Genomic DNA, 72089 nt, shown 5'->3' with positions numbered 1-72089 from the left:
TTGCTAATTATGAAGACTATGTCTCGCAGAGCAATGTTAAGCAATGAAACAGCAAGTCATTTAGTAATGCAACTACTGCTTTGTTTTCTAAAACCTGTGCTATCAAGTCAATCCCATCTTGGACAATCACACATATAGTTCAAGATGTTGTATCATCTAAGTGAAGAACTAGAGAAAGCATATCCCTAGTTTCGATCAGCATCATTGTGCCCCTAGGTGCCACTAACACATGTGTCCAGACTCTATTGGATGAAGTGCCGAAGGATATATAGGAATGGTTCCTTATCTCTGTAGGACAATCCCTCCATGTAGAGTATGCTTTGTGTTCCGAAAACATAGCCACAAGTCCAATGCTTGTGCGTCGTCAAGTTGGTGTCTAAATCAAACGATTTAAGTTGTTTCCTGAGAACCACATATGGAAAACCTTAGTCTACATCCTCAGAGAAAAGAGCTGCTGCTGCTATACAAAGAGATCAAGAGTATAGAACACACACCACAACGTGTGAAGCAAAGAAAGAGAAGAACGACAAATCTGTCCAGATTTTTGGGTACAAAACCGAACATCTTCAAGCCAACAATTAGTGACTCAAACATGGTTGGAATGGCCTCAAACTTTGGTGACCTCATTCCTCACTTAGGACACGTCGATGCCTTAAGTTGCGTGAGGATTGGTTGAGTGAAACATCGGATTTGAGAGATGTTTTGTCAATTCGGTACGCTATAATTACATAATAGAGCAGTTTTGGTAGCCGCATTGTTTGGATAGTCAAACAGTGTCCGTTTGAGCTGAATTTTGGTGAGAAGTTAGGGGACTCATGGATATATATTACTACCAAAATTCATGCACAATGGAACACTAGTTTGTGAAATATGAACAGAAAACCGAAGAGTACAGAATCTGTAATTTCTTTGTGACTGCGATCATCCTTCGCATTCGAAAGTTGGGTTTGCAATTTATGCCAAGGTATGCAACGCGGTCAATAATTATTGTTAGATAATCTTTTAGATGCCCTAAAGAAGACTCCTTGGACCCCTTTGTACCTTGTTCTTGGCCTCTTCTATCAACCATGTTTGAGCAATCGAGGTGTTCTACGAGTCAATTTGTACCCTTGCAAATCGGAAGCAATTTGAAAGGTGTCGAACAACAGATTTCAAATTGTAATTTGGAGATATTGACTGACATTAGAAATGAAGCCCCAATGTCAAAAGAAGTTCCACAAAGATAGTTTTGATATAGTGCTAGTCAACTCAACGTATTGAGCAACTGCACCATGAAGGAGAATCATACTCAAATGCTTGGTAGTGAACTAGTCCCTAGTTTTGTGATTACTTGCAACTTGTATTGTCCTCCAAGCCTCGCTAACATCCTTCTACATCAATGGTTCTCCAATGCTGACATGCCTTTGGTACCTTATGTGTGTTTTTACCCAAGAGGTTGCATCAGATTCAACCTAGATCACTGTTGCAACTTGGATACGAAGGCTCCCTAAGGAATGATCATCGAGAACGTTGAGCCGACAGAGTCAGCTACTATGTGCCGGGGACCTAATACCAGGGTACCCTAGAAGGTGGAACCGATAACCACCGAACGTGAAAAACTTCTGGACGCATAAGGGCTCCATGTCATCCCTTGTTCGAGTGATAGGAGTTCAGTTTCGCCTCGCCCGACACCTTTGGGACGGGCTCGGTCTCGCCCGAGGGCTGAGGGATGAATTCCGTCTCGCCCGACCCCGGAGGGGCGGGGTCAGCCTCACCCGACGCCTTTGTGGGATAACCCTGCCTCGCCCCAAAAGCTCAAGGCTAATCTCCGTCTCGCCCGACGCCTATAGGGCGGGCTCGGTCTCGCTCGAAGGCAAAGGGATGGATTCCGCCTCGCCCGATCCCGGAGGGATAGGGTTAGTCTCGCCCAAGAGATAGGGATTGGTCTCCGCCTCACCCGATGGCCCAGAACGAGCCTCGCCCTGATCGATATCTATCCCTCATAATGATGGGTACAGGACGAGACAAGACGTTTGGGTCAACCATGGCTCCAACGACCATACCCTGTGCCCTGGCAGGAAAAGGACTACCAGGGAACGACAGGACTGATGCTTTAGACCCTTCCGGGCGCCGTAGAGCCCAAAAGGTATTACAGGTGCGTGCATCTCACCCTGTAGAGTTGTAGGCGTCGTCTTCAGCTCTGGGACACGGAACCCAACGAAGATATACGACAACCGCTATGCTCCAAGAACGGATTTGCTATCTCCACGAACGACGGATATTCCGTCACCACGCTGTGGACCTGAGGGAGTGGCGCCCTATTCCCGATCCCTCAGGTCCTCCCAGTCAGAAGGCCTTGGCCACGGCGCTACACCGGACCCCGACCCCGAATTCTCCCAACAAGGAATCATGGGAACCAGAAGGCGTGCGGAGCAAGGCTGGAGGGAGGCTCATAAGTCAAAACCACTGTACTACAGCCCATACCCTGCGGGCAGCATTCTATGATTAATCTGACATCCTACAGAGACATCGACAACATGGTAAGCACTTATCTTCCTTCGCACTCATTAGAATGGAGGACCTGACCAGGTAAACGTGAGCCACATGACTAAGTAGAGTACACATCCTGGAGCCCTCACCCTTGTAAAGCCAGCCCCTTCATCTATAAAAGGGGATGCGCTTCCTCCATCAGGGACGATGGAAAAAATAGGACCGAACAATAGAACGCACTCACACACACATTCAAGCAGCTACGAAGCTCTTGACCACCTTTCAATCCTTCGATCAGAGACTTGGGACCAGTCCCTCTCTCGCCAGTTTGTATCCCTTACTACAGACCATTCATGGTGCTAATAACACAAGCAGCAACAAACTAGACGTAGGGACGTTCCGCCCGAACCAGTATAAATCCTGTGTCCTTTAGCGCACCATCCGAGCCTAACACGCATTACTATAAATTTACTTGCCGGTGCTTGTACGAAACACCGACAGTTGGCGCGCCAAGTAGGGGCGTGCCTTGCGGCGCGCGGAGACTGGCCGTGCCGACGACGGCTGCCGGAGGCGCCTAGGGCCCCCGGGTGCACACGTGCGTTTCGGCGACCTGGATTTCGTCATCACATTAGGAGGAGAGCTGGCGCTGACTCGCTTAGTCGCCCCATCTCCCCCTTCCATCAACCTCAGCCGTCTTAGGCTTGAGGGCCCACCGGGCAACTCCTGGGGAGTCCCGTCACCCAAGGATGCCTCTCACAATGCCACCATGTGTCCGGAAGGGTCCGTATGGAGCGCCCCGACAGCGTTTCCGTTCGGTCTCCGCAATGTTGCGGCAACCGCTGGCTGCCTTCTGGCGCTACGTGTGGTTCAACCACCCATGGACATCGAGTTCGTGGGGGCGATTGAGCGGGATACGGAGACCCTCTACGAGCTCCTCAACGAGGAGCTCCTCATATCCCTAGGCGCCTCAACGAAGTGACCGACACACTTGCAAAAGCAGCATCCAGCCGAGAGCCAGTTCCAATAGGCGTCTTCGCCAGTGACCAACACAAACCCTCGGTATGCTACGCGGGGTCGGAACAAGCCGACGATGGCCCTTCTAGTCCGACCCCCAAGGCCGATCCGCCAACTGTTCCTCCCGACCCCGAGGTCATGGAGCTTGAAGAAGACCAATCCCTAGAGTCCGATCCTCCCAATGACTGGAGAACGCTTTACCTCGACTATCTCCTCCATGACGTACTACCGACCGACAAGACAGAAGCCCGACGGCTCGCGCGACACGCCAAATCCTTCGTTCTTGTAGAGGGCGAACTCTACAAACGAAGTCACATCGGAATCCTGCAACTTTGTATCCCTGGCGAACAGGGAAAACTCCTACTGAGCGACATCCACGGTGGGGCATGCAGTCACCATGCCGCACCAAGAACCTTGGTTGGGAAGGCATTCCGACAGGGTTTCTATTGGCCCACCGCAGTAGCCGATGCTGAGCAAATTATATGCACCTGCGAAGGGTGCCAATACTACGCTCGGCAAACGCACCTCCCGGCCCAGGCTCTCTAGATGATCCCCATCACGTGGCCCTTCGCGGTCTGGGGGCTTGACCTGGTTGGGCCACTTAAAAAGGCACCTGGGGGCTTTACCCACCTGCTTGTCACCATAGACAAGTTCACAAAATGGATTGAAGCTCGGCCAATATCCACAATCAAATCCGAGCAAGCTGTGCTGTTCTTTCTCAACATCATCCATCGCTTTGGAGTACCGAACTCCATCATCACAGACAACAGCACTCAGTTCACCGGTAGGAAATTCGTTCATTTCTGTGATGAACAACACATCCGAATCGATTGGGCAGCCGTCGCGCACCCCCGGACGAAACGGACAGGTCGAGCGTGCAAACGGCATGCTTCTTCAAGGCCTCAAACCCAGAATTTTCAACTGGTTGAACAAGTTTGGCGCGCGTTGGCTCGCTGAGCTCCCGGCTATGCTCTGGAGCCTAAGGATGACTCCTAGCCGGGCCACCGGCTACACACCCTTCTTCATGATCTACGGTTCCGAGGCCGTTCTCCCGACGGACCTCGACTATGGAGCACCTAGAATCAGAGCATATGACGAACAGGGAGCCGAGGCATCTCACCAAGACGCCATGGACCAGCTGGATGAAGCCCGCGACATCGCCCTCCTCCGTTCAGCTAAGTACCAACAAGCGTTACGGCGGTACCACAGCCAACGGGTGCGGGGTCGAGCCTTCAACGTCGGAGACCTCGTCCTCCGTCTTGTGCAGAGCAACAAGGATCACCACAAACTCTCCCCGCCCTAGGAAGGGCCCTACATTGTCGCGGAAATACTTCGCCCAGGCGCCTACCGGTTGAAAACCATCAAAGGCGAGGTCTTCACCAACGCCTGGAACATTGAGCAGCTACGTCGTTTCTATCCTTAAAATAAGCTTACACTTTTCCTTATCAGTTTTTGTCTTAACAGAACCCCGATCCTTAGTGACTTCTGACCCCTGCAAATCGCGAGGGGTCAGACCTCACTCGGGGGCTGGCATGTGATCGTAACATATGTCATGTGTAATACAAGTATTACGCTTGTAAAAAATCCCTGTGTTATACTTACAAACATTCTCTAAGTTTTCCATTCGCCTCGTAAATGAGTCTCGAGGGCTAAGATCTTGGGAACCAATTCTGAATACAACTGGTAGGACTGCGAGACACCCACGCCCTAGCGGCTGCAACCTCTTTGCTCACCAGTTCAATCAGAATTAGTTCGCCCATGTTCCTAGCTTCCTATGACTTAGACCATGAGAAGAGTTGGAAAGCGTTAAAATGACTTGCCATAAGCAAAGGATGTAATTTTGTTCATTTTTTGCACAAATTCACCACTTACAAAGCGATGTCATTACAAAAAGGAACAATATACTCTGAGGACTGTTTACTCGGGGGCTTCCCCACAACGTTATTTCATTACAGTCTCGGCTCAGCTCTACCACAAGTACTACTGCGATCGCCGTGCCACGCTCTCCATCGGTGACGTCCAGGGCGTGTACATGGGCCAGCTCGTCTACTGCGGTCGCCGTACCATGCTCTCCATCGGCGACATCTTCGCTGGATCCTCAAAGGCGCCACCATCTATGACGCCTCCACTGGAGCGTCCGGGGACTACGCCATCGTCGTCAGCCGCGACCCCGGTAGCGACGCCACCACCATGACATCTGGAGACTACGCCATCATCCCCAGCCATAACCCTGACAACGGCGTATGGGCAGGAAACGCCTCCCGCCAAGGGAGGAGCACAGCGAACGATGGCACAGTCAACGACGTACGACGCCCACCGACGCCTCCTTTCCTTCGGCAGCAGCGACTCCTCAGCAAGGGCCACGCGCACCATCTCATCTACGTTGGATAACCTCTGGCTCGACATCACGCACTAGACTCACGAGCAAGTTTGTAAGTTCTCTATCTCTCTCTGGCATTACTCTTCCTCACTCAGGAACCACCGCGACGCACGGACGCGTTTGGCGGAAAGGAAGAAGAAGGAGAGATAGCGGCTCGGAGGCAGAAGGAGAGGTGGGATGAGAGCTCCTCTCCCCCTCCCTATTTAAAGAGGAAGTGCTGTAACTAAGGAAAGGCAAAAGGTCGGGCGAAAAACCCTCTCCCTTCCCTTTTTTTTTAATATGCAATCAATGCTGATTGATATCTGAGGGGACGCGCCAGAAGCGATGGAACGAACCCCGGTCTACGAGGCGTCCCTCTTTGGTCAAACTGAACACTGCTTGGGTATGGCCCGCCACTGACCCGCTCTGGACACGGCGATTAAGGCACCCACATAGGCAGACAACTTTTCGCCTCCCCATGCAGGACCACGGATGACACGATGACGGGACCTTTCAAATCTCCTAGGTCAGCCATTCGGCCCAGAAGACACGGCGAACAAACGACCAAAGAAAGATAAGCCTCTCAGCTTTCTCACTTTATGCGTTAAAATTCGTTCACAAGATTCCAACCCCGTCAAATAGCAGGGATCCAAACATCACTCGGGGGCTGCCGAGGATGACTACCAGTCTAGGCATCCTCTCCACCCGACCCCTCCGTACGCTTGAAACTAAGGGCGCGACATACAGGCACAAAGCTTTGAGTAAAACTGGATGAACTAGCAAACCCTATGCCCCGATAGCTATGGTGTTTCTATTCACCAGAAAAATCATGCTCAACGCCCCTCGCGTCTCTAGTTTCGACGTCTGCCTTCCCAAAGAAGGGATCGGAGGGGTCCGCCTACAGAATCTCCCCCAAAGGAGAAGCTATCAGGTTGCCCAAGTTAATCGAACAGCTCGGATTGTCACCGAGACACAAAAACAAAGAATAGCAATTCTTACGCAGGTTTTTCCAACCTCGTCACAAACGTCAGGGCCCGAACCCCTCTGGTAGGAGCTTTTCCGCCACTTATACCACCAAGGTAATGTCACCGCCTTTACTTTCAATTAAATCTTGCATTCAAAATATTTCATATGCAAAAAATTGCATCCCAACGATTCGTGTCGCACCACGAAACGGCTGTCGCCTCATTTCGATATAGGCAACCACAGGCTGAGGTTCGAAGGTCGGCCCGCAAAGGGCTCGAGGCCACCTCATGCCAAACAGAGCCAGGGAGAGATAACCGAGATGAGCCCCAGCGGCCCTGCCCGACCCCGCTCAGAAGCGAACCAGGACGTCTCGACCTTCTCTCGTTCGATTCTAACCTCGAGCCAAACCCACAGAATCTCCATCGAGGAGAGGCCATCGGGCCCCCTGAGCTTATCGAACGACTCAGGCATCTGCCGGGAGGCGGGTTAAGAAGTTGTGGAGTGCCACCAGAGGGCTCTGCCGACCCCATCAGCAAATGATGGACCTGGATTCCGCACGAACGTACCCGTTAGAGAGCTCGTTGAGCGTGGTACTCAAGCCGTCGAGGCAAGTGTCATTCACTCAGCCCCTCCGATTGCGAAAACCGAGGACGGGGTAACACGCAAATAACGGCCGACCCCTATCAGACCCTAACAAGGCTCGGGGGCTCGGGCCAAACAATGCAGGGACAAAGGCCCCACCTTGCCGAGCCCATAGAGTCCCCAGTTGGGATTTCTATTGGAAGACAGGGCGGGGATTATTGCGATGACATCCATTGTCACCAAAACCACGATTCCAGTCTCCAGTAACACCCGACCCCAGCAGGTGCGGGGGTCGGACCTTACTCGAGGGCTATTAAGGTATGGCTACCTCCTCAATCTCCTCGCATTACAATCAGCGGCATAATCAATCTCCTCACATTATAATCAGCGCCATAATTCAGGGGAACATATTGGTAAGACCGTAAAAAATCAAATCGCAAAAAATCAAACAAAACGAAATTAAGACGCAAAAGCACGAAAGGCGTCCAGACTCGAAAAGTACCGACACTTGTCCACATATTACATATAAGCTGTTCTCAAAATTATTCGATTAATTACTCCCGTGGAGGGAGAACCATTTCTTTCAGACTGTCTGCCAGGTTCTTCGCAAGGGGAGCGACCATCTTCTCCATTTCCTCCAGCTCTTCATCCTCGTAGGTGGACGGAAAGCCTTCGCTCATCACCTTCAGGTTTATTTCCTTCTCATAATGGGCGTGGGCGACAGTGAAGGCCTGGGTAATCCCGGTGTGAAAGGCACTCTCCTCAAGTTGGCCCACCTGAGCCGTGATACCTCCGACACGAGCCGTGAGCGGGCTGGTCTCCACCGGCTCCGTCACATTCAGGGCGTTAAGGACCACCCCGACCGCAGCTTGTAGAAGATCGTGCTCATCGCTCTCAGCCTGAAGGGCCCTTCGCGTATAGGCAGCCTCTTTCTCTAGCTTGGTGGCGACGTTCTCAGCACTCAACCTTCCTTCCACCGCGTCACCAAGCTCCGCCCGGAGAGAGCGAACCACCTCGACGTCCTTGTCCACCTTCTGCTGGAGGGCTGTGGCCCTACTCTCGGCCTTCCGCCGGAGGTCCCGCTCCATCTCTAGCTCCTTCAGGACTTCGCCGGCCTTCTCATTGGCCGCGGCATTCCTCTGCAGCAGCTCGTCTCGCTCTTTTTGGAGTCTGGCAATCTCCTCTCCATCCAGCTTAGACCTCACCGACAGGTCCTCGAAGATCCTGTGCGCCTCCTCCGCATCCTGACGCGCCTGGGCCTCCCGCTCCTAGATGATAGCAAGCTGGGCGGCCATGTTTGCTCGCAGCCGGGCCTCCTCGGAGAGGCGATCCCACTCCGCCTTCTGCTCACGGAGGAATTGGGATTTTTTCTGGCTACGAGCAACAAGAATCTGAAGAAGAAGAAGACTGATATCAGAAATGCGAGAACACACAAACACACGAAGAAAGAAGAAAGAAAGTCCAGAAAATACCTGAGAGGTAGGGATAATGATCTCACGGAGGGCTCCTCTAGCCTGGTCCAGGGCGTTCAGCATGGTCGAGATCCCGATGTCAAGACCTTCTCGCTCCATACTCTTGGAATGATCATCGAGCGAGAAAAGAGCCGACGTCGGGTCCTGAGCAGCCATCCACTGGAGCGGCGGCTCCCCCCGCATAGGGGAGCGGCTTCCTCCCGACAAAGGGGCCGGTAGCAGCTCTCTCCTGACCCTGTGCGGCACCACCGCCGCACTCAAGGACCCTCCGGCTGGACCCTCCTCCGTCTGGACCGCTTCGGGCGCCACGGGCGGATCGGGCGCCACGGGCGGATCCACATGGGCGCCTGGCGGCGTGGAGTGCACCACGCCCTCGGGTGCCACCACGACCACACCCGGCTGATCCTGGCTTGGCGCAGTCACGGTCACCTTCACCGGCGGTATGCGGTCCTCGGCCGGCTGTTCCACGCCCGCCACGGAAGAAACCGCTCGCTCAGTAACCTCCGCGGGCGTGGGAGCCACCATGGACACCGTCGGTTTGGCCAACGCAGCCCCAACGTCGGCACCACTCCTGCCCGAAATAGGGGTGACTCCAGGCGACGCCATCTATCCCGCTTGAAGGGCGAGACTCTTCTTGGGCGCCAGCCCCAGGGGGTGACCCATCCGCAAGAACCTACACAAAGGTAATAACCGTTAAGTCAAAATAAAAATGAAAAAAGGATGAAAACAGAGGAATCAAGAGCTTACATTGACGTCCTCGGCCGGCGGAAGCGTTTTGGGGACGGATCCCCAGATCCCTGCCCTGACTTGTCCGGACGGGACCGTTTCATGCCTGCCCCCTGCTCCGGGGCAGGGGGTTCATCTCGTCGGGCGCAGCGCCGGGGTCGCTCCCCTCCATCATCTCATCGGGCACGGCACCAAAGCCATCCCCCTCCATTATCTCGTGGGGCGCAGCACCGGAGCTGCTCCCCTCCATCACCTCACAGGGCGCGGCATCAGAGCCGGGCGCGGCTCCGGTGCCACCCTCCTCCACGATCGCCTCAGGGCCAGTGGCAGCAAGCCCGGCGTCCCCCGTCCACCGATCCTCGGGCGGCACGCCGTGCGAAGCGGCGGACTCGCCGGCCTCCACTGACCTCATTGATTCACTTCCCTCTGCGTGAAAAGCGAAGGGCCCCTGCACGGGTGGGTGGCCACTTGTCAGCGTTTCCTCATCCTCCAAGATGCCCCAATCCACATCGATGGCTACCTCATCATCATCATTGTCATCATCATCATCCTCACTGCTCATGTCCTCTCCCCGATCCCGTGCCTCCTGCTTTAGTCATTTCGCCTTCTTCATCTCCTCCTTTGCTTTCTTGTCCTGCTCGGCCGTGAGTTGATTCGCCACCACCACAACCTTGTCCTTCGGCAGCGGAGCCGGACTATCCTTGAAGACTAGCCCCCCCCGGCTAGCCCCAACATCACAAAAGCAAGTATTAAAAAAGAGATTCAGGAGAAAGAAAAGAGTGCGGGAGAAGAGGGCTTACGAATTCGAAGAACCTAGGCTCCGGCCGCATTGGAGGATGCCCGGGCACCGGATACATGATGTCGAGGACCCTACCAGTGGAATCCTTCGTCGGCTCCGTCGCCTCCTTGATACGCTGCGCCACTTCCGAATAAGGGAGCGCCTCGTCAACGAGCACCGTCCCCTCGAATGATATCCCGGGCATCATTCGATGCAGGGGAAGCACACGCGCCATCAGTGGTGCCACCCTCCTCGCGTGGTAGGCGCCGATAATCCCCGACCCCTTTACACCCCGACCCTTCAAGGCATGGAGGGCGGAGAGAAGGTCGGAGATATGTTTCTTGTCTTTAGACTGGACGCCCCAGCCCCACGACTCCGGAGCATCCACAATAAGATGTCCGGTGTACTTCGGTAGGGTGGCACTCACATCATCCCTAACATAAAACCACTGCGAATGCCATCCCTTGTTGGATGTAGCCAGACGCATGTACGGGTAACCCTTCGACCGGGTATGGCGCAGATGAATGCTGGCACACCCCATCGGCGCGTTCACTTCTTTCCCCCCAATCTTCCTCTTCGATAGACTAATGCTAAAGAAATACCGCCACAGATCAAAATGGGGATTGATCCCCAGGAAACCCTCGCACAGGGCAACGAACGCCGCCATATGCTGAATCCCATTGGGAGTGAGATGCTGCAGCTCTACCTCATAGTAATCTAATAGCCCCCAAAGGAATCTATGCGCGGGTACCCCGAATCCCCGCTCATGGAAGATGGCAAAGGAGATGACATACCCTTCAGGCGGCACCGGCTCACCCTCGTCGCTGGGGAGTAACCACTCCTAGACGGCAGATAGTGGGCGGAGAAGGCCACGGCGGATGAGGCCCACCAGACACCGGGAAGTGATGCTTGATCTACCCCACAACTCCATTGAAGCAGTAGGGGGGAAGGGCAGGCGCGAGCTTAACGGTGGCTGGAACACGAACGCAGGCCGGTCGACGGTGGCGATGCGGGCGCGAGAGGCTAGGAAGATTGGCGGCGGATGTTTCAGAATGCAAAGGAAGGGGAGCAAAATACGGGACCCTGGGGGCGAACCCCGCGGTTTTATAGGGGGCGACGGACACGAGAAGGGCAACCGTCTGCCTCGATCTCCGGGCCTGCCACGCGCGCCACCGTGTCATGTCGTGGGACACGCGCCCGCAGTCCCTATCCTCTCATCCCAAAAATCTCAGCGGACGGTTCGCCTTCCCCAAGCGAATTCGGACTCTCTACCCACCGGGGAAGCGCAAGCCACAAAGGCCTGTTCTTTTCTCTTTGGCCCACCTAGGGCCCAGCAACTCGCCAGCCGGCCCAACTAAGAAGGAATCCATGAACAATCTGCCACCAAGGGCAGAAGCACCAGTTAGGACGGCCCCGAATCAGTCCCCAGCGAACGGGACGCCACGACCCACTCAGAAAAACACCCAGTTGATGAAAAACTAAGTCCTTCAACCTTACCCGCGAAGGGGCCAATACAACCCCCCGGGCGACTCTACTCGAGTCACCCGGGGGCTCGAGGGCTACACCCATCGGGTGCGCTCGCGCGCACCCTCCGGCAAATTAGCTTCGACGAAATCAAAAACACCCTCCAGGCGGTTCTACCCGAATCACCTAGAGTCTCAGGGGCTACTGTCGGGGACCTAATACCAGGGTACCCCAGAAGGTGGAACCGATAACCACCAAACGTGAAAAACTTCTAGACTCATAAGGGCTCCATGTCATCCCTTGTTCGAGTGACAGGAGTTCGGTTCCGCCTCGCCCGACACCTTTGGGACGGGCTCGGTCTCGCCCGAGGGCTGAGGGATGAATTCCGTCTCGCCCGACCCCGGAGGGGCGGGGTCAGCCTCACCCGACGCCTTTGTGGGATAACCCTGCCTCGCCCCAAAAGCTCAAGGCTAATCTCCGTCTCGCCCGACGCCTATAGGGCAGGCTCGGTCTCGCCCGAAGGCAAAGGGATGGATTCCGCCTCGTCCGATCCCGGAGGGATAGGGTTAGTCTCACCCAAGAGATAGGGATTGGTCTCTGCCTCACCCGACGGCCCAGAACGAGCCTTGCCCTAATCGATATCTATCCCTCATAATGATGGGTACAGGACGAGACAAGACGTTCGGGTCAACCATGGCTCCAACGACCATACCCTGCGCCCTGGCAGGAAAAGGACTGCCAGGGAACGATAGGACTGATGCTTTAGACCCTTCCGGGCGCCGCAGAGCCCAAAAGGTATTACAGGTGCGTGCATCTCACCCTGTAGAGTTGTAGGCGCCGTCTTCAGCTCTGGGACATGGAACCCAACGAAGATATACGACAACCGCTACGCTCTAAGAACGGATTTGCTATCTCCACGAACGACGGATATTCCATCACCACGCTGTGGACCCGAGGGAGCGGCGCCCTATTCCTGATCCCTCAAGTCCTCCCAGTCAGAAGGCCTTGGCCACGGCGCTACACCCGACCCCGACCCCGAATTCTCCCAACAATGAATCATGGGAACCAGAAGGCGTGCGGAGCAAGGCTGGAGGGAGGCTCATAAGTCAAAACCACTGTACTACAGCCCATACCCTATGGGCAGCATTCTGTGATTAATCTGACATCCTACAGAGACATCGACAACATGGTAAGCACTTATCTTCCTTCGCACTCATTAGAATGGAGGACCTGACCAGGTAAATGTGACCCACATGACTAAGTAGAGTACACATCCTGGAGCCCTCACCCTTGTAAAGCCAGCCCCTTCATCTATAAAAGGGGATGCGCTTCCTCCATCAGGGACGACGGAAAAAATAGGACCGAACAATAGAACGCACTCACACACACATTCAAGCAGCTACGAAGCTCTTGACCACCTTTCAATCCTTCGATCAGAGACTTGGGACCAGTCCCTCTCTCGCCAGTTTGTATCCCTTACTACAGACCGTTCACGGTGCTAATAACATAAGCAGCAACAAACTGGACGTAGGGACGTTCCGCCCGAACCAGTATAAATCCTATGTCCTTTAGCGCACCATCCGAGCCTAACGCGCATTACTATAAATTTACTTGTCGGTGCTTGTACGAAACACCGACACTATGTTTACCACTCACTCAGCAGACTCAGACCATACAATATTGTTATCAAAGAAAGAGCACTGCGCACATGGAACATTATGTAGCTTTCCATTAGTTGACATCTAAGTGATTGCACCGCTACAACCAGTTTGGATATTGGTTAACTAGCTTCTCATACCCTCAAAGGACGTTTACCCGTTTATGATCACATCCTTTACGAGAAGTTGTACTCAAGCCACTTTTGTAGAGAACTGCTTTTCAAACCTTGGGAACAAATATAGCACCATTGCAAGGAATATCCGTCAACAGGCTGCGGTCTAGTGCAAAGTTCATATGGTCTGTACTATATCCACTTGTGAAGTAGATGTTACATGTATTTGGTACACACTTGTATCACTCTTCGTACATCGAGGACGAAGTACGTAGGATAGTGCTATCTTAGATTTCTTCCAAAGTAACAATACTTCATGAAGGCCAACGAAGGAAATTCTTCAGACAAAACTTACTACAAAGGACAAGTATCAGAAAGTGACTTGACCAAATTAGCCTCTCTTATGCTTGAAGCTATGTAGCCTAAAGCTATCGCTGATATTGAAAACTGGTAGCATGTCTCTCTTCCATAAAAGTCTTTCGTCCTGAATCTCGGGACGCGATTCTTTTAAGGGGGGAGGGCTGTAACACCCTAGGTGTTTGCCACCAGTTAAGCAATGGGTTTGAGCTCAAACATGGCATATTAAGTGATGGTGAAGATGCCAAGGTCCAACCTATAGAAATGAGCCCCAACCTAAACTTGGATATTGCACCCTTGCTTTACATATAGGCCCTTTTCAAGATATATGCTTGGCTGGTGTTATGGGAATATCTTCATGTGTCTCACATCAATACCCATCTATATTGATCCATGGAAAAGTTTCATGAAGTTTGGAATCAAAAAGTCACATGAAATGATAAGTTATATCCTTGTTGGAATGATTTTACTAAGTGCTTGAATTGCACTATTAAGTGAATGAGAGCATGAGATGTCAACCAAACCTTGCTACCTTGCCCAAATGACTCAAATTGAAATCTACAACAAAAGTCATGAAGGGTTCGTGTTGAGTAAAGGTCAAGAAAATGCCTCAATCGGTCATGAGCTCTAATTTAAGCTTTACCGTGATGCTACATTGACCTGGTTTGAAATATGGCTTACCTTGTTTGCATGGTAGTGCACCCTTAAGCAAAGTTGTAGTACTTGATTATATAAACAATTTTTATTTTTGGGTCATGAGCTAATTCAGTGCTTAACTTGGTCGTTTAGAGCTCACAATAATCAACATGGTACTGTTTTGGAACTTAGGAAAATTTTCTAAGTCAAAGTGAGTTTACAGTTTCGATGTGCCTGACTTTGTGACGATGCAACTTGATATCCTTTGCGAATTAGACCAAGATCACTTAAGAAAAGTTGGAGATGGTACATAGATCTATAACTTTTATTAATAGAGCTTCTGCTAACTCGTCGCGGTTTAGGAGTTACGGAGGCACGAAATATGGGTTTCAGTTGTATTTTTGAGGTAGAATTGGAGATTTGAATTTCTGAACAGCATCGTCACCGTGCTGGCTGTTCGCGCCGCGTGGCTCGCCTTTGCTGCCCTCGCTGCCTCCTTGCTGTGCATAAGTGCAGACCCGAGCTTCCCTGCCCTCTCCACACTCTCCCTCTTCGTCCTCTGTTTCTCTTTCTCCTCTGCCATGACCGCGTGAGCTGAAGCTCGGCCGCCGCCGCGTCCTGGTGCTCCACCCCTTCTCTGCCCAAGCCAAGCACCGCCGTCACATCCGCCTCGACCTCCTCCATCGCAGAGCGCTGCTCGCTGTTCCCAGCTCCGCCCTTGCGCTGCTGTGACTACAAGCACCCGCCATGGCCACCAGCATGCCTGGAGCTCACGGCCAGGCCGCTGCTCACTGCTGCCGACCGAGCCCGGGGCAGGGCATGGCCGTGGCTGGCCACGTCCAAGGCCGGCGGATCTCTTCCGCTGTCTCAGGTCATCAGCCAACTGGATTTTCGACGCCCCAAGGCCGGCCCCGGCGGTTCCTCTGCTCTGTTTCGCGTGAGGGGCTGCGTGCAACAATTTGAAGAAAGGGAAGGGCCTAAATGCAATGTCATTGACTCAAGTGAATAGTGCCTCGAGGGACCTATTTGTTTTAAATCGGCTGAAAGTTTGGAAAATCATAATAAATCATAGGAAATTCGTAAAATAGCAAATGGGGACTTTTTGGAATCCTTGTGAAATTTTCTATGCAGTAGATCTATAATATTTCAGGTTTTAGTTTAAAGTTTTAGCTGTGAAAATGGATTTATGCATCTAGGTTTTCAATTCTAGTTGTATTTGTCTTTTTCATAACTACAGTTGTAGGGCTCCAAATGAAGTGAAATTTTTGTGGCATGCTACTCATGTGATGTTTGATGTGTGGTAAAAATTTCATGGTCATTGGTTGCTGTATGAGTGAGTTATTAGTTTATCTTGCTCTCACATGATTTCTTGCTTTAGCAACTTGTCTTTTTCATAGAGGTTGCTATACATATTCAAAGGGAGTGAAATTTATACAGTAGACTATTGAATGGATATGTGAGCCACTGTAATTTTTGTAGAATTTATTGTATACTTTTGATATATGTTCATTAAGTCACCTTGTTATCTAAAATAAATTAAGAAATGTATTAAAATAATTTATTTGGTCATGGACACTAGGTTTTCTGGTGTTCTTTAGTCATGTGTGAAATGTTGGTAAAGTTGGTTTTGCCCAATTATGTGTTTGCAATATAAGTTAATAATTATTTTCTTGCCGATGTGGTTTATGGACAGATCTGGGAACTTAGCAAAGTTCTTTATGATAATGTGCTTTGTTGTGCAACTTGTTTATACAAAAGTTGTAGATAATTCATGTATCTAGATGCTGTTAAAATTTGGTGTCATTTGGCCAAGTAGTTTAAGAGTTACAGTTGTTTAAAGTTGGGTTATACATTTGATTGCTCTCTGTCTTGTTTAGACCAGTTTCAGTAAATGTATAATTTCGACCTACTTAACTTGGGAATCATGCTGTGATGGTTATAGATGAAATGTAGATAATTTCATAAGCTTTCCAAAATGTCTTCTTGCAAGTCATTTGGATTTGTATAACTCTAGTTATAGCTAAATCTTGTAGCTGCTGTTTGCTTGTCCAGAAATTGATTCCAATTATAGTGTTTGCTGGTATATTGTTAAGTGTGACTTATGCCTTGAATGATGACTGAGTTAGAGCACCTGAGATCTTGGGAAACTTGTGTCATGCTTGGTGTTGTCGTCTTCTTTGCCATCTTAGCATGATAGATTATGTGATGTTTAAGTAAGCATCGCAAAGTACTTAAGTGTGTTAGTGTAAACTATGCTTGTCTTGCTTGCTATTTTATGATGCGTCTCATGGTACTATTCTTTATATTTATGCACTTGTATATTGCATCTCATCTAGGTACGCTAGATGCACCACATGAAGGATGCGATGTTCAGCCAAACCCGAAGATTTGGTTTGGTGGATATATCCCGAAGATGGAAGGACTAAGCAAGTGACAGGACCGAAGGTGTCACCAAGACGGTGCAAGCTAATTGAACTGACTTGTGTCGGATCCCAGGCAAGCCCCAGAGCATATTAAGCCTCCCATGTTTTTACAAATACATTGAGTATCTTTTATTGTTGATGATGCATTAAGTATAGGAATTGGTTGGAACCAATTGCTGCATTCTATATCCTTCCGTGTCCAGATATCGCACTGGAATCCTATTTAAGTTCAGGAACAGGTTAAATGCTTAGCCATACTTAGTGCAGTAGAAGTCAGGTGATTTCCTATCACCTGCGAGCTTTAGGATGAGGTGGATCACGGTTGGCTATATTTGCTATCGTGGAAAAGAACCATGTGAATAATGAATTAAGACCGGACGGGATGACGGTAGTGCAGCAACAAGGCATGGAGGTCTTGGGTGTGAATCTATCCCCGTCTATGTCATTTAAGGACCGATTCGCTGTACGTCCTCAGGTCATGTTGAACGCAGCCTAACACTTAGCTGGCCGGATAAGTCGTTCCGACCGCGAAGCCGAGTAGCTCAACTCAGGCCGGGAACGCGAGCAGTGGCGGCATTTTGGAGGTAGTAAGGATGTGCGGAGAGCCATTGGCATAAGCCCAAGGCGGGTTAGAGTCCCGAACAACCTTGGCAGAGTGGTTCTCTGAGAATGCCGATCTGTTCGGACTCGTGACTCCTGAATTGTGCCAAAGGTGACTTGTTTGCGACCCTGACGGGGGAAGCAGGGTTTGTGTTAGGAATACCCCTCCAGCTGGATAGGAATCGATTCGAATCGCCGTCTCTCCCGGATAGTGAGAACTTGACTTGAGCAGCGACAACATAGATTAACTAAATATAAAGATATGGTTAAATGATGATGATAATGACGATGAGAATGATGATGAGCCATGAAATACCTGATATGGTTATTATTGTTTGCAACTAAATCAAATGATTGATTAGTATAGATGCTAATATAGATGGTAGGAAATGGCTAAAAGTCACTGCTAGTACAGGTAAATAATGCAAATGGTTACTCAATCTTTTATGCAAAAAGGTTGTCCAGCAAGATCCACTGATAAAGCCTTGCATACTCCTTGGTGTCATTTATTTCTGGTTTATGACGGATAAGTCTAGCTGAGTACATTCTCGTACTCAGGGTTTATTCCCCCTTGTTGCAGATGACGTGCTCTATAATAGCTACTTCAAGTATTGTCTCCACCCTGTGGGGAATGAAGATTAGATCATGGGCATGATCTTCTATGTTATCTTATCTTATTGCTTTTGCTGGATATGACTATGGAGCTGGCTCGTATTTGAACTAAGTGTATGTGAGGGTCTCAAACTACTTTGTTTCCGCTATTTGTGAACTCATTTTGTAATAACTATGTGAACTCTGATGTATGAGGTACTTATGAACTACTTGTGGAATGGATGTAACATGTGGCTTGTTATGTTGAATTACTATGATCTTGGTTGTATACAAGTTGGTTTGAAATCCCTCATGGTTTCAGTTGACTACCGGGTTTATATGGGTTCAAGTATGACGGTTTGACCACTCCGATGATTGCTTTCGTACTTGTGCTCTTATAAATTGGTCGATTCTGTTACAGCATCTGCTACAACATTAGCCTTTCCCGGGTGATAGTGTATATCCAAATCATAATCCTTGATTAACTCTAGCCATCTGCGTTGCCTTAGATTTAGATCTGACTGTGTGAATATATACCTCAAACTTTTATGATCTGTATAAATCTCACACTTATGACCAATCAAGTAATGCCATCAAATCTTGAGAGCATGCACCACAGCTCCTAATTCTAGATCATGAGTTAGATAATTTAACTCATGTTTTCTCAGCTGTCTAGATGCATAGGCAACAACTCTGCCTTCTTGCATAAGAACACTACCTAGACCTTGCTGTGAGGCATCATAGTAGATAGAGAAGCTTTTGGTGAGATCAGGTAAGATAAGCACTGGGGCAGAAGTCAATCTCTTCTTCAACTCAAAACTATCCTGACATTGCTTAGTCCATACAAATTTGGCATTCTTTTCTAACAAAGTAGTCATGGGCTTGGCTAACTTAGAGAATCCCTCGATGAATCTCCTATAATACCTAGCCATACCAAGAAAACTCCATATCTCACTAACATCTTTAGGTGGCTTCCAACTCAACACATCTCTAACCTTCTTGGGATCTACTGCTACTCCTCCATTAGAGATTATGTGACCAAGGAAAGATACTTCTTTTAGCCAGAACTCACATTTGCTGAACTTGACATAAAGCTAATGTTCTCTAAGCTTCTGCAACACCAATCTCAAATGTTCTTCATGCTCTTCTTCATTCTTAGAGTACACTAGTATGCCATCAATGAACACGACGACAAACTTGTCAAGGTACTCCATGAACACTTTGTTCATCAGATACATGAAGTAAGCAGGTGCATTTGTTAGACCAAAAGACATGACTGTGAACTCATACAGTCCATATTGGGTCACAAAAGCAGTCTTGGGGATGTCAGTACGCCTTATCCTCAACTGATGGTATCCAAATCGAAGGTTGATCTTGGAAAACACACAAGCCCCTTTCAACTGGTCAAATAGGTCATCAATTCTAGGTAGTGGGTACTCGTTCTTAATTGTGACCTCATTAAGTGACCTGTAGTCTATGCACATCCTTTGTGTACCATCCTTCTTTTCTACAAATAGTACTGGTGCACCCCAAGGTGATGAACTAGGCTGAACATAACCCTTATCTAACAATTCTCTTAATTGTTTCTTAAGTTCTACTAATTCATTCACTCCCATTCTATAGGGTCTCTTAGCTATGGGTGCAGTTCTAGGTAAAAGTTCAATTATAAACTCGATGTCTCAGTCAGGTGGCATACCTAGCAATTCCTCAGGGAAGACATCTGGGTACTCATTTACTATCCTTATATCTTCTAAGGTTGTGCCCTCCAACTGATTAACCTAGCAGATTTCTACAGCTGACTAAGTTGCCACATACACAACTTCTTCTCCAGATGAAGTGGTAAGATTCATAGAACTATTACCACAGTTAATAACTACTTTCTGCAACCTTAGCCAATCCATACCCAAGATGACGTCAATATCGGTGGAGTTTATGACTACTAGATTTGCTTGAAATTCTACCCCCCCCCTTATGCTGAGACTAGTAGCTAAGCATATCCACTCTGCTTTTATTACCCCTCTAGGTGAGCTTACTAACATGTGTTTCTTCATAACACTTACTGGAATACCATGCTTCTTTATGTATGTATATGCTATGAAGGAATGCGAAGCACCAGAATCAAAAAGTACTGTAGCTGAGTTTGAGTTGACCGAAAATGTACCGATCACTACATCTGTTGCCTCCTGAGCTATTTCAGCAGTCATGTGGTTCACCTTTCCCCAAACATAATTCTGCTGTGAGTTAGCCGTCTTCTTGGGGCATCTGTTGGAGTAATGTCCTGGCTCTCCACAATTGAAGCATTTGTTATCATTAACTGCATTTGGCGCTTTTGGTGCGCCATTCCTCTGTGGAGCATTGGGGGCATTATTTCTCACTGGTACATTGTTGGGCTACTGCTGGCTCTGAGCTGATGCCTTATACTGCTGCTGCTGCTGTTGTGCATGCTGGGGTTGCTGGTTGTGGTTGGGACCTGTCTGACCTTGATAGCACTGCTGAGGTTGAGCTTGTTGAGGGTTGGTATGGAAGCGAGAGTTGCTCCTGGATTGTTGCCCCTAAAACTTCCTCTTTTTGTCCTCCATCTGGTGGCGCTTGTTCTCAATCACTAAGGCCATGTCCACCAGCTGCTGGAAGTTAGCAAAGGTGTGAGACAATAGCTGGTACTGGAGACCATCATTCAAGCCCTCCATAAATAGCTCCTGCCTCTTTCCATCCTCATCTACCTCAATCGGTGCATACCGTGACAATTGTATGAATTTGTCACGATATTTAGCAACAGTCATGCTCCCCTGCTTGAGAGCCAAGAACTCCTTCTTCTTTAGCTTCATCAGTCCTGCAAGCACGTGGTGAGTGCGAAAGGCACTGTGGAACTCAGCCCAAGTGATGGGATTAGCTTCGGTACGGCTGAAGCGGAATGAGTCCCACCAATCCAGTGCAGCTCCTTGCAACTGTCCAAAAGCATATAAAACCTTCTTATCATCACACTGGGCAATCTCCAGTTGCCTCTCAATGGCACGTAGCCAGTCATCAGCCTAGAGTGGGTCGGCAGAGTGCTTGAATACATGTGGGTGTCCTTTCAGGAACTCTCCCCTCTTATCTCTAGCATGAGGGGGTGCATTCCCATTCCCTTGCCCCATGTTCTGCATAATCTGGGCCATCTGCTGAAGCAACTGGGTCTGCATCATCATCAACTGCTCCATGGTGACTAGGGGTGGTGGTGGCAGTTCCTCGCCTCCCTGGTTGTTCCTCCTAGTGTTCACCATCTGTAGATGCATCATATAAGTCTCACATGTCCAAGCATATAACTCTTAAAAGATACTGGTGTAACAAGAGTAGGTGTAGACAAGAGATATATGTAGGGTATGTAAGAAGATATTTGTTCTGACTTTTCCAGCGAGTTGGACAACAACAGTGCTGTAAAACGAGCATATCTCACTCCCTGTTTATCATATGATTGCATATTTTACCTTTCTGGAAATCTTATGAAATTCTCTACAACTTTCATTTAGAACACTTTTCCAGATTCCGACGTTTACTTAGTCAAATACAGACAACAAGCAGTACTGTTCTGGAATTCTGACAGCACAGAAACCTCAACTTACAACAGCTGTATCTCACAATTTATAATAGGTATTGAGGTGATTCCAGAGCCAAAAGAAAGATGTTGAAGTCTACTTATCTCCATAAAAATTTCGGGATTATTGGACATCTAGATTATGAGATATGAACAGATAAAGACAGACTGCTCCGAAAGATAAAGGATGGACAGCATGATAAAATGAAACACAACTATTTATTCATAATATCATTAAACCTTAACCTTAACCTTAACTAAATGACCATGGACATGCCCACAAGTTATCACAATCATATCAAAGATCCAAATCAAACATTATTCATAATGATAAACATCCAACCATGCAACTAACACTTGTCCAACCATTAAAAGAAAGAAACTAAATACTCTCTCGCGTAACTATGCGTGTTTATTACATATTTTTAAGACTCTCCTATGGGTATGGGTCGATGTTGGTGCTAGTGCTGGGGTCTCCAAACTCTCCTCTAGTCCTTAGGGGCGACTGAGCAGGTACTCCTGAATCTTCCATATCTAGACCTCCTAGCTGCTGCTTCAGTGTAGCGTGCTCACGGGCCAGCTGCACGTAGGCCTTTCCCATGACATCGAGCTCATCCAGGGTCTGATCCAAGTCAGTGTTGATCTCAGCCAAGCACAACAAGGTAGGCCTCAGCCTCAGGTTCACCTCTCCAAGTGGTGTAGCGATGTTGCACGTAGACTGTCCGCTCCGACGGTGGGGAAGATAGCGGTCGTCCTCCCAGGCGATGTCGTCGAAGTGATGGTCATGGTTGACCATCAACGCCTATCGAGCTGCATCCCTGATGATGGCCGCACATGTGAGCCGTGCAGTGGTGGCGCAGTGGATGTAGCGCACCCGAGTCCCCTCTCGGATGTACACTTCTGTCTCCCAGAAGCCGGTGTAGTCGGGGTGGGTCCAATGCTCCGTCCTGTACTGAACAGTGCCTCTGGGGTGGTAGCGATGCACAAGTGCGAGAAGCCTAGGGTGGTAGTAGCCATCACCCTCCAAGTTGTAGTGGATCTCCGCAGTCCATCCCTGAGCCAACAGTGCATTGTGATCATCATCACTGTCATCACCCCCATTTCCACCGTCTCCTCCATCATCACCTCCATCAGCATCAGAATCATCAGAGCCATCTCCATCGTCGAGGTCACTAGCTCCCTCCTAGCCACCTTGTTCCTACTCCTCCTTAGGATCCTCCTCAGACTCCTCTATCTCAATGGGCTCCTCGAACATGGGTCCCTCCTCTATTTCTTCATCCATTGGATCCTCCAGCAAGTCCTCCAAAGGTTCCCCCATGGGCACCTCCACATGTGGTTCCTCCTCCTGGTTCCTCAGAGCTTCCACCAGATGTGTCGGGACATGCTTGCCCAAAGTGAACCTGGTCCTCCTAGTGGGCATCAGGATGGTCCTCTTGCACGGGGTCTGCTTGGTATGGGCCATCTACAAGAATGAAAAGGTTGAGTATTAGAACAAAATAATTTTTGGCAATAGATAAAGAACAGAATATAAGCAAAAAAATTATAGCAAATTAAAGGTAGTAAAATAAAGATAATGAGATCCTAGAAACATCCATTTCTAACTAGGTTGTTCATCCTACAGCTAGTTATAGCTCCGATACCAATTTGTCGCATCCAATTTTGCATAGCAAAACTAAGTACTCATATATATGCGCCCAGGATGTCCAAACACACACATATATCACAAATTGCAATAGTATCAAAGTAAAGTACTTATTACATCGCATATCTCATCATAAAGTAAATACAAAGTTTACTCAAAGGCAATATTATTACAATCACAGCAGAATAACTAGCCCAACTGCCACAGGGACTCCAACTGGTGAATGTCACCCTAGTAGTCCTGGACATCCTCCGAAAACTCATCATATCCATTATCTGTTACCCATTCGGGATTTTCATTGGATGTAAAGCAAGTGTAAGCTCACCATGCTTAGCAAGTATATCAAAGGGATCTATGAGGCTCAAAAAGGCTTGACACTGTTTGACTGCGGTTCGCAATTTTAGTTAATCAAATTTTAGCATCCTGAATCACTACTTTAATGAACAGTCCCAATTCCCAAGTGGTATTAAAGTATCATCAAGTTTTATCTCAATTCCCAACCATCCATCATCCACAGTAACCACTAATCTCGAAGGATCCAGACCGCTCGTATCTGTGAGCACGGCTGTTATAACAGGTTAATTATTTCTGCAGAAATTGTACATCGTAACCCACCGAGCCGTGATTCCCAATGCCAGGGTTCGCGAGACCCACTACACCTCTTCCTAGGAAGTGTGGCAGAGTTTCACTATGAAACCCTTAGCTAGTTGCACTAACAAGTCATAGCTACAAAGGAATGGCACGCGTGGGCATCGCAGCATGGTGCACACCCTAATAGAAAAAGGAAAGATACCCTCTTACCCCTTACTGGAGCTATAGACGAGCTAGTACAATCTAGTTAACAGGTTAAAGTCAGAGCCATGTGACACTCAGGGTTGTACAGTCCCTCCTAGGTTGTCGCTTCAGGATTAAGTCCTTATGGAGAGGTACTAGAGTACTCAACCCCATACTCTAGCCCCCTATCTGTTGCTAAAAAGCTCTATTTTATCACATTGCTATAGCATTTAATCATGTTTAACAATTACTTCATGTTAAGCATTGCAGCATCTATCCAAAATGCCTACCCAATAATCCCAGGTATCAAGGATATGTGGTACAAGAAATCATCTAGGTAAAGTCCTTAAAGGCATTTCAAATTAAACACATGCATGAATGTAAGTGGTAATAGTTCATAGGTAACAAGGGGCCTTTGGTACACTTGCCTTCCTCAAAGTCGTCCTAGGAGTACTGTTGATCCTGCTGGGGGTCCTCAGTCATCTCAAATGGCTCACCCTCTAATCATGATCCAAACATCAATCAAGCATCATACCAATCATTATATGCATACAAGATAGACTTCTATTAGAACAGTACACCAAACAGTGAAAACATAAGTTGAAAAGCTTACAAATCTATTCTACGCATTGCTATGAGCACGTGAGCGAAAGAATCGCTCAAATCGGACTTAAAACGTGAAAGTTATGCATGAAATAAGATGTAATGGCATTTTTGTAAATAAACTGAACCTATTTTTGAATTAAAACAATTAAAAATATAAATTATCACGGTTATAGGACTGTGGGCATTAAATCTAGAAAGTACAGGGGCTTAACTGAATAAAAATAGGACTAAATAGAAACTCTTTTGAACTGATAAGTACCGCGGGTTGATTCTACAAAAATAGGGGGGTTTTCTGCAAAACACGCACGGCTGACCGCGGTTTGACTGTGGCTGCTGACTGGGCGGCCACATGGCGACTTCTGGTAGGCTTGGTGCACCATGCAAGTGTGGGCGCGCTGACGTGGGCGCTGATGTAGCCCTGTGGATCGAGTCCACGGCCCACGGTAGACCAAACCGGTACAGGCTAATCTGGACCGTCCGTCTAGATCTGACGGCGCCAAAGTGTGCGGTGGCAGTGGTCGCTGGGGAAGAAGGACCCGATGGCGGCGCCATGGCCGACGACGATAGGGGTTCACCGATACGGTGTTCTAGGGTGTAAAATCGCGAATAGATGGCACAGGTACGGTCAGGAGCTCACCATGAGTTCTACGAAGGTGATCTCGGCGTTCGAGATGGCTCCAGAGGCTTGGTCGATGGCGGTGGAGCTCTGGAGAGAGAAAGAGCATGCGGGTGAGGTCAAATTCGAGCTTGGCATCACCAAAACGATGAGACAAGAGTGCCTTCAGCTGCGGGAAAGCACGGCAGAGCTCGGAGTCGCATTGACGTCGGCGATTGAGGCGCGGAAGAGGGGAAACTATGGCGGCGGTGGTTCTTGGCTGTGAGGAAAGGATGGCAGATGAGGCGGGGCTCAGCTTGAGGTTTTATAGGGTGAATGGTGAGCGGGATTAGGAAGGGAAGCGGCCGGATTTGGGTGGAAGGGGTCGCTTTCCTTCTGTGGGCGACGGCACGGTGCTTGCCATACGGGAGCGCCATCACCGGAAGCAAGAAAGGAAAGAACAGCGCTGAGGAAGAAGGAAGGGTCAGCGCTGATGGGCAGGTCCCATGGGGCAGTGAGGGAGAGAAGGAAGAGAGCAGCGAGCGGCGATGAAGGCTGAGCCAGCGGCGCTGTGGGCCGGTGCGCCGATGCGGGCCGCGCGCGGTGGAAGCGCGAGGCAGGCCGAGCAGTGGGCCGGGCGGCAGGCTGGGCTACACGTGGTAGCAGGAAAAGGCCGCGAGAAAAACAGGCCGGTGCAGGGGAAAAAAAAGAAAAGGCCGGGCCTGAACCAGGGGTTGGGCCAGAATAGAAGAAGATGATTTTTTTCCAAAACCAAATCTTTTTCCAATTATATTTCCTCTATTTTCAATTTTAAGCCAAATTCAAATGGGATTTGAATTCAACTTCAAATCATCTAACCCTACACTCATCCAAAAACCATATGCTTCGGCATGAATGCAACAAACAAGTATCTAAACCTTATAGTTTATTTTATTTATCCAATATTTAATATTTAGCCTAAGTTAAAAATACCTAGAAAATGTATTAAAGGATAGGAATAAATTGCTAATTTGTAGTAGAATTTTTGGGTGTTACAACCTAGCACCTGTAAAGATTTTAGCTTCATTTGACTTCTAGATTGCTACCAGATTTTAATTCTTCCACCACTGCTACATGCTGAAAACAGCTGCACTATAGCTGACAAGATCCACTCCAAAACCGAAGCATTTCTTATCCAATCCTCATAAAAATTGTACAGCATCTTATACCATAAGTCTAGAGCATGTACACTAATTTTTATGCCAATCCAATAAGTGTTGATTACTCAAATATGGCTAAGATCACAGCCTGCTCAGATTCTCAATTATAGGACAGATTTCAACAATTGAGCTATACTTCATCATGTATGAATCAAACTTGAAACTAATTTGTTTGAATACTTTCATAAGACATAAATCCATTCAATCCACTTACTAAATGTCATCTTATGAACTTATCCAACAGAAATCAATCCAAACTTGATTACTAATCAATTATCCATTCAATCATCTCATAGTAAGCAACATTGCATATTTATCCAATTCAATCAACTCATATGCACCCAAATGAAATGATCAAAAAGATATATACCTTGGTTAGCTCATGATCATCCAACTAGCAAGCTTCAACTCAATTATTTGCAAGTCATCAAATATATCCAATGAATTACCAAAAACTTGAATTATAGCACTTGTATGTTGATAGCATTTGGACTTCACTCAATTTTCACTTGGCATTGGGTTTGGATGAGCACTAAGCTTCATAACTTGATTCAACATATGATGAACAATGTGAGATCAATTGAATCAAGTCTTCAATGCCGATGGTACCTACAAACAATCATCCACTTTTTGATGGTACCCAAACTAGTTTGGGTCCTCTCAAGTTAGGAGCAACATACTTAGGCATAGCCTTAGTATGAATAGCAGGATGTTTTGCAATAGCAACCATAGAGGTACCATTATCATCCTTTCTAAGCACATTATTATCAACAATTGAAATAGGCTTAGAAATGTCACCTAGGGGACATGAATGTGTCATGTGTTCCCTTTCCCGGCATGAGTATCACTTTCTCTTGGATTGAGCCTTCTCTTCCTTGCTCATGTGGGGCTTCTCATTGCCTTGCCTCTCATGGATTGCTTGAGCCTTCTTCTCAAGCTTGGTAGGACACTTAGAGGCAAAGTGTCCCATACTTCCACACTTGAAGCATTTGATGTGAGCATAATCTTTCTTCTCATCTTCATTTTTGCTCATCATCTTGGCATCTTGAGTTTGCATTAGATGCCTTGCCTTTCCACCCCTTCTTGTTTTCTTCTTCTTTATCATCAAATCACCACCATCTTCATGGTTGATCTTGATTTGAACTTGGGGTGTCTTCTCTTGCTCAACTTGTGGCTTTGGTTGAGGCTTCACTTGTTGCTTCACCAATTGCTTGGTTAGGCACATTGAGGTAAGATGACCCCAAGTGCGGCACTTGAAGCACTTAACATGCTTTAGCCTCTCTTCTTCTTTTATCTTCTTGAGCTTCTCAATGTTAGGGCAACCATTTGCAAGGTGTCCTGCTTCATGACACCGGTAGCACATGGTATGAGAGAGCTTTCTTTGTTGTAGCTTCTTCACCTTTCTCTCTCTCTTTCTTTCGCCCTTTGTCATCTTCTTCTTGAAGCCAAGGCCACACTTATCACCATAGTTTCTTTGAGTCTTCAACATGTGCTCAAAGGTGACTTTTGAGTTGTAGCACCTCTCTAACTTGTTGCTCAATTTCTTCACTTCACTTTTGAGCTCAATGTTCTCCTTTAAAATGTTAGTCTCACAAGACATGGAAGTAGAACAAGCATCTATATGTGAAGAGCATGGCATATCTAATAAATCATCACAAGAGGTGGATACATGCTTCTTACCTACATCACAAGGGTTAGCAACAATTTGTGATTTATCATTTGATCCATGTGATGAGCTCTCATTATTTTTAAGTTTCTTTGTAAATACTTTAATGAGAGAAGCATGTTGTTCTAACAATTCATCATGAGATGCAAGTAGTGTCTCATGATTCAATTTTAGCTCATCATGTGAAGATTTATAAGCATCAAGTAATTTCTTATGTTCTTCACAAGAGTTCTTTAGAAATGAGTTTTCATTTTCTAATTTCAATGTTTTAGCTTTCTCATTTTCTAAAGACATGGTCATGCTAGCAAGTCTACAAACAAGCTCATCATATGAATCAACATGATCAACCACATTATCATTTGTTACCTTGGTGTCACCTTGTGACATGAAGCAATGTGGTGATGTAGTTGGAGAGCTTGTAGTAGCATCCTCAACATGGCTTGAGCATGAACCATCATCACTAATAAGTGTGCATGGGGTAGCATCATCACTTGCAACACTTGTGGCATCATCATCAACCTTATCAAGTGAACTTGTGGTAGATCAATCATCATCACTTGACCATGAGGTGGAGCAATCTTCCACAATCACCAAATTGTGGTTATGCTCAACACACTCATGCACCTCCTTCTTGGGCTCATCCTCCTTCTTGAATTTGCCATCATCCCATGTGGAGGAATCACCGAAGGTTTCCTTGATGGACTCCCATATCTCACGAGCAGTTCCCTAGATGTTTACTTGTTTCATCAAATCAAAGCTTAAAGCATCCATTAGAAAATAACAAGCATGTGCATCAAATTCATAGAGAAATCTTTGAGCTTTGGTGAGATTTCTATGGTCTAAGACATGGGTGAGACCACTTATAACAACCCACCAAAATTTAGGTCCCTTTGCACGAAAATGATCAAGCATGTGATTTTTCCAAAGTGCAAAGTTTGTGCCATAAAAAATGTGTGCCTCACAAACATCTAGCCCATTAGACGCCATCCTCTCGGGTCGGTGAAGACCACAAATGAGAGACCTCGCTCTGATACCACTTGTAGGGTCGAGATGGCGGACTAGAGGGGGGGTGAATAGTCTTTTCTAAAATTAATCGTGTCGGCTAACCGAAACAAGTGCGGAATTAAAACGATCAGTATAGCCAAGACTATACCCCTCTATCTATGTTCTCTAGCACCTTCCAAAGATACTAATCAAGCAACAAAGGTGCCAAGCTAGCTAGAGCTCACGTAACCAATTCTAGGAGCAAGGTCACACAAACCTATGCCACTAGTACTTTAAGCAATAAGGGAGCTCCTACACAAGCTAGTAAGCAAAAGCATAAAGCCACCTAAGCTCACTAGCAATGCTCAATAACAAGGCAACCAATGCCAAATTAGAGAGTACAATTACTTAGCTACACAAACTAAGTAATGTGACTAACAAGGTTATACAAACCAAATTAGCCACGCAAGGGAGCTACTTCTATGCTACACAAGTAAGAAGGTAACTAGTAAGCTACACAAGCTAACTAATTACAAGAGCAACTACACAAGCACAATATATGCAAAAGTAATTACAAGCTTGTGTAATGAGGATGCAAACCAATGGGAAGAACAAGGTTGACACGGTGATTTTTCTCTTGAGGTTCACGTGCTTGCCAACACGCTAGTCCCCATTGTGTCGACCGCTCACTTGGTGGTTCGGCGGCTAATTAGCATCACCCGCCAAGCCCGCACGTTGGGCACCGCAAGAACCTACCCCAAAAGTGAGGGTAGCTCAATGACACGCTCAACTAGAGTTGCTCTTCGTAGCTCCCGCGGGGTAAGCACAATGCCCCTCACAAAGCTCTTCTTCGGAGCATGGCACAAGCTTCTTGCGGGCTTCAACGGAGACCACCACCAAGCCGTCTAGGAGGTGTCAACCTCCAAGAGTAACAAGCACCACCGGCTTGCAACTCAATCACCTAGTGCCACTCGATGCAACCTCACAATGCAATCGCACTAGAATCGCTCTCTCACACAATCGGATGATCACTATCAAGCATATGTGAGATGGAGGGCTCCCAAGCACTACTACACAAGCCACCAAGGCTCTAGTGTGCTCAGCTCCCGGCCAAAGGCCGACCACCACTTCTATTTATAGCCTCATGGGCTAAACTAGCCGTTACCCCTTCACTGGGTGTTTTTTAGGTCGACCGAACAGAGCACCGGATGCTGCACCGGACGCACCGATCATGAATACCAGACATGTCCGGTAGCTGCCAGACAGCCACGTGTCCCACTATTGCCTCCAATGGCTCTTTGACAAGACGACCGGACGCTCAGCACCAAAATGACCGGACGCTCAGCCGCTGCGTCCGGTCGAGTCCAGTAAGCCTCCAGGGCCGACCAGACGCGTCAGTTAGAAGCTGACCGGACGCTGAACCTTAGTGTCCGGTTGAGTATAGTAAGCACCCACGGATGACCGGAAGTGTCTGGTCACACCAGATCGGATGCTACCAGCGTCCGATCAACTATACCGCCAAATACTGCATTTGCTGATTCACACCAAACACGTCCGGTGTGTCGACCGGACGCGTCCAGTCGCACTGTGCAATTCAGTCCTGAGCCACATACCGGACGTGTCCGATCTTCATACCAGACGCATCCGGTCACTCTGTGACCAGCGCAACTAACTCGTTTTCAACTCTATCTTCTTCATCCTTGCTCAAATGTGCCAACCACCAAGTGTATCACCTTGTGCACATGTGTTAGCATATTTTCACAAACATTTTCAAGGGTGTTAGCCACTCAACTTGCTACACCACTCGATCCTAGCGACGATGTAAAGTTAGATCACTCGAGTGGCACTAGATGACCGATATGCAAACAAGTTTGCCCCTCTTGATAGTACGGCCATCTATCATAAACCCGGTCATAAACTTCTCTACACACCTATGACTAGTGAAATGAAATGCCCTAGGTTATACCTTTGCCTTGCGCATTCCATTCCATCTCCTCCAATATCGATGCAACACATGCATCAACACGATCAACAACGATATGATCCACTTCATATCATCACATGATCATATTGGTTCATCGATCTTGACTTCACTTGCTTTTCACCATTGCCTTCATCCATCATCACCTAGTCTTGCTCAAGCTTCACCGCCATGCGGTCCATCGCTCCAAAGCCTCCGACTTGCGCTTCACGCTTGCAACCAGTCCATCAAGCCAAGTCTTGTCTTGATCTTCTCCACCTTGATCACATGACTCAATGTCATGTCTCATGTGCAATGAGCTCCTTCATCATCACATGTGTGAGCTTTGCAACATCTCCAAGCCATTTTCACCTTCATGGCATATGTTGCTCACACACATGTACCGGTGGACTAATTACCTATGTATCTCACATAAACACAATTAGTCCACCTAGGTTGTCACTCAATTACCAAAACCATACAAGGACCTTTTAGCATGTCAGCCGCCTCATTGAGACACCTCGGGATGTGATTGAGCTTGAGACCATCAAACTTGTCCTCCAGCTGGTGGACTTCTCAGCAATATGCAGCCATCTTGGTGTTGTAGCATCTTGATTCCTTCATGACTTGGTCGATGACCAGCTAGGAGTCACCCTGGACATCAAGCCAACGGATACCCAACTCGATGGCAATGCATAGGCCATTGATGAGTGCCTCATACTTGGCCACATTGTTGGAGGAGGGGAATGGATGTGAACCATGTACCTCATGCGTACCCTGAGGGGCAAAACATAGACTAGCCCCACGCCGCTGCCTTTCTTCATCAGTGATCCATTGAAGTACATTGTCCAGTACTCTTAGTCGATGACTATTAGCGACATTTGGATCTTGGTCTACTCTACAACAAAATCAGCTAGCATTTGGGACTTGATGGCTGTCCGAGGGGCATATGAAATGCCTTGACTCATCAGCTTGATTGCCCACTTTGTGATTCTTCCTGTGGCATCCCGGTTTTGGACAACCTCGCCGAGAAGGAAGGACATCACGATGGTTACCAGATGCGACTCAAAGTAGTGACGCAACTTCCTCTTGGAGATAAAGATGGCAAAAAAAGTTTTTGGATTTGGGGGTAGCGAGTCTTGAAATCAGACAAGACCTCGCTAATGAAGTACACAGGATGCTACACTTTGAGGGTGTGTCCCTCTTCTTCTCACTCTACCACCAAGGCAACGCTGACCACTTGCGTGGTGGCCGCAATGTAGAGTAGAAGCGGTTCCCCATCGGTCAGGGGGTTAGGATTGGGGCCTTTGTCAAGAGTTGCTTGACCTTGTCAAGTGCCTCCTAGTCCTCGAGCGTCCATTCAAAATGGTTGGCCTTCTTCAGAAGCCGATAGAGGGGGAGACCTCATTCGCTGAGGCATGAGATAAAGCAGCTGAGTGTGGCGAGGCACCTTGTAACTCATTGTACCCTCTTTATGTTCTGAATTAGGCCCATCCTTATGATGGCCGAGATCTTCTCCGGGTTGGCTTCGATGCCACACTCAAAGACGATAAAACCCAGCAGCATGCCCCTTGGGACCCCAAAAACACACTTCTTAGGGTTGAGTTTGATGCTGTTTACTTAGAGTTTCACGAAGGTCTGCTCTAGGTCAGCTATGACTTGGTCAGCCCATTTAGACTTGACCACGATGTCATCTATGTAGGCCTCAATGGTCTACCCAATGAGATCCCTGAAACACTTGAGCATGCAGCGTTGGTACGTAGCCCCCGCGTTATTCAGGCCAAATGACATTGTGACGTAGCAGAACGATCCGAATGGGGTGATGAAAGACATCATGAGTTGGTCAGACTCTTTCATCGTGATTTGATGGTACCCGAAGTATGCATCAAGGAAGCAAAGGGTTTCGCACCCTGAGGTCGAGTCAACTACTTGGTCTATGTGTGTCAAAGGAAACAGGTCCTTTGGACACACTTTGTTGAGACCCATGTAGTTAACACATATTCTCCATTTCCCACTCTTTTTTCATACAAGAATGGGATTGGCTAACCACTCGGGGTGGTCTACTTCCTTGATGAACTTAGCCACCAAAAGCTTCGCAATTTTTCTCACCAATGGCCCTGCGTTTCTCCTCATCGAAGCGACGTAGCCGCTGCTTCACCAGCTTGGAGCCTGGCCTGATCTTCAAGGCATGCTCAGTGACTTCTCTCGGAATGCCTAGTATGTCCGAGGGTCTCCACGCAAAGATGTCTATGTTGGCGCAGAAGAAATCAACGAGCGCTCTTTCCTATTTGGAGGAAAGCGTGGTGCCAATGCGCACCAATTTGCCTTTGGAGCCGCTGCGGTCTATGAGGACCTCCTTGGCACCCTCTATAGGCTTGAAAGATCTAGTTTACTGCTTGGGGCTGGGTGCTTCTTCAATGACCTCCTACAAGATGGTCGCAAGCTCTCTGGAGGCAACAATTGCCACGGCGTGTTCGTAGCACTCGACCTCACACTCGTAGGCACGCTAGAAGGAGGTGTCGACGATGATGACCCTGCATGGACCCGGCATCTTCAACTTTAGATAGGTGTAGTTGGGGATGGCCATGAACTTTGCATAGCATGGATGTCCCAGGATGGCGTGGTAGGTTATGTGGAACCCGACCACCTAGAAGGTAAGGGTCTCCATCCTATAATTGGTCGGAATCCCAAAGGTGATGGGCTAATCAATCTACCTAAGTGGTATGGCCAGCTTCCCAGGCACGATGCCATGGAAAGGCGCCTCGGTCAACCGGATGCGCGATTAGTCAATGCCCATGGAGTCGAGCGTTTCAGCGTACATGATGTTGAGGCCGCTGCCTCCATCCATCAGCACCTTGGTGAGCCACTTCATGTCGATGATTGGGTCAACCATGAGTGGGTATCTTCCCAGCTGCAGGATGCTTTTCGGGTGGTCGGTCTGATCAAAGGTTATGGTAGACTCTGACCATCGAAGGAAGGAAGGCGTGGCTAGCTCGGCCATATAGACCTCACGGCGCGCAAGCTTCTAGCGGCGCTTAGAGTCATGGGCCGCCGATACTCCAAAGATCATGAGGCAGCCATCCAGCACCAAAAATCCATTGCCCTTCCCCTCAGCATCGTGTGCGGCTAGCTTGGGCTCCATCCTATGCTCCCCCTTATTGGAGCCTCCGAACAAGAACCACTTCATAAGGACATAGTCCTTGTATAGGTGCTTGACGGGGAAAGCATGGTTTGGGCATGGCCCTTCGAGTAGCTTCTCAAAGTGGTCTAGGGTACCCTCGATGGGCTTCCAACCCCCCTTGCATTCAGCAATGGCCACAAGCGAGCCCTCGCACCGCTGCTTGTTCTTCTTCTTGTTGGGGCGGTTGGAGGCGCCTTCGCTGGCGTCCTTGTCTTGCTTCGCCTTGCCTTTGGGACGGTCAAAAATCACCCTGACCGCCTCCTCGCCCGAGATGTGGCTGGTGGCAAGGTCGAGGAGTTCCTTGGTGGTTCATAGGCCCTTACATCCTAGCTTATGAACCAGAGACTTGCAGATGCTCCTGGACAGGAAAGCTCCAATGAAGTCGGTGTCGGCGACGTTGGGCACCTCATTGCACTACCGGGAGAAGCATTGGATGTACCCACAAAGAGTTTCCCTAGACTTTTGTTGGTAGTTTTGGAGATCCCATGGGTTCCTAGGATGCATGTATGTGCCCTGGAAGTTTCCCACGAAGATTTCTTTTAGGTCCGCCCAACTTTGGATTTGGCTGGGCAGAAGGTGTTCCAACCACGTTCGCGTCGAATCGGCCAGGAACAATGGAAGGTTGCGGATAATGAATTTGTCACTATCTGCTCCACCGGCTTGGTAAGCAAGCCAATAATCCTCAAGACATAGTCTGGAGTTTGTTTTCCCAGAGTATTTCAGGGTGTTGGTTGACAGTCGGTACCATGGTGGGAAGACGGCATTGAGGATGTGCCAGCTAAAGGCCTGAGGTCCCAACAAGTTAGGGCTCGGGCTTCGGTCCTCGCCATTGCCATAGCATTCGCCACGGTGAGGGTGGTAGCCACGGCTAGCCTCCTCCCTCTCATTGTTGTGGGCACGCTTGTGAGCATCCAGGGTGTCACGCGCATCACGGTGGAGGCCGAGATGCTCATGCACCACGGCCGTGGGGCATGGCCTGTTGCCTTGCTTCACCTAGTGGACTAACACATCCCTGTTGGGTCGCTCTGAGGGCGCACATTGGCTAGCATCGAGCTCATGTTGTCGGGACAGCAAGCTCTCGGCCTGCTACGCCACCGCACGCTCGAGTACCATGCGGATCTCATGATGGGCCCAACGGTCCTCGGGTGTCGCGGGCACTAGAAGCCCCCGGAGCAAGGCCATCGTAGCAGTGGCATTCTGGCTTGCTTGGGTGAAGTGTGGGAGGGCTTCATCGTCCTCGATGATCCTCCGGTTCACATCACAGGCCACGGTGCATGCACGCACACCATCTTCGTGGTGCTCGATCTCTCGCTTGAGCTCCACGCGTTCCTGCTTGAGCTAGAGTCATGCTTCTTTGAGCTCTTGGTGATGCGCCCTCAGCTGCTCTACCCATAAGTGAGGTGGGGCCCCTGTGTCACCCTCGACTTCGTCATTGAGGTCATCTGTTGGGGTAGCCCCTCCCTCATGGATGCTTCCGACATATCCCTTGAGGGTACCTACCATCAAACATTCTCGCGAGGGGTGATGGCTCCCCCTACTAGAGTTCAGAGTAGGAGGGTGACTTCGATTCTCCCACGAGAAGGTCATGGAAAGATTCTATGACATATTCGGTCATCCCCACAAACTCCTCGTTCGTAGGGGATGGGGGCGTGCGCTACGCCACAAGGTGGCCAACGGTCTCTACAGTGTGGCGCAGACCAAATGGGAGTGTTGTTGGGGCACTCTGGATGAGGTATTCTAGGGAGAATAGCTCTCCTCTGGCAAGATGCATTATGATGTTGGTGAACGAGAAGGTGAGGCGGCGTAGGTCCTCCTGAGATGGTCGGGGTCCTAGGAAGGCACCGAGCTGGCGCTCTAGCCTCCTGTAATCAAAGCCGAGGAGCTGGTTGCTCCCGAGGGCACAGGCCTCCGGTGCATGCAGCTACAACTCCTCAAGTGCCTCGGTGATCGAGTCAAGGCCGGCAGAGTGGAGAGGCTGGATGGCGGTGTGAACCTATGCCAACTCTCCCTCCATCGTAACGATGAAGTCGAGGTTCCCAAAGTGCACGTGCATGCCTAGGACCCAGCTGATGCTGTGACTAGCCATCCGAGGCCTAATGTGGACGTCGAGACACGCAAAAAGCCCCTACCTGGCATGCCAACTGTCGGTGTTTTTGGACCAACGATGAGTAAATTTGTATTTACGTGTCTAGCTCTGATGGTGTGCTCAGAGGACACAAGGGTTGATACAACTTTAGGCAGAACATCCCTATGTCCAGTTCGTTGTTGCTCGTGTTATCAACACTTGGTTTGCAATAGGGATTAAAAACAAGCGAGAGAGGGAAAGGATCCCAAGTCTCTAGTGGAAGGAGTGAACGATGCTGAGAGCTCGATTGCTGCTCAGACATGTACTTGTGTCATGCTCTTGTGTTTTGATCTCTCATGTCTAGATCTCTGTGTTTTTTCCTGCCCTGTCCATGAGGCGCCCTGCTTCCCCTTTTATAGATGAAGGGAAAGCGCGGGTTACGGAGGAGGAAAAGTAGAAGAACGAGAGAGAGAAGAAGGCTTCTAGGGTTGCTGGGTCTTTCTTCTACTTCACGCAGGTCCCACTAATCCTATAGATGTCAACATGGATGGCTCCATGTCATAGCCCAGTTCGTCACTGGCGCCATGCATAGGCGTCATTTGCCGGTCATGGCGTTCCACTCCGTCCCGGCGGACATTGTGGTGAACTGATGCTCCTGTCAGCGTCCATATGAGGGTTAGGTAGAACACCACCGGTACATCCAACACTATTCTTGATGTGAATCCCTAGGTGTGGTCTGTCATGGCCATGGGTTACATCGAGGCATGCCAGCCTCTTCCCTAGCGTTAGAGTTTTGACCCAGGCCCATACGCTTGGACCTAGAGTGGTTGGTGGCAGTATGGGTCCCCGTTGGACAAGAAGGAACCTATGCCCTTGAGGTCAGGCAAGACGGAGCCCACGACCTTGGGTGAGACGGTGAGGTCGGGCGAGACAGAGCCCGTAGCCCCGAGGTCGGGCAAGACGGAGCCCGCCTCCTTGAGATCGAGGGAGACAAAACCCGTGTCCTTAGGGTCAGGTGAGACAGAGCCCGCGGCCTCGAGGTAGGGTGAGATGGAGCTCACGTCCTCGAGGTTGGGCGAGACCTTTTAATATGTCTTGAGCCATTCGGGGAAGTCAGTGTGGGCGCTAACTTCCTTGTTTTGGGTATCCCTAATATCAATACCCGACAGTCACGTACTTTGATGGGACTTTATGTTTGTCCAAAGCCCACCACATAACATTTCTTGGTATGTTGTCATAAGCCTTCTCCAAGTCAATGAAAACCATGTGGAGGTCCTTCTTCTGCTCTCTAAACCGTGCCATAAGTTGTCTTATTAAGAAGATTTCTTCTGTGGTTGACCTTCCAGGCATGAAACCAAATTGGTTTGTTGATATCTGTGTCATTCCTCATAGGCGCTGCTCGATGACTCTCTCCCATAATTTCATAGTGTGGCTCATCAACTTAATTCCCTGATAATTAGTACAACTTTGGACATCTCCCTTGTTCTTGTAGATTGGTACCAATATGCTTCTTCTCTACTCCTTAGGAATCTTGTTCGATCGAAAGATATTGTTGAACATCTTGGTTAGCCATACTACAGCTATATTCTGGAGACATCTCCATACCATGATTGGGATACCATTAGGGCCCATCTCTTTGCCCCCTTTCATCCTTTTCAAGGCTTCTCTAACCTCTAATTCTTGAATCCTCCTCACAAAGCACCTTTTAGTGTCATCAAATGAGTCATCCAGTTGAATGGTGGTGTTCTCATTCTCACTATTGAACAATTTATCAAAATACTCTTACCATCTATGTCTGATCTCATCCTCCTTCACCAAGAGCTACTCCCTCTCATCCTTTCTGCACTTGACTAGGTTGAAGTCCCTTATCTTCCTATCACGAGCCCAAGCCATCCTATAAATGTCCTTCTCTCCTTCCTTCGTATGCAAATGTTGGTAAAGGTCCTCATAGGCTTGCCCCTTTGCCTCACTAACCGCTCGTTTTGTAGTCCTCTTTGCCACCTTATAGCACTCCTCCTTTTCCTTAATAGCCTTTTGCACATCTTCATTCCATCACCAAGTGTCTTTTGAGTCACATCCGCTCCCTTTGGTCACTCCAAGCACCTCTAAAGTAACCTTTCAAACACATGTTGCCATCTTCTCCCACATGTTGTTTGCATCGCCTTTATCCTTCCAAGGGCCCTCTTCAATGACCTTTTCCTTAAAGACCTTTGATGCCTCCCCTTCTAATTTCCACCACTTCGTTCTAGCAACCCTAGCTTGTTTGTTCCCATGAGCTTGCACCAGAAAGCGAAAGTCAGCCACCACCAGTTTGTGTTGAGCGACCACATATTCTCCATGTATCACCTTACAGTCCACGCATATTCGTTTATCCCTTCTTCTTGTAAGGACAAAGTCTATTTGATTAGAGTATTGGCCGCTACTAAAGGTCACTAAATGGGGCTGTCTCTTACGAAAGAAAGTGTTAGCTATCATCAGATCAAAAGCTATGGCGAACTCTAAGATTTCCTCTCCCTCCTGGTTCCTACTACCATATCTGAAACCCCCATGAACCACCTCGAAACTTGCACTTGATGTACCTACATAGCCATTAAGATCACCTCCTATAAAGAGCTTCTCGCTACTAGGGATAGCTCTAACCAAGTGATCTAAGTCTTCCTAGAAAAGTCACTTAGCACTCTCATCATGGCCTACTTGGGGGCATACGCACTAATTACGTTTAAGACAATATCACTAATGACAAGTTCAACTAAGATGATCCTATCCCCTTGCCTTCTCACCTCCACCACACCATCCTTGAGGCTCTTATCAATCAAAACTCCTACTCTATTTTTATTTGAAGTTGTCCCTGTGTACCAGAGCTTGAAGCCGGTATTGTCCACCTCCTTCGCCTTCTACCCCTTCCATTTTGTCTCTTGGACGCATAAGATATTTACACACCTCCTAACCACTGTGTCCACTAACTCTCTTAACTTACCCGCAAGGGACCCTACATTTCAGCTACCTAAATGGATCCTAGTTGGCTCAACTAGCTTCCTTACCCTTCGCACCCGTCTAGGTAGGTGTGAAGACTCTTGCTCATTTTGCACCACACCCGGGCGCCGATGTGGCGCGTCACTAAGGATGCGACGACCCGATCCTTTCTCGCTTGACACCATGCCCAGATCGCGACACGGTGCGTCACGGGGGTGACAACCCGACCCTTGCTCATTTAACACCATACCTAGGTTCTGACATGGCGCGTCGCTAAGAGGGTTATGCCCCCAACAAGATTCTTTTGGGTTTCATCTCTATAAAAGTGGCTAAGTTTTTACATTGGCTCACCACGCCTAACACAACTCTTCTCCTTTATCAGAGCTTGGGACCTGCTACGCTGGGACACCAAAGGCGCCCCACCATAGGCAGAGTTTGTAAGGATCTGTTTGATACAAGGACTAATTGCAAGCTAGCTAAAAATTAGTTTAAATTAGCTCTAGTGCATTCAAACAGGAGAGTTATTAGGTGGACTAATTTTTTATCCAAGTCTTCAACAAGTTGTTAGCCAACCATAACTAATTCGGGCTAATTTTTAACCCAACTATTAACTATCCATGTATATCAAATACGCCCTAAATAGTTTCTTCAGGCTGCGACACTTATCCCCTATCGACCTCTAAAAAATCAGCTCAATGTGGGCACTTGCAGCTCAAATTCAAAAGTGGGCACTTGCAGCTCAAATTCAGAAGTGGTAGGCAATGTCTCTGTCGACAACGAGACGTCTATGGTGACTTTATGAATCTCAAGATCTGCCGGCTCAGTCCTTCGGAGGTGCTCGAAGGGATAAGATTTGCGTGCGTGTGTTCATAGGGATGAGTGTGCATGCGTGTTGTGGGCGTCTACATTTGTATTGTGTAATTCTAAAAAAGATTTAAAAAAAGATAAGAATTGGTCTAATATAAGAGGAAAAAGGCCCAAGATGAAATCGCTGTAGCGGCCTTTCCTCCCCGTCAGCCACCACGCTGGACTGTTGACCAACGTGGTGAGGACCCATCAAAGTTCCAAATGTCCTCAGCCCACCTAGGCCCTGTTTGGGAGTAAAGTATTGTTTTTCAGATGTAAATCACTTCCGGCTGTAATATACTGTGAACAAGAATACAACTGCATTTTCTTACACTTGGAAAACGTTGTTTGGGTAACAGCTAGCTTCCGGCTTGTATCAGCTTTTGAGTCGCTTGCTTCTCTGATGTGCTTTGTATCTCAAAGGCACAAATACCAATTTCTCAGCAAATTACATTGCAAATCTCACCAAGTTTAAAAATTCAACAAATACGGAAATACACAATCACATTAACCACAAGGACAAGATCGATATAAGATCCTATCATCAGTAACTAGGCACACCATTCTGATGATCAAATTCAGAAACAAGATTATACAAGCCATCACCCATTTCTTCAGACCAAGTGACACTTCTCATATTAGTTCACTGTTCACAGCTGCTGCAAGACTAGACCTCAAAGTTTAGATGCAAGTATATAGCCAACACATCTTGGAAAAAGAAGAGCAATGCAGCAATTTGAGTATCTCATCAGTGTCTAGAATAAATACATCAAGCCATCAAGGTCTAGAGTATATCAATAGAGACTAACACATCATCCTAGAAACAAAATCATTCACATTAAACCTCTTCCGGCGATCACATAGAAAGGACAAGATACATCCAACATCATAATTTAAGCACTAGCAGAGACACAAACAATATAGATAGATACCGATCAGATTAACACAAATAGAACTTCTCCAGAACTCACACTAGGCCATAAGCCCATAACCTTTCAATATCTTCACATATTTGTAGCCTCTAACCTGTAGCACAAAGTTATAAATTTGAGCATGAAACATTGTTAAAATTACAAAGAAATAAGTGCTTTTAGAAATATAAGTAATGAGATTGTCTGCTGGTTCTAGAAAACATGGACAAATTAAAATGCAACACTTTCTGAAAATAAATTGGACTCTGGTGAAAAAAATGAGGTGGAGTAGCAAGCATAATCTCATGGATACAAAATTAAAGTACATTAACCACATGATTTAGAGGTGCAACTTTTGTTATCTCATTGTATATTGTGTACCTCAAAGCTGATTAACACAATAAGTAAAGCTGGGGTACTCTGATCAAGAAACCACAGGTCCTAGTCTACTAGATATTGATCATTTTAGAGTAGCATATGAGGAATTTGACATGTGAACTTTAATTTTGTTTTCAGCCCTAAGGCCCAAAAACTACAGAGACATAAATAATAGTCAGTACACTTACTTACAGTTCATTGAGGTCCATTTTGCTCTTTGTGTCAACGAATCTGAGATGAAAAGAACAATTATGATAGCTACAAAATAAATAATGAGATGAAAATCAAATCTGAGATGGAAATAAAATATGGAAAGTTAAACATTATGCATCTACAAGTAAACATAAATATCACCATTAAACCAGGAAGAAGTCAAGGAACATAAATATCTAACTTAGAAACTTGTATGTCTGTGTTATTACAGCGATTCTACAAAATAAGACAACATAAATATTTAAATTTCCATCTCTCACTAAAGCATCAGTACATAAATAAGCCCTATCAACTAAACAGTTGTCCTCATCCTCTTCGCCTCCTATTTCTTTCATAATTTGTCCACATCCTCTTCGCAATGTCGTCTCTCATAGCATTAGCTTCATTTCTTTGACTGTCTGTACCCCTCACTGTCGGTAGGAAGAACCACAAACTTACGAGGGTCAATTAGAGTTTCTTGGCTGCTTAGCCACTCATATCACCCTTTTGGAGTCTGATAATGTTATGCAACACAACTGCAGCTGCTGGATTTTTCACTTGGGTTTCAATGGGATAGTGTGTGGCTACTTTTAAGATAGGAAATCTCATCTTTAAGATACCAATGGCTCGCTCTATGTGATTCCTGAGGCGAGCGTGACGAAGATTGAACAATTCTTTATAGTCCCTCAGTCGACAATTTCCTCGGCCTTGGTCTTGAAGATGGTATCTTACTCCTCGATAAGGGGCAAGTAAGCATGTTGAAGTTCACATGTATATTCTGAACCACTAAGCTTTGAAGTGTAACATGGAGTTCTTGTTCTGGTTCTGATAGAAGCTAAATATAGCGTCGGAAAAACAAGCATCATCATTTCATCTTCTTCTTCTTCCTCAGATTCAGTTTCAACCCTTCTATTATAATTCATATCCACTGACTGGACATATCTATCTGAATTACCTAACGAACCAGGCCATGAGAATTGAGAAAATGGAACCATTGCAAAGCAAAGCATGACCAAACAGCCTAATGTAGCACACTTCCTCTGAAGTTATACACGTGAATGCAAAAAACAACAAGAATGCATGCTGCAGTGTACGTAGCACAAAATAGCTGGCCACTCTGCATGAATTCTATGTGCCTATAGCTAGCTCAACTAGTTGGTCACTGCATATACTCCCTCCGTTTCCATTTTCAAATATATGATATTTATAACAAGCTAATTACTTCATAATATATATTTGAATAATAAAAATGGATGTAGGAGGGGACAGGGGTGCTACTCATCGAGAATGAATTTTAGCAAAGCAGTCCAAGCATTTGTCAGAAAGGACAGATATTCTGCTCTCGTGTGCACTTGCACTCTAGCTCAGTTTCTTTCCCTTCCACCTCTTCTAATCGCATATACGTATATGCAGCCATGCACGGACACTGCAGATGGCTTGCACACACTGCAGATGTCTCAGTTTCCTATCTGAAAAGACGCCCAAAGAAGAGGGTAACAGATGCAATCTCTGGTCATAACAGAACTATTCCATAACAAATGATGACAAGAACAAAGCATATCGCAACTAAATCAGAGTACAGTACTTGCTCAACCGAAACCCATTGATCTGCTTTAGGACTTTAACTTTCAACTTGCAATGACAAATAAGTAATCCAGGGGCCCAAGGAACTTAACTGCAGTGTTCATCCTAATGCCTACCATTCACGCTACAAACAACAAAATCGATTGGTCTCCTATTTCCTAGATCCGCTCCTCATTCAAATAGGTTTCACACATCCAGCATCCAACGCAAGAAGCAGAGATGGGGATTAGGAGAGGAAGGTACCTGCTGAGAATCGAGGAACTGGTGCGCTTGCCATGGTCGCCATCACCGCAGATGCGCTTCTCCTCCCGCCGCTACCGTGGATCTGGACACCATCGCCACAGATTCGCTCCTCATCGCCACGGACGCCGCCTTCACTCTCCCTGATGTGGTCGTTGAGCCCGTAGCCATGTGCGCTCGTGGCCGCGCTCGGAACAACGTCGCCGCCGCTCGGTGCTGCGCTCGCTGCGCCGCCGCCGAGACGAGCGTGCGAGCCCGCGAGGCTTCGAGCGAGAGAAAGCCGATAGTTGTCGTATTTCTTTTCGGGCCTCCTAGGGTGTTTTTCCCCCCCGATGGTATCAGCCCAAAAACACCTGTAATTTTAGTAGGCTGACTAGTCATCCAAGCAGCAAGTTTCGTTGTGGGCTGGAAAAATATTACGGGCTGTAATTTACAAGTGTTTTGGACTGATTACAGGGCTTCCAAACAGGCCCTCGGTACTAAAGCCTACCTATAAACCGTGGCCCAACCCGAGAGTTCGTCCGTATTGCCCCCAGGCCCCACTCCGCGGGCGCGAGGAAATTCTATTCCTCGCCGCGTCGGCGCCGCTCGCCTCGCCTCGCAACTCCGGCGGCCGGAGCAGCCGGCGCGCGCTATCTCACTCGCCAGCTATCTGCCATCAGCAAGGCACCCTGCAGAAACCCCGAAACCCAGCGGTTACCTACGAATTATTGCAATCCACCTCGTGCTGAGTATCAGAGTATGGTCGTCGCGACTAGGTTTAAATTCGAGTTTCTCCCAGAACAGTGGTGCTTTCTGTGCTAATCGGTGTCGCCTATGCCCACCTCGTGCTGGTGTACGAATTATTGCAATCCACCTAGTCTGGAATGGGTCGCCTCGAGGTGGTTCCAAGGAAGCCTGGCTTAAGGAAATGCGATCCCTGTGATCATCATATGCAAAATTTGGGACTGATTTTATTTGATTATTTTTGACACGATTGACCGAAGCTATGTAGTAGAACCTGTTGTTTTGAACTACTTCGTAGGACTAGTTTGTGACGTGATTGCACTAGCTTTGAAGTCTGTACTGTGATGTGTGTAAGTAGGATCAGCGATAGGACAAAAATGTATGGAACCTGTTATTTTCGCCTGGTACTAGATGGGACCAGCTAGTAAAATGAGATGGTTAGGTATGGGGAGCTTTGTTAATCTCCGTTTCCTGAAGAGTCAGTTAACTTTTGCACGTCTTCAGGCTGTGAGAACCTTCATGTGTTATTTACTTACTATTATTGTACCTGTATCTGTAATACCATGAGAATTTTCCTATTAAACTTAATTCAGTTCTATGCCATAAGTAGAGTTTCTGTTTACCCCCTGTGTAACTTGTATGATAGGAAAGGGAGGCTTGGAAATACGATAACACAGCCATTACCTGAACTCTTTCCCCAGTTTTCTTCTACTGGTTGGCTGATGACAATGTCAATTTCTACCAGTATTGAGAAAACACTGTGCATGTTTCAGGTTTCCAATTTTCTGTCTTTGAGCAGAGAGAAGCCCTTCCAAAGGAGCCCCAGTGCGCTGTGTATGGTGAAATGACCAGAAAATGATGGAATTCTATAGTGTTTGTATGATTGTATCCATGGTCTTGCTGCTTCAAATAAAGCCAGCAACAGAGAATTCCAGTCTTCCAGTTGGTGATGACTGATGACTGACGAGATCTCCCGTATGACAAGCAACATCTTCCCTACCTAATTCATTTCACATGGTGGCCAGATCATTTGATTATTAAGTGCAAGAACATGTTTCATTTCGCGGTTTCTCAGATGATTTTGTGCGATCATGAACCTCCAGGATATACTTTGCCTACTTGGCGGAGGTGCAAGTGATGCATCAATGAATATCGGAACCTTGCTTTCTTCTAGAATTGCTTCATAGTGCTGTTTCTTCATGTTTAATCTCTAAGTCCGCAAGCATAGTTGTAGAGCTAATGAACCAGTTAGGACCATCTGCTGTTTCTCTTGAATTTTGAGGAGCAAGTAATGCTGCTGATAAAGAATTTACCTGTCAGAACTGATTGATTAGGAGATTCTTTGCTCAGAAAAACTATTAAGTTTGACGTGAGTGGTAGCCTGTTGAAGCAGAGACAAGTGAGCCTTATGATTTTGCTGAGCAGAGTGCTCAGCTTTACAGTGTTCTGCATCTATACAACTCTTACGATTAAGCTGGTTGAGATAGCAGGCCATGCAACTGTTTCAAGCACTTTATCGTGCCCAGGTTATTATACTTTGGAAATTGTATTTCCAGAAATGAGGAAGGTGACAGGTTGTGGGAGTATAGTATGGCATGCACTTGTTTGAAATGAGTAAACTGAACAATTTTGTTAAACAAGTGGTCAGCAGTGTGGAGTCTAAGCAGAAGAAATTGAGGGGTTTGACTGATTGGTAATCGAGCGGCACCATAAGGCACCAGCTGTGATGTCAACTCATTGCAAAATCAAAGCTTATCTCACAATTAGCAGCTTGTTCGGCTGGCCACAATCGGCTGGCTGGCCAGCTTTTTTTTCTGGCCGGAGCCGTATTTTTCCCTCACAAAAAATCAGCTGTTTTCAGCTGCTACAGTGTAGAATTAATGCCAGCCAAACAGCTCGTAGGTTACTGCAATTAAACGGAAAGCAAATGCCTTTGCTACATGCTAGTACTATATTAAATGAAGCTTCCGTTAAAAGATAATAAGCTTACTGCAGGACAGCAGGAGAAGTACCTATTATCAACCTGTTCAGCAGGCCTCTATGTGCCTGTATCTGGCTTGGGCTTACCAGCCAGTAAATAGTATTTTCTTCTCACATCAAATCAGCCAGCAGTACTTCAGCCCATGGCTAATAAGCCAATTCAGCCGAAACGAACAGGCCGTATATTTATGGCTCGGTTCGCTTATCTTATGAGTTGTACTATTTCAGCAAACGAAAAGTGTTAAAATCAGCGAACTATACTTTCAGTCATGGCTTTTCGGCAAAGCGAACAGGGTCTATATCTACACAGTTTCCTCCAGATCTCTTGGGTGACCCCGTTCGCTGGTCTAAAACTTGGCAGAAACTGGCTGAAAAACACTGTTCTGACTGAATTGTTGTGAGAGGAAAACACTGTTCCGGCTGAAAAACAAGTCGAACAAGCCAAATATTAGGTAAGCCGAACAGGGGTGTTGATCTCAAAAGTACGCCAAGTGATGTTGTGCAACATGTTGCATTGCATACATGCATATAGCCATTAAGTTTGAGAAAGTATCAATGTCTCTGAATAAGGAAGATTGGATGCTTTTTCTTCAGAGCATGTTCTGATTCTGAAGCCTAGAGACATTCTTGCGTGGTGCTTCTATAGCATGAATTCAAATCAGAAATGTTAACCATCTGCCACATGTCAATGCCAACAGTATATATTGAAATACAAGTGGTATGATTTACATCTGTTTGATTTTATTTATTTTTATTCATGTTTATAAAGTCATTTGATCGCACAATTGTTTACTAACTGCAGCATCAGTAACTTTGAAAGATGTTGCTTTATATGGGATTGGCTCTATGCTGCCCCAGAAGAAAAATGCATAGATATTGGTTACTATAATTTTTTTTCTGCATGCGTGCTTAATTTTCTTTATCATTGTTCTATTCGCTTTTGTCCTAAAAGTTTATGGGAATTACACAGTTTATTAAATCTTATAAATATAGTTATTTGTAAAGGAACGATAATAATTAGCTTTCTGCCTTTATTGAAATTCGATAATATACTTCATATATTCGAATTCATGGTCAAAGGTTTGAATACTACTGGATATTTCTAGGACAATACAACTGAGATATGTGATATAAGTCTAATGTATTTGTTAATGTGGGCTCTGCTGAATTTTTTGTATAAATAACATATATTTGCTGACTATAAATTTGTAACTTGAAGGCTTGGAGCTGGTTCAGAATTCAGATATCCTGGGGGGTTCGTTCTGTGTGAAGGGAAGAAATAGTTAATATGCGCACACATATTCATTATTGAAAGCAAAGCATAGCATCCAAGTTACTGTTGTTGCTTGGAAGCTAATTTAGTAATTTATATCAGTGCAGGCTTGATGTAATTTTGAAATCGTTTACAGTATTGCAGCCTTAGTTGTCATTTAATCTTTTTAGTTATTGAAGGTTGATATGGTTATGCATTAAGTTATTAGATGGTAATATCGTTAAAAACCATGCATCACAGCATCGATGACCAGGAATAAATGAGGAAAAGTTGAAAAGGAGAAAAAGGACTTCAGCTTAGCTAAAGGATCATCTTGACTAACAGTAGTTGGCCTTAATAACTTAGCTAGAAAATTTTACTTTGGTATTTTCACTATTTTTTAAAAAAATAATTGAATTTATGGAAATGATCTTTCCCGGTTTGGTTTTTTTTTGGCACGCACAAACTGAATTTTGGATAGTGATGTGCCTTAACCACTAGCTAAAAACACTCAACCCAACCACCTTACTGTTTCGAGGATATAAATTAGCTAAGCCATGTAGTTTTGTCCTCTTTTACTAAACTTTTTTGTTATAAACAGTTAATTTAATATTATCATGCATTGCATAGATTTTATATTCAGTGTATGATGACAAAGCGTGACCCAAGTTCATTGCTGATTTATATCCTCGAGACACACTATCTAATCATTTTGACTTGCTGTGGTAGTGTCAAAATGCAACAGCTAAGGCTCAGTTTAGATCCGAAATATTTGGCAAAATGGGCACCGTAGCGTTTTCGTTGTTATTTGACAATTAGTGTCCAATCATAGTCTAATTAGGCTTAAAAGATTCGTCTCGTGGATTTCGTCTAAACTGTGTAATTAGTTTTATTTTTTATTTATATTTAATACTTCATGCATGCGTCTAAATACTCGATGTGACAGAAATCTTGAAAAATTTAGCATTTTGGGACCAACAGGCGAAACCCTTCTTGTAGGGGCAGTGCTTGATCATACACTTGCAGTCTACAGCTAGTTGCTTGCAGAAATGCTGTGCGCCTGTGTCAGATCTGACACTTCTTTTGAAAGGGAGTATTCGGTGTGTTTGGGTACTGTTTAGAGGCGAATTTTTTTAGAAAATGTTATTGTAGCATTTTTCGTCTTTATTTGGCAATTAATGTCTAATCATAGTCTAATTAGACTTAAAAGATTCGTCTCGTGAATTTCGTCTAAACTGTGTAATTAGTGTTATTTTTTATTTATATTTAATGCTTCATGCATGCGTCCAAAGATTCGATATGACGGGAAATCTTAAAAAAATTTGCAAAATTTTCTGGAACTAAACTAGACCTTGGTTTCTAAACTTTAGTCGACCTCCCATACGATGTTTGACATATGCATAAAGTATTAAATATAGATTAATTATAAAATTAAATACATAAATTGAGATTAATTTACGAGATGAATTTTTTAAGTCTAATTAGTCTATGATTTGATAATAGTGTGCTACAGTAGCTGTGCGCTAATAATAAACTAATTATGCTTAATAAATTCGCCTCGCAGATTACTGACGGATTCTGTAATTTGTTTTTTTATTAGTATCCGAAAACCTCATACGACACCCATGTGACATCAATGAGACATCTCTTAACCTTTAGTCCCTGCGTAAATCTAATGACCTGGATACTATTGTGCACATCAAGAGCTACACAGGGCATTCTGACCTTCGCTGAGCTGGTCCATATGTTACTGTTATGGCTAATTGTGCTACTGTCCTTACCGTATTTCTTTGGCATGCATCTTCCCAAGCTCTGGTAAGGACTTGTAAAAAAGCTTGTAAGACTGCATTCATTCGATTGTTGAGAAAATAGTTTGATTTTAGTTCTCCAATCCATCCTAAGAGCGTATTGTTTACTTCAGGTATCTGTTCACTTTTTACAAGCTAAGAGCGTATTGTTTTAAGTAATATTATGACTAATCTTACCATTTCATTAATTATTAGGGAGGCAATGTCATTACTGGCATGCACATCAATCATCACTTCATAGGGTTTAGGGAGGCAATGTCATTACCTGTTCGGTTGGTATTAAAGCCGGCTGATAAGCCGACCTTGACTGATTTGTACTGTAGATTTTAGTTGATAAGTCAACCGATAAATTCAAAAGTTAGTGATGAGGGACCAGTACAGCTATCGTACTAGACATATTCAATGCATGCTTTTGCAACATGGGAGGCCCTTAACCAGCTACCTTGGCACCACAAGGTATATCTAGGCAAAAACTGGTATGACCTTTTCCAAAATTTAAGAGCAGTAGTCTCGATCAGTTCCCTGAATTATGAGGCGTGTATCATATGTTTTCAATTTGTTCTGCAGGCGATACTGTCTTATTTCTCATTTTCCAGCTTTTCTCAAGTGTGTGGACTTCATGAACATGTGTGATAGGTTTGATAGATGGCGACACGACACAAACTAATGAGCTAACAAACATGCTTATGCTATTATACATGACCAAAAAGTCTAAGCTGATATGCTTATTTTAAGCATCTCAATTTGCCCTTGTTTGGAGCCAGTTTAGTTCCATCTCATTTTGCCAAATTTTTCAAGATTCTCCGTCACATCGAATCTTTGGACACATGCATGAAGCATTAAATATAAATAAAAAATAAAACTAATTACACAGTTTAGACGAAATCCACGAGACGAATCTTTTAAGCCTAATTAGACTATAATTGAACACTAATTGTCAAATAACAACAAAAATGCTACAGTGGCATTTCGCCAAAAAATTTGGCAACCAAACAGGCCCTTGATCCACCCAACTAAAGTTTAGCTAGCTAAAATTTTAAAGTTGAACTTTAGCCAGCTAAAAGTTCTCTCAGCTAAACTTTAGCTGGGGTGTTTGGTGATAGATAAGCCTATTGCTAAAGCACTTGTATCTTACTTGTCTTGCACTTTTTTTTCTTGGCTTCCAAGCCTAGTGTTAGGAATATGTTCAACATTCACTTTAGTGGTTAGAATATGTTGTAGCAAGTGGGAGTCCCATTTGCCTATAAAGGGCAAGGGAGTGTCATTGTAAAATAGGCCATTGTATTTTTCCATTCAATCTAAGCGGCCAAGAACCAAGCTGCCCTCTGGTAGTTCTAGATCTAAATCTGAAAACCAATCGGGCCAACAATCTGGTATTAGAAGTCGAGAGGGTTCTTGAGTGAGCGAGCGCCATGTCCACCGTCGGCCAGATCATGAGAGCGCGCGCCGTCGCGGGTGCTAGAGCCGACGATCGCGTGACGCGCCTTGCTGCCATAGAGGTAGCGGCAACGACGACGGCTGAGACGGCCAGACATGTAGAGGCTACGGCCGTAGCACTACGCGCTGGGATGGAGCGGGAGCCAGAGGTAGCTAGAGGATCGCGTAGCCCGGTAGGGCGCCGTCGCCAGTCGTCGTCACCAGAGCGGCGGCGTGGTTAGCGCGGCCACTCTCCGGTGCTACAGACGGTCTACCGTGACTCTGGAGCGGGAACACCCTGGCCGATGCTGACCAAGTCGAACTACCACGAATGGAGCCTGCTGATGAAGGTCAAGATATAGGCCCGGCGGCCGTGGGAGGCGGTTCACGTCGGCGGCGTCGACTATGACGACGATCGCTGGGCGCTGGAGGCGTTGTGCGCCGTCGTCCCCACCGAGCTCGGCACCTCCCTCACCAACAAGGCTACGGCAAAGCTGGCGTGGGAATCGATTGCCACGGCACGCATCGACGGAGATCGTGTGCGCCAGGCGACATTGCAGCGCCTCCGAGGAGAGTGGGAAGGCCTCGCCTTTCAGCCTGGTGAGCAAGTCGAGGACTTTGCCCTTTGTCTTCCCAATCTGATGGAGCAGATGGCGCGCAACGGCGACACCGACCTCATGGAGGAGCACGCGGTGGAGAAATCCCTCCGCTGCATGCCGAGGAAGTACGCGTAGATCGTCATGTTGATCAAGACGCTCCTCGACTTCGAGTAGCTCATCGTCGAGGACGTGACTAGGAGGCTTATGGCGATGTAGGACCGTGAGGAGGGGCCTCACACCGAGCCGAGCACCGTTGGAGGCAAGCTGCTATACACTATGGAGCAGTGACATGCCTTCGACAAAAAGAAGGAGGAAGGATCCAGTTTGTCTGGCTCCAATGAGCGTCGTTGGCGTCCCTACGGCAGCAAGAAGACTGAGGAGAAGGGACCCTAGGGCCAGGTCGACGCTGATGGCGGTGCCACCGGCAAGCGCAAGGCGACCCGGGATGACACCTACAACAACTATGGCCAGACAGGCCATTAGACCAAGGACTACCGCCTTCCTCCCCCCAACGGTGGGCAGGCTCACGTCGCGCAAGCAGAAGAGCAAGATGCCACCCTGTTCCTGGCGCACGGGTGCGTTGAGCTACAGTAAGACACAGGGGAGGGGTGTAAGGTCCAAGCTTTCCCCTTTTCGGGTCGGCTGGCTCCGCCTAGCTCCACCTCAATGAACCGCGTGCCCACGCCTTCCTCGGCAAAGGTGTCACCGATGACAAGATCGAAGACTGGTTCCTCGACACCGGTGCGACACACCACATGACTGGTCGCCGTGAATTCTTCTCTAACCTAGACTCCCACGTGAAGGGTGTAACACCCCGGCCCAGGGCTTAATAGGATTAATAGGATACTTATACCAACAAGTTGCAACTTCTTTTTCTAGAAGCCCATCTCTTAAGAACTCCAAGGTTAAGCGTGCTTGACCTGAGTCGATGGGTGACCGACCAGGAAGTCCTTCCTGAGTGCGCATGAGTGAGGACAAAGTGCGCAGAAAAGACTTGTGTGGGTCTGTGAGGGCAGTCTATGTGCTAGGAAAGCTACCAGATGTAAGTGGGCCTGGCCTCGAAGAGGCAGGACGTTATAGAATGGTATCAGAGCCAACCCTTGCGGTTTCACAGGTGCGTGTGTCAGTTGCGCATGGCTGGTGTGGACCCAGAGTGGTCACCTAGCATGGCGCATGCGTTGGCACAGGACACACGGACGTGGCCAAGAGAGGACGTTCCTAGCCTGGGGTTGATCGACGAGGACGTTGGTCTCCTAAGGGGGTGAGGATGTAACACCCCGGCCCAGGGCTTAATAGGATTAATAGGATACTTATACTAACAAGTTGCAACTTCTTTTCTGGAAGCCCATCTCTTAAGAACTTCAAGGTTAAGCGTGCTTGGCTTGGGTTGATGGGTGACCGACCGGGAAGTCCTTCCCGGGTGCGCATGAGTGAGGACAAAGTACGCAAAAAAGACTTGTGTGGGTCTATGAGGGCAGTCTATGTGCTAGGAAAGCTATCAGATGTAAGCGGGCCTGGCCTCAAAGAGGCGGGACGTTACAAAGGGCTCCGTAAAGTTTAGTGATGCCTCCACCGTCGAGATCAATGGCATCGGCTCGGTCATCTTCAAGGCCAAGACGGGGGAGCACCGTCTTCTCACTGGGGTGTACTACATCCTAGCCTTGAAAAACTCCATCATTAGCATCAGGCAGCTGGACGAGAATGGCTCGCGGGTGGAGATTAAGGACGGTGTGCTGCGCATCTAGGAAAGAGGCTGCTGTCTTCTCGCCAAGGTGAACTGGGGAAGCAACCGCCTTTTATGTGCTCCATGTACAGGTGGCACACCCCCTCTGTCTTGCCACGCATCGGGATGACGAGGCATGGCGCTGGCATGAGCGTTTTGGGCACCTTCACTTCGAAGCCCTAAAGCAGCTCGGCAAGAAGGAGATGGTTCGTGGCATGCCCTGCGTCGACCATGTCGATCAGCTCTGCGACACCTGTGTTGTGACCAAGCTGAAGCGCCGGCTCTTCCCGCGTCAAGCCTCCTACCGTGCCACCGAGCAGCTCGAGCTGGTGCACGGCAGCCTCGGTGCTACTTCCTACTGCTCGTCGACGACACCACCCGCTATATGTGGGTCGTGTTGCTCGATTCCAAGGTGGCAGCTACGGACGCCATCAAGTGCCACTAGGCAGCCACGGAGAAGGAGTGTGGTCGCAAGCTTCGGGTGCTCTGCATGGACAATGGCGGTGAATTCATCTAACGCACGCCGGTGAGCCGCCCACTTATGCTGAGGCGCAGGGTGATCCGGCATGGCGGGTGGCGATGGAGCAGGAGCTCAAATCCATCGAGCAGAACCGCACCTGGGAGCTGGTGCCACTGCCTGATGGCCACCGCCCTATCACCCTAAAGTGGGTGTTCAAACTCAAGAAGGACGAGGTGGGCGCGGTGATCAAGCCAAGGCGTGGCTGGTGGCACGCGGCTTCGTTCAGCAAGAGGGGATCGACTACGACGACACCTTCACCCCCGTGGCATACATGGAATCAGTCCATGTCCTCCTCGCGCTGGTGGCTCAAGAAGGGTGGCAAGTCCACCACATGGACGTAGAGTCCGCCTTCCTCAATGGTGACCTCAAGGAGGAGGTCTACGTGCGCTAGCCACCTAGCTACGCCGCCACCGAAGAAGAGGGGAAGGTGTACCGCTTGCACAAGGCATTCTATGCATGCGTCAGGCACTGCGTGCCTAGAACGCAAAGCTCGACACCACACTCAAGAACATGGGCTTCAAGCAGAGCGCGCATGAGGCGGCGGTGTATCGGCGGGGCAGCGGACGCAACATTCTATTGGTCGGCGTCTACGTCGATGACCTCATCATTACTGGGGCTAAAGAGCAGAAGGTGGAGCTGTTCAAGGCATAGATGAAGAAAGCATTCCACATGAGCGACCACGGCCTCCTCTGCTTCTACCTCAGCGTCGAAGTGCGCCAGGACGCCACCGAGATCGCCCTTCGCCAAACCCACTACACCAAGCGCATCCTCGAGCTCGGCAGTATGACAGGCTGCAATCTAGCCCACACCTCGATGAAGGAGAAGCTCAAGCTGAGTCGGGAGAGCATGGCGGAGGAGGTTGATCCAACCCATTATTGGTGGCTGATCAGGAGCTTGCGCTACCTAGTCCATACCCGGTCGGACATCACGTTTGTCGTCGAGTACATGATCCGGTTCATGGAGCGGCCAACAATGGAGCATCTGTAGGCCATCAAGTGAATCCTACGCTATGTGATGGGCACTCTCGACTATGGTCTTCACTATGGAAGGGCCCCCGACACGGCGTGGTTCATCAGCTACTACGACAGCAACCTCGTCGGCGATGTGGATACCAACAAGAGCACAACCAGGACGGTGTTCTTTCTCGGTGATTGCTTTGTCAGCTGGCAGTCCCTCAAGCAGAAGGTGGTGGCCCTCTCAAGCTGTTAAGCGGAGTACATCGCCATCGTCACTGCCGCAACACAGGTGCTATGGCTGTCAAGGATGCTGGCAGAGCTCCTTGGTAGGAAGGTGGATATGGTTGAGCTGAAGGTGGACAGCAAGTCTGCTCTAGCTCTGGCTAAGAACCCTGTCTTACATGAAAGAAGCAAGCACATCCGCATCAAGCACCACTTCATCAGAGATTGTTTGGAGGACAGAAGCATCAAGGCCAGCCACATTGCCACTACCGATCAGCTGGCTGACATTCTCACCAAGTCGCTGGAGAAGTCTAAGTTCCAAGAGATGAGGGAGAGGATTGGACTACAGCAAATCACCTCCAATGCTCGGCACAAGGCTTAGAGGGAGATTGATAGATAAGCCTAGTGCTTTTACTTTTCTTGGCTTTCAAGCCTTGTGTTAGGAATATGCTCAGTATTCACTTTAGTGGTTTGAATATGTTGTAGCAAGTGGGAGTTCCCTTTGCCTATAAAGGGCAAGGGAGTGTCATTGTAAAATAGGCCATTGTATTTTTCCATTCAATCCAAGCGGCCAAGGGCCAAGCTGTCCTCTGTTAGTTCCAGATCTGAATCTGAGATCCAATCGGACCAACATTTGGAACCTCTGGCTAATAGACTAAGCTAAACTTTAGCTGAGTTTAGCTGGGTTAAAACAACTAGACTCAGCTAAACTTTAGCTGGTCTTTTAGCTGGACCGTTTGGATCCTCAACAGCTAAATTGAGTCCGCTAAAATTTAGTTGGTGGATCCAAATAAGCCCTAATTAAGGAGTTTGCTACATAGCCATCGCTTTTGGTGGTAACCATCACTGAACTTAACACGGTCTTAATCAGATGCTATGTTATCTCTTTGTGTACTATAAATGGTGACCGACTGTTGTTTTCATCAACGTCCTAGACCTCTCAGTCTACTGTATGTGACAATGGCAGCTAATATCCTCCTGTTGTTGTGCTCTTCCGATCCTTTTTTTTTTGGCTGGCATGATCGTACTTTATGGCTGACCAACTAACTGACTCGACCCATCTGCATTGACTACACGTTTTACCGACCTATAGAAGGCAGCCTGTTCGGTTGGCTGGTTCGTATCGTTGCTGGTTCGTGAAGAAGTACTGCCGGTTGATTTGTATGAGAGAAAAATATTGTTCCGATTGGAAATTTACGATCGTTTACAATAAACCACAGCCAAACGAACAGCCAAACTGTGGAGACGATTCGTACTTCATTGCTCCTATTTGTGTGTTATCAAATAGGGAAGAGAGAATATGGGGGACCATGTTTTTTTTTATCTGTCTACGTGACATTTAGTTATTTTGGTCTCTACTGTCAACTAAATTTTTTCCATACACTTACACAATCTTCTAACTATATTTACATTATCTTATTACTATATTTATAATGATGTCTTCACTGTGATTTATTAGAATGAGTGATGTAAGTTCGGAATAACACAAATATATACTAAAATTTTCAAAAAAAATTACAAATTATTTCTATGGATTCCAGACACAGAGAAATATATGCCAAATTATTCACAAATTTAAAAAAAAACAAAATCTTCACAAAAAATCGAAATTCCATGCCACGTTGTCGCCACCGACGCCGTCACCGAGGAAGGCGTAGCGTCCGGCCTTGGCTGGTACTCCGAGACATGGTACTGCCACATCTGTGGCTGCTTCTGCTGCGTCGACATGAGTTGCTGTAGTTGCTTCATCATCATCGCCGACGAGGTCACAGCGGGGAGGCCGGCGCGCGGGCCGTACCCCGGGTTGCTCACGTACCGTGGCATCTGCGAGTCCACCCAGAGATGAGAAACGCGATCGATCAGATCCAACGCTCGAAGGGCTGGGGCGGCGTGACGCTGCAGGCATCCGATAGATCGAGCGGCAGCTCTCGGGCCAGAGTCAAGATCCAACGCTGGAAAATTCGGTTGACAGTGGCAAGTAAATCATGCGGTTGACGTATAGCGTTTCTGTTTTTTTTTTCATCCACTTCACTCTTGCTTTCTGCAGTCCTGTAATAGCTACCATGTGAGATTTTACGTATGATGTGGTGTTCAGGATTTTTCGAAGGAAACTAGTAGGGAAATGCTGTAGATTTTTTTTTGTTGCTAGTGCTGGATTAATTGGCATGTTTATTTGGCTAATAAGTCATGACTAAAAGTACTGTTAGCTGATTTATTGTGAGGAAAAAATATTATTCGTTGGCTGAAAAAATACGCCTTATAAGCCAAGCGAACCGGATGAATGTCACAGTTCAAAGACATGACAGCTGAAGCTTACTTGAATTGATATCTGCTTTTACTGTGTACTCACCGTTGGCTATAGCTACTTTTGTGGATGAACAATGGAAACAATGGTCCTGTTTGATCCATGGGTTAGAGCTAGTTTGGGCTAGTTGGAGCTCAACTAGCCCTAAAGTAGCCAAACAGGAGGGCTAGAGTGGGTTATTTGCAACTAGCCCACCCTAAAAAACTATCCCCCCAAAGAGGTGATTATTTGGGCTAGTTGGGGCTATTTGAGGTGGGGTCCACTGTTTTCTCTCTACTTTCACCTGCACCAATGATTTGGAAAGCACATTTATTATCATTTTAACCCTTGTATCCAAACATCTCTTAGGCTAGAGTTAGTTCAGGGCTAGTCCTGAGCTAGAAACTAACTCTAACCTCTAGCTGTGCTAGAGTATCCAAACAGGGCCAATCATATGTAGTCTGGTGCGCTGTCACAGTTAAGTTGATGGCTTTCTGTTAATTGTATAGACATTGCATTTAATCATCAATTAACAACCCCCCCCCCCCCCCCCCCCCCCCCCCAAGCCTGCGATCAGGGATTTTTTTTGCCTGCAGACATTGGTTCCGCTGGTCATTATTGCTTGTGTTAGTTGTATGCTAACTTGGCTGCTTATTATTAATTAGCAGTACTGTTGTGCTTATGCAAATCATGAGCAGTGTTTTAATGATTCTGTGATGATGTCCTCATCCCATTTAACACATATTTACGTGAAAGTGAGATTCACAAAAAATTCCAAAAATTTATTAGTCTGTTCCTTCACTGGAGCAACAGAATTGCCAAAAATTTCTCATTATTGATGCTCATGCACTCAGTAAACATTTTGCATCGAATTGATTAATGTAACTGTGATGATACAGGAAAGTTTTGTGCCATTTGCTTGTTTCTCTTTTGTTTTGACTATCTTGCAGGAAAAGGTACATGGCATAACTACTCAAAGGGTAGACTCCGTGCCGGAGGCTTCCACATGAGTGGGGTCTGGGAAAGAAAAAAACCGAGGTAAGCCTCTCCTGCAAAATCTACAGAGAGGCTGCTTCGAACCCGTGACCTGATGACTCAGTGAGATAGCTCTCACCACTACACTAGGCCTGTCCTTCGCATAACTGCTCAAAGATAAGTGTATTTTCCTAGGACGAACCATACATGTTGTTTTTCTTAGTCCTGTGGAGTTACTAGCTAAGTAGGTAGGCTGATGCTCTGTGCTTTGAAATGATTGTGAAGCTAGCCAATAAATTTATCCTTTTTCTTCACAAATATCAACTTCATCTCATATTCCAGATGTTCTTTTGATGGGAACCCTCATCAGTATCAGTATGAAAGCGGAAGAAAGGCCACAATCGCAAGGCACCTATTCCCTTTTATTAGAAGGTGACACCGCTGATAATCTGATATTGATATATTGATATATATATAGCCTGATATTATATATTGATACATAACAAAGGGGTTTCACCAGTGACAGTGTGACTATCATGACTGGGGCTGCATGCTTATACATACAAGTAAGCCTTTAATAAATACAGAGCTTCACACGGTAGTGATTAATCTTACTGTATGGTTTATCCTAAGCTTGATGTAGTAATAGAGGTACCTATATATGATGCAATCTTAACTGCTTGTGCTGCACCAACCACACTCTACTACCAAACACTTGATCTGATCTGGGACAGTGACCTGATCATGCTGCTAGCTTGTTCAACCATGCAATTTCCTTCGGTCTTCAGATGACGAGGCTGCCTGCTGCACCCTGGAGCATCCCATGTGATGAGTACTGCGAGCTGCCCAGCAGCTCCTCGATCATCTGCAGCGCAATCCTCTCCTCGTCGTCCATCATCGCCGCAGGTGGAGGCGAGCATGTCGTGACCGTGGACGACGTGGACGTGGGCGTGGTAGCCGCCGCGCCTCCGTCGCTTGGCGCCGGCTCCTCGCCGGAGAACGCCGGCGCCACCGCGGCCGGCTCGTCCTTGTTGAGCTCGACGGTCATGACCCAGCTGGAGTCGGCGCGCGCGCCCGCGCGCTTCTGCCAGACGCCAATGTGGGACTTCTCCGGGTCGAGGCGGAGGCAGGTGAGCGACGGCGACGGCGTCTTGCAGCACTTGCGGAGCTTGGCGCTGAGGATCTGCGACAGGTTGGTGGTGTTGCTGCCGCCCGGCGCCGCGCAGGACGAGCCGCTGCCGCCACGCGCGTCCCGCGCGGCCGGCACCGGGGCGAGCTCCCCGGTGGCGCGCTTTGGGACGGGGAAGTTGGTCTTGGCGTTGCGGCCGCTCATGAGGACGGCGGCCTCGTCGTACGCCCGCGCCGCCTCCTCTGCCGTCTCGAAGGTGCCCAGCCACACCCTCCTCTTACTGCATTCAAGCACACGCACACGCATGCATTTCACACCCATCAAAACACATGGCGAAAGAGAAAGAACAAGCCATCTACGTCTACTAGGCGAAATGTATCTTTCAAGCTAGACAGTGAGAGCAGACAGTGTGGCTAGTAGCTGAGGGAAGAAGAGAGGCTGGGGTCAGTAGTTCTTACAGCAGCGGGTGCCTGATCTCGGAGACCCAGGAGCCCCAGTGGCGCTGCCTGACGCCGCGGAACTTCTTTGATTGCACCATGCTGCCTGATCCCCCTCTGCGCAGGGCCGGGCCGGCCGGCCGGCAAGCACTGCAGATTCTCTGCCAGGGGAAGGAAGGACAGAGGAGGCAGGCTGCAGAGCGGTGGGAACTGGACGAGCACTGACTCACTGAGCAGCAGTGAGTGTGCGTGTGTGAGTGTGAGTGCCTCCGGATCAGGAGTGGTGTGTATGTGTAGTGGTAGATGCCCTGCCCTGCCCCGCCCCGCCCCGGCCCGCTTCCCTTCCGTTCCGGTGAGCTACCCCGGCACTGTACTTGCGTCCACGGGGCCGCGTTAATGCGGTTAGATAGATAGAGCGATGATGCACTCGCGCGCGCGCACACACGGCCCCAGCTGTGTTGTGCGTGCGTGTGCCTCTGCATGCGTGCGTGTGCGCGAAGGGGAGAGAGGCAAACGGAGTAAGATTTGGGTGTCAGTAAGGCTGTCCTCCAACAGGTGTCGAACCCAAATTTAAAATATATCTCCAACATAATACCTATAACCTCTAATAGAAAAAGATCCATTTTAGGTGTTAGGAGAGACATAATATAAATCTAAGTATCCTCTCTCCTGAAGATCTATTTGTAGAAAGGGTTATCTTTTGGGTATTGTTGTTAGACAAGACAAAAATATGTATTGAACTTTTTATATGTAGCGCTACATAAAGATCGAATAATCTTGTATTTTGAGTCGTGGTTGTGGAGATAATCTAACTGGAGTACTTTTGCCTTGCGTTCCATCGTATCTGGCCTCTGTTGTTGCGTGGCACGGCTGGGCCTGCAATGCAGCGCTGCATGCTACGGTGTGGAGCAGTAGTACAGTATTTTTCTCTCTTAAAAAAAACCAGCCATACAAATTAACCCAAACGGTTTTTCGATCAGTCGAACGCTCCGTTGTACTCTGCCAGGGATTTTCAGAGTACATTACAGGAACACTTGTGTCAGTGCTATTAGGGGACTCCTGTGACCACCCCCAGCACGCGCAGAATTGGGATTACTATTATATCATTATATGGCCAGGAGCGTAATCCGTGGCGGCTGCCGTTGGTGGGGTCGGTAGCAGTAATATACTTACAGGAGGTCAGAACTCAGAAGCATGTATGTAACAGATGATGATACGACTAACTACAGAGAAGGATTAAGCTAGATAGAGGAATGGGCCTAGCTAGTAGGGAGAGAAGTAGGGATGAAAACGGTACGAATATTTTCTGACCGAGGCTGAATTCGTTTAGAGAGGTTCAGATTTGTCCGTATATGTAAGTCTGAATATTCAACATCCGATACCATATTTATATCTGAATACTCAAATCGCATATTTATGATACAAATACTCAATAGCATTCTATCAAACATAGTTGATATTATCCGTATCTAAACAGGAATATAAAAACAAATGTAATGTCAGTGATATCCGTTCGCATCTGATCCGTTTTTATTCCTGGTTGTGGGTGGTTAGGGCCCTGGCTGTCATCGTGGGTTGGGCTTGTTTCTTGTGGGGTGCGCTGTCGGTGAAGTGTGTGGCGGGTGGTGGCACTGGCATAACCACCCTCGCTGCTGCCAGTACGCCGCTAATAAACTCCCCCACCTACGCGCTTGGCGACCTCATTTATGGCGGCCATGGAGGTTCCAGACTTCCAGCCGGAGCACGGAGAGCCCGGCCGTATTAGCTGGGCAAGCTGATCCATGATGCATCATCATCGGTCACTCTAACAATCTGCCCCCACGCTCTCTGTTGTTAGCTGTCTCTAAACTAACCGTGTGGTGTTGGTTTAGTGCATATGCGAGATTGTGGTAAACTAAACCCGCTGAACTTAACCCAATCCCTCTGCTTGCGTAATTGCATTCTAGTACTACATTCATGCAGATGCGTGAATACTGAAACCTTTGTGCAAAAGTACTACCGTGCACTGCGGGGGCAAGGACAGGAGATGGTGTGATGGCAAAGGAAGAAGCAGTTGAGCCGAAGATCGACGATGTTATGTTGAAGGGAGCAGTTAAGCCGGGAAGACTCTTGTTCATCCACAGCTGCCGTCAGTACACACCCATGTCCATGGGACGACGCCACTACACTACACTGACACTGCCGAACAGGAGACGGAGACGGAGCTGGTCGGCATCCAATCCATGCATCCACAGCCCACGAGGGCAACCAATTCATCAATCAACAGCCTGTTCGGGAGGCCATATCGTATCGTGGATTATTTACTGTTGGCTGGTTTGGTGTGAGAGAAAAACACTGTTCCCGGCTGGAAATTTACGATCGTTTACGAGCAAGCGAACAGGCTGCAAGACGGAGACGGAGCTGGTCGGCATCCAATCCATGCATCCACAGCCCACGAGGGCAACCAATCCATCAATCAATCAGTTCGCTTAATAGTAAACGATCGTAAATTTCTAACCAAACCAATATTTTTCTCATATCGAACCAGCCAATAATAATAATCTACGATCATATAATCATTTAAGCCACAGCCGTAATCCGCCAATCATCCATATGCATGCCCAATTCAATGAGCGCCCGCCGCCCGGGTGGGGTGGTACAGTACAGCTACGCCCTTTTAATTTACAGTTGGGCTCGTCCCCTCGCAGAAGTGCCTGCTGCGATCTGCCTCCGTGCGCGCATCATTGGAAAGTGCGGTCGGCCAGAGGCAGGTTCGCAGGGTGGTGGTTGGCTTGTCCTCGACCGTGAGGACCCGTCGCGTAAAAATGGCGATCGCAGCTGCAGTAATTGGCACACCCAATCAGTCATCGTACGTACCAAGCTGGTACCGCTGCACTAACTGGAGCTCTCATCTCTCGTCCTTGTCAATTTAGTATTGTGCTCCCTCCGTCAAAAAAAAAAAAAAAAAATTCTAGCACGAAGTTATAGTTTAGTGTTCTAAGTTTGATCAATTATAAATAAAAAAATATCAATATTTATGATATCAAATAAATATCGTTAAATTAATTACGAAATGTATTATCATAATAAATTATTTTAGAGGCATAAATGTAAATAGTATTCACTAAAAATTTAGTTAAACATGAATCACTTTTGCTGGCACGTAACCCGTAGTTGCATTCTTCTCCGGACGGAGGAGTACTATGTATGGTTGCAAGCACCAAGCATAAATTGGCAAACAAATTCATAGTTTCTTATGTGCATGAAAATATTAAGAAAGATTATGAGTCAAAAATGAATATGCAGATATTTGATGATGATGAAAATGATGATGAGGTGTTGGATATCCGTGGTCATGGCCAACGACCAGAATATTAGATTTCAATATTATGAAAATTAAAATATATATGTTACATACAAGAAATATATTCCCTATGTTGATAAGGTATTATCAACAATTCGACCGGGGAAAGATAATACAACATGCCAGAATCCTTGATTTGATGTTTGCAACATCAATCATTTGGGCGTAGAAGACCATATCAAAGAATATCCAGAAGGACAAGACCGTGCGCGATGGACAGCGCAAAAAGAATATACAATCACTCTACTATAGCCAGGACAATTATTGAGGAACGCAACTCCATCCAACTATCAAGGCAACAGTAAGACAAAATAATTGAAGACTTCGCCTCGAAGGCACTCCAGAAGATAAAGCACGAATGGCGCTCCAGAAGGCTCTTCCTGCTCTATAAGAGGAGAAGCCAGGCGCATGCATTGAACACGGGCATTCAAGACGACATTCGACACCGCACTCTCACTGAAGACTCCACTCCACCACCGCTCCACTTTCCCACATACACACCATGAAGACGTGATCTCAGAAGAACTCTGAGAATCATCCACCACGAATAGTAATACTCCACTACCGTTGTATTACTCCACCACTATCTGTAAATTAGAATAAAGGAAGTCCCCGTGATCATCCTACGCTTGTAAGGTAATCCCTAAGGTTTATGCTAAGTGCTTTGAGTTTTTCGAAAGGGGAAGCCGTATGTAAGCTTGCTCTATAGAAATGAATTAAGCTTTCCTGTTTTAATCCCTGCGTTCCTTTAAGCTCGTTTATATGGGGCGATGTCTCTATGCTAGGGACCCTAGAAGAGAAACATCTGCGTGTGTTGTTCTTGTGTTAGCTCAGGTAGCGGCATTTGTAGAGAATCCAGTGGACACAGAGAAGTGTTCCCTTCAGGTGGAACTACCTGGGGAGATAATAGAGCCTGAGTCCTATGTGTACGTGGTTGGGGATAGCGAGGGAGGAGACCGGGTTAGCCTGGTTCTGAAGCAAGCCAACAATGCATACGGTGAGTACCGAGTAGGACTGACACAAGCATTGTCGCACGACCGGCTGAAACATTGGTCTCACCCGCCTGCAAAAGATTCTGAGAAATATTAATCCGCATATTCACTAATCACTCACGCATCCTGCATCCACCATCCACCCACCATATTTGCCTAGTTCTCCAAATAGTTGCAAAAGAGTTTGGGTGCCTAAGCACTCCTGGGTGAGTGCTCACGCACTGTTCATATTTCGAATTTGAATAGTAACCACTGAATTTGAATAGTGCTATGAATAGTAACTCGAGAATTTTAAGTTTGAATTTTGAGCTTGAGTAATCCATCTCAGTTTAGCGTTAATCGTGCAATAGTGGTATCGGAGCCTGGTTATTAGATTTTGAATTTGAGGGATTTACTTATATTGTCAAGTTTAAAAAGTTTGTCAATACAGCCTCAGTCAAATATTTTATTTATAATGGAAATTTTAGATAGTCATATTCAATATTATGAGAAAAATTAAGATTCCCGATGAATATAATACATCTATGTTATGTAAATGGTCCGCTATAAGAGAAAAGGAACTCTACTTTAGACGAGAAATATATAGACTTAATTGAAATTGCATTTGCCCCCTATGTGGGTTTTGGTGCATTGATGACATCCAAATTAGGGACTAATGTGATCTTAATGAGATATGTCGCAGCTATTAGTCCCTTGAAAGATTCAAAGAGTTGATAAAAATAAAATGGTATCCATCAATTCTTGAATTTGTAAAGGCAGACGAACTCAAAGAGCTCTCCAAAGGTTTTATTTTTGTTTTTGAGTTTAGGATCCACCGCAGTATAAAGAGTGATGCAAACTTAGTTGGTTTGAGGAAGATAGAGTGCTTAAGCATAAAAATAAAATCAAAAGAGAGACACTCTAGCACTCCACGAGCACGTAGAATATTTTTCAGTGACTGTTGGGGTTGGAAGTTCCGATGTAAGTCGGAACTCTTGACTGTCAGAAGTCATGACTTATGCTGAAAGTCCTGACGCTTAGTCACTTAGCCTGCGCGGTGACTGTGGCCGTCGAAAGTCCCGACGTGAGTCGAAACTCCTGACAGTCGAAAGTCCCGACCCAAGTCGGAAGTCCTGACACCTAGGGTTTTGTTGGCCGACTGTTTGCGCCTGTTGGAAGTCCCGACCCATGTTGGGAGTCCTCACACCTGGGGCTTTGCTGGTTGGCTGTCTGCGCTCGTCGGAAGTGCCGACGTACGGTGGGAGTCCCGACGTTTGTCGGGAGTTCCGACATTGTCTTGCTCATGTGGACTTCTGACCCTATGTGAACAGTGTTTTCTGTTAAGGTCGGAAGTCCCAAGATCTGTGTTAGAACTTTCGACGTAGATCTCAACGGTTAGATTTCTACTATGAGTATAAATAGCCCTCTCTTTACTTCTAACCGTTACGGACTCATTCACAGCTCACCAACCTTCGTGCTCAACAGCTCCCAAGCAACAAAGGCACCCCTCTCCTCCCTCCTTTGCTCCAATCTTCGATTTTCCTAGGGTTTTGAGTGAAAGGAGAGTGGATTAAGTGAGAGAATCAATTTGGCAAGCTTGAGCACTTGATTTCTTCATCAAGCCGGTTGGATTTGCGTCTATTACTTTTGGGGCTTTGCCCCTAGCCAGCTAGGCATTGGCCAAGACCTTCAATCTTGTGGAAGAGCCTTGGGAAGTTTGTATTACCCTTGATTTCTTAGTGGAAAGCTTAAGTGACCTTTGTGGTGGCTTTAAGAGGCAAGGAGGTGAAAGAGACTTCGACCTTTGTGGTCACCTCAACAACGAGGATGTAGGAGCTCCTTTGTGGGGTTGCCAAACCTCAAGATAAATCCCTGTGTCCTATGTGCTTGTTGTTGTGATTGCTAGAGATTACTTGTATTTGTTTGTCTCTCTCTCTTGAACTTCATTTTAGGGTTTGGACTCGATCTACGGTTTGGTGGCATAACGGCGTCAAGGGAGTGACCCAACATCCTCAACAAACCACTAGAAAGTGGGGTTGTAAGATTATTTATCCGTAAAGTTAAATTTGGCACTGCTTTTGTAGTTCACATAGGCGTTGAGACTTCTGACATTTGTGCTGGAACTTCTGACGACGTTGGGAGTTCCGACCTAAACTATCGGGACTTCTGACATTGACTGATAAATTTAAACTTAGCATTTACAGTTATTTTTTAGATACGCCTATTCACCCCCTCTAGGCATTGTTAGATCCTTTCAATTGGTATCAGAGCAAGGTCTTCTTTTAGCACTTCACCGTGTAAGAAGAAACAATATTGGAGTACGACAAGATGCAAGCCATTGCCATCGAGATGGCCAAGAAAATAGCTAAAGAGTTGATGGCTGCTCAAGTCAAGTTCTTCCAAGATAAAATGAAGATGCAAGATGAGATGAGCAAGATGAAGGAAGAATTGAGCAAGAAGGTTGATTATGCAATAAGTGGCAAGAATGATACAACAAGTGATAAGAATGAAGCAAATAAAGATGCCTCTAGTGATATTGGAGCCGGTGAGCATACTCATAGAAAGGGAATATATTCAAACATGAGCTTTGACTATGGACAACTCATTAAAGGTTCACCTCTACATACTCCTTTCGTCAACATTGGAAGCCACCTCACTTTGAAGGAACAAGATACACCGATTGGTCTTACAAGATGAAGATGCATCTCATTGCCGCAAGACTTTAGGAAGTTGTGGATGTTGGTGTGATGATTCCTACCGATAAAGATAGAGAGATAACTCTGGAAGAAGTGCACAATCTCCATCAAAATACACAAGCCATAGCATTGCTTGTGTCAAGCCTAGCTTTGGATGAGTTTAGAAAAGTGAATGGAATGGAGAGTGCAAAACAAATTTGGGATACTTTGAAAGTGTCATTTGAAGGAGATAGAAGTGTGAGAAAAGGCAACATTGAGTTACTTCATGGTGAATTGGAAAGATTTATGTTCTTGCAAAATGAAACAACACAATCCATGTTTGATAGGCTTATGGCATTGGTCAACCGCATAAGAGCTCTTGGAAGTACCAAATGGGATGACAACAAGGTTGCTAGAAAGATGTTGAGAACCTATAGAGCCAAGAACAACATGCTAGCATCCGTGATCATGGAAAGGCCCGATTATGATGAGATGACACCCTAAGAAGTTCTTTCAAAACTCAAGCATCATGAATGTCTAGATGAAGATGCAATCAATGCTCACAATCTAAATCCTAATGCAATGGGATACAACAAGAGTGCAGCCCTTAAAGCAACTCGACAACATGAAGGTCAAGGTTTAAGTCAAGAGAAGAAGAAGAAAGTGAAGGATGATTCCTCAAGTGGAGAAGAAGATTCCGATACGGAGGTTGCATTTGTGATTAGAAATCTTAGAAAGTTTATGAAGAAGAAGAGCAACCGCAAGACCTATGGTGATGGAAATATAAGGTACAAAAAAGGTTTTGCTATGAATGTGGTCAAATCGGTCACTTCATAGCCGATTGTCCTAATGAGAAGAAGAAGCAAAAGCATGACAAGGATGAAGACAAAAAGAACAAAGGCAAGAAAAGAAGTGAAGCTTATCTTAGGGAAGAATGGGAGTCAAATGATAGTGACTTAAGTGATGATGAGAAGAAGAAGAAGGGTGCCACAAACATCGTCATCCATCACTCTTCTTGACCGACCATGATCTTTCCCAACTCAACTTCACCACCAAAACTCTTCCCCAACCTATGTAAACCATCGAAGCTCTTCTCAAACCTTATCGACAACGACTACTATACTCCAACTTGCCTCATGGCAAAATGGGAGAAGGTACATGTTACACCCGATCCCTCTAGTGATGAGCATGATAGTTGTGATGAGAACATAGAAGAAATTGAGGCAACCATGATAAAGAAATTTAGTAAAAAGGCCTTCACTAAAATAAAAATGCTAATGAAGAAATTAGAGAAGAAGGATAGATGCTTAGAGATGTAAGGAGATATAATCACTCAAGAGAGAGAGAGAAAAAACTTGCACTTGAAGCATCTATCGCTGAGGAAAAGATGAAGGTTGAGAAGTTAACCGTAGAATTGTCTTTAGACAATGACTCAATTGAGAAATTGACTAAGGAACATTCATCGATTAATGATCAAGTAGCTAGCCTCAAGAATGAGAAGAGTATAGCTCAAGAAAGCCTCATAAGAGTGGAAGAAAATACTAAAATTTTGAGCTAAACTATAGTACTCTTTGGGCTAGCACTTCAACTTCTCCTAAGGCAACCGAAGACTCTAATATCTCCACTAGTAATGGTTGTAAAAGACGCTATAAAATTGATGTGAATGCATATACAACTAACCTTGTTGAGTTAGAGAAGAAAGACAAGGAGATTCATAGGTTGAAGATGATCTTGAAGAATGGGTGCAAGTGTCAAGAGCAATCCAACAAGATTATATACAAGTCATCAAGGCACCCATCAATCAAGGAAGGCATTGGCTATAATAGGTATGATGGAAATACCAATGGAAGGAACATGATCAATGGTGTGCCTTGTGTAAAGTTCAACAAGGACGTTGCTCTTGATGAGCTTATATGCAAGGCCAACAATAAGGTCTACATTCCAAAGATCCAACCTACAAGTGACAAGACAATCAAGATGAAGCAATCCAAGGCCCCCAAGCCACAAGCACCACTTCCACGGTGCTATGCTAGTGACTATATATGTTGTTGGGGCAAGGATGGCAAGATTGTGGTCAAGTATGTTGATGCCCAAAAGAGGAAGGAAATTATGATGAGTGTTTGGGTGCCCAAGTTTTATGTGACTAACCCCCTATGACCCAAATCTTTTTGGCTACCTAAAACAAAAGCTTGATTTATCTTTGTAGGAATATTTCTCTAATGGAATAAGTTGGGTGTTGGATAGTGGATGCACCAATCATATGACCGAAGAGAAGGACATGTTCACGTCATTCCAACCAAGTCATAATCAAAGTGGGAATATTGTGTTTGGTGACAATGGAAAAGGAGAAGTCCTCAATTTGGGTAAAATTGCTATATCAAATGATAATTTCATTTCAAATGTTTTACTTGTGAATTCATTGAGATACAATTTGTTGTCCGTCTCACAACTTTGTGAGATGGGTTACAATTGTCTCTTTACGGATAAGGGTATGCAAGTCTATAGAAGGAAGGATTCCTCTATTGCATTTACAGGTCATTTAAAAGGGAAACTCTATCTAGTTGATTTCACATCAAGTAGAGTAAATCTCGAGACTTGTTTAATGGTAAAATCTAGCATGGGTTGGTTATGGCATAGACGACTTGCCCATGTTGGGATGAGGAACTTGACCAAACTTTAAAAAGGTGAACACATTCTTGAACTAACAAATGTTTCTTTTGAGAAAGATAGGATTTATGGCGCATGCCAAGCGAGAAAATAAGTTGGAGCTAAATATCCCGTCAAGAATGTTGTGACAACCGAAAGGCCATTGGAGTTGCTTCACATGGACATATTTGGACCCATCGCTTATATGAGCATTGGTGGTAACAAATATGGTTTCGTAATTGTTAATGATTATTCTCGTTTCACTTAGGTATTCTTTTTACGTGAAAAGAGTAAAGTCTAAGGTATCTTCAAGAAGTTTGCAAGAAGAGCCCAAAATGAGTTTGATGTCAAAATCAAGAGAGTTAGAAGTGACAATGGGACAGAGTTCAATAACACAAACATTGAAGAGTTTCTTGATGAAGAAGGAATCAAGCATGAGTTTTTGGTTCCATACACTCCACAACAAAATGGTGTTGTGGAGAGAAAGAACCGAAAGCTCATAGAAGCCGCAAGAGCAATGTTGGATGAGTACAAGACTCCAGCCAACTATTGGGCAGAAGCGGTCAACATGGCATGCCATGCCATCAATTGCTTATATCTTCACAAGAAAAGAGAAAAGACCACCTACGAACTTCTAACCGGTAAAAAGCCTAAGGTGCACTACTTTAGAGTTTTTGGATCCAAGTGTTTCATACTTAACAAGAAATCCAAAAGCTCTAAGTTTGTACCAAAGGTTGATGAAGGTTTCATGCTTGGTTATGGTACTAACGAACATGGATATCGTGTTTTCAATAAAACCACCGGTTTGATTGAAATCGTGGTAGACGTGACTTTTGATGAAACCGATGGCTCTCAAAAGGAGCAAGTCAATGTTGAGATTGTAGGTAACGAAAAAGCTCCACACAAAGTAATCAAGAAGCTTGCCATTGGTGAAGTAAAGCCCATCGAAGATGAAGATGAAGACCATGTTGTGCATGATGATCTTGATCCAACCATTCATCATGTTTCATCCAATAAATATGGTGAAGCTTCCACAATAAGAAATAATCAAGATGAGAGATCAAATGAAGCACAAGGTCATTCTCATGAAGATGGTGTCAACAATGAGCAAGCTCAACCTCAACTCAACAATGAAGAAAGAAGTGAAGTCAACCCTCCACAAGCTCATGGTTGTGATCCTCCAATCTATCATGACCATGACGATGATGATGATGATGGCCCCATCCAAAGATCAACTCAAGTGCCACATCCTAGAGTGCATCAATCCATTCAACGGGATCATCCTATTGATAACATATTGGGGATCATTCGATGAGGGGTAACTACACGTTCCCGTTTAGCAAGTTTTTGTGAACATTACTCGTTTGTTTCTCCTTTGGAACCTCATAGGGTGGAAGAGGCACTCGATGATCTAGATTGGATGATAGCCATGCAAGAGGAGTTAAACAACTTCACTCAGAATGAAGTCTGGTCCTTGGTGGAAAGGCCCAAGCAAAATGTGTTTGGAACCAAGTGGGTCTTCCGCAACAAGCAAGATGAGCATGGCGTGGTAACAAGGAACAAGGCAAGGTTGGTGGCTCAAGGATTCACTTAAATTGATGGCTTGGATTTTGGGGAGACCTATGCACTGGTGGCTAGGCTAGAAGCAGTTTGTATTCTACTTGCCTATGTCGCTCATCATGATTTTAAGCTATATCAAATGGATGTGAAGAGTACATTTCTCAATGGCTCCTTATCCGAGTTGGTGTATGTAGAGCAACCACCAGGCTTTGAAGACCCTAAGTATCCAAACCACGTCTACAAGCTCGATAAGGCGCTCTATGGGCTCAAACAAGCCCCTAGAGCTTGGTATGATTACTTGAATGATTTCCTACTCAAACAAGGTTTTGAGATAGGAAAGGCCGATGCTACTTTATTTACTCGCAAAGTCAATAATGATATCTTTGTTTACTAAATATATGTCGATGACATAATATTTGGTAGTACTAATGTGGCTTTCTGTGAGGAATTTAGTAGGATTATGACAAATAGGTTCGAGATGTCCATGATGGGAGAGTTGAAGTTCTTCCTTGGATTTCAAATCAAGCAACTCAAGGATGGCACGTTCATAAGTCAAACCAAGTACACCAATGACATGTTGACGAAGTTTAACTTGGACAAGGCCAAGCCCATCAAGACACCCATCCCAGCCAATGGACATCTTGATCTTGATCAAGGAGGAAAGGACGTCGATCAAAAGGTATATCACTTCATGATTGGATCCCTTCTTTACCTTTATGCATCTAGGCCCGATATTATGCTTAGCGTGTGCATGTGTGCAAAGCTAATCCAAAAGAATGTCATTTGATGGCCGTTAAGAGAATTTTTTGGTATTTAGTGCACACTCCTAATCTTGTCTTATGGTATCCTAAGGGCTCCACTTTTGAGTTACTTGGCTATTCCAATTTGGATTATGTCAGTTGTAAAGTAACCCAAAAGAGTACTACCGGGACTTGCCAATTTATTGGCCAATCCTTGGTGTCTTGGAGCTCTAAGAAGCAAAACTCTGTTGCTTTGTCCACTGCTAAAGCCTAGTATGTGGCGGCCGGTGCATGCTGTGCCCAACTACTTTGGATGAAACAAACCCTCAAGGACTTTGGATGTGAGTTAACCAATATTTCACTTTTGTGTGACAGCGAGAGTGCCATTAAGTTAGCAAACAACCCTGTAAACCACTCTCGAACAAAGCACATAGACATTTGGCATCACTTTTTGAGAGACCATGAAGCCAAAGGAGATATCACCATTCACCATGTGAGCACCGAAAAGCAACTAGCAGATATCTTCACAAAGTCCCTAGATGAGTCAAGATT

General features: G+C 46.5%; 3 protein-coding genes and 1 long non-coding RNA gene across 5 annotated transcripts; 2 read left to right on the top strand and 2 right to left on the bottom strand.

Annotated features, from left to right (window-relative positions):
• Positions 1-41214: 41214 nt before the first annotated feature.
• On the bottom strand, positions 41215-43640 carry LOC136526977 (uncharacterized). The gene is made up of 3 exons (XR_010776648.1): positions 43579-43640; positions 41752-41790; positions 41215-41296 (listed from the first exon to the last, which is right to left on the bottom strand). It is a non-coding gene; the product is annotated as an uncharacterized lncRNA (long non-coding RNA).
• Positions 43641-54250: 10610 nt separating this feature from the next.
• Positions 54251-54808, top strand: LOC136526642 (uncharacterized mitochondrial protein AtMg00810-like). The gene is made up of 2 exons (XM_066519244.1): positions 54251-54582; positions 54649-54808. The coding sequence occupies exons 1-2, from the start codon at positions 54251-54253 to the stop codon at positions 54806-54808; spliced, it is 492 nt and encodes a 163-aa protein (XP_066375341.1).
• Positions 54809-58510: 3702 nt separating this feature from the next.
• On the bottom strand, positions 58511-59861 carry LOC136529081 (ethylene-responsive transcription factor WIN1-like). Of its 2 annotated transcripts, XR_010777201.1 has the most exons (3): positions 59624-59861; positions 58732-59445; positions 58511-58691 (listed from the first exon to the last, which is right to left on the bottom strand). XR_010777201.1 is itself a non-coding variant. In XM_066522130.1 (2 exons), exons 1-2 carry the CDS (start codon positions 59701-59703, stop codon positions 58821-58823), a joined length of 705 nt encoding a protein of 234 aa, XP_066378227.1. In that variant the 5' UTR covers positions 59704-59861; the 3' UTR covers positions 58511-58820. The 2 variants fall into 2 exon arrangements, 1 of the variants encoding a protein (XP_066378227.1); XM_066522130.1 differs by having other exon boundaries at positions 58511-59445.
• Positions 59862-66265: 6404 nt separating this feature from the next.
• LOC136526641 (uncharacterized) lies at positions 66266-67610 on the top strand. The gene is made up of 2 exons (XM_066519243.1): positions 66266-66461; positions 67429-67610. The coding sequence occupies exons 1-2, from the start codon at positions 66266-66268 to the stop codon at positions 67608-67610; spliced, it is 378 nt and encodes a 125-aa protein (XP_066375340.1).
• Positions 67611-72089: the final 4479 nt, after the last annotated feature.

Source organism: Miscanthus floridulus, chromosome 19, assembly GCF_019320115.1.
Source record: "Miscanthus floridulus cultivar M001 chromosome 19, ASM1932011v1, whole genome shotgun sequence".
Taxonomy (NCBI): Eukaryota; Viridiplantae; Streptophyta; class Magnoliopsida; order Poales; family Poaceae; genus Miscanthus; species Miscanthus floridulus.
This window is presented reverse-complemented; position numbering and strand designations above follow the sequence as displayed.

What these genes read in the sequence shown, in the direction of transcription:
- LOC136526642 (XM_066519244.1), top strand. Translation starts at nt 54,251, where the DNA reads ATGAAGAAAGCATTCCACATGAGCGACCACGGCCTCCTCTGCTTCTAC. An exon ending in CGGCCAACAATGGAGCATCT is followed by an intron (nt 54,583 to 54,648) that starts GTAGGCCATCAA and finishes TCACTATGGAAG; the next exon opens with GGCCCCCGACACGGCGTGGT.
- LOC136526641 (XM_066519243.1), top strand. Translation starts at nt 66,266, where the DNA reads ATGGCCAAGAAAATAGCTAAAGAGTTGATGGCTGCTCAAGTCAAGTTC. An exon ending in CTCTAGTGATATTGGAGCCG is followed by an intron (nt 66,462 to 67,428) that starts GTGAGCATACTC and finishes GTCACTTCATAG; the next exon opens with CCGATTGTCCTAATGAGAAG.
- LOC136529081 (XM_066522130.1), bottom strand. Translation starts at nt 59,703, where the DNA reads ATGGTGCAATCAAAGAAGTTCCGCGGCGTCAGGCAGCGCCACTGGGGC. An exon ending in GAGATCAGGCACCCGCTGCT is followed by an intron (nt 59,446 to 59,623) that starts GTAAGAACTACT and finishes GCTTGAATGCAG; the next exon opens with TAAGAGGAGGGTGTGGCTGG.